The 60,948-nt window shown below is 40.4% G+C and overlaps 4 protein-coding genes across 4 annotated transcripts in view; 1 reads left to right on the forward strand and 3 right to left on the reverse strand.

Moving 5' to 3' along the window:
- Positions 1–930, reverse strand: part of LOC108113924 (uncharacterized protein CG32395) — a 1,188-nt gene extending 258 nt beyond the window's left edge. The window contains exon 1 of the mRNA XM_017224631.2: positions 1–930. This exon is cut by the window's left edge and continues 39 nt beyond it. Coding sequence (XP_017080120.2) covers positions 1–930 — 930 coding nt within the window.
- A 22,245-nt stretch (positions 931–23,175) lies between these two features.
- LOC108114457 lies at positions 23,176–38,393 on the reverse strand. Its single transcript, XM_017225458.2, has 6 exons — positions 38,210–38,393; positions 26,534–26,752; positions 25,362–26,201; positions 25,093–25,250; positions 24,251–25,034; positions 23,176–24,190 (listed from the first exon to the last, which is right to left on the reverse strand). Exons 2-6 carry the CDS (start codon positions 26,613–26,615, stop codon positions 23,829–23,831), a joined length of 2,226 nt encoding a protein of 741 aa, XP_017080947.1. The 5' UTR covers positions 26,616–26,752; positions 38,210–38,393; the 3' UTR covers positions 23,176–23,828.
- A 1,817-nt stretch (positions 38,394–40,210) lies between these two features.
- LOC108114729 (ras-related and estrogen-regulated growth inhibitor) lies at positions 40,211–44,325 on the forward strand. The gene is made up of 3 exons (XM_017225837.2): positions 40,211–40,652; positions 43,658–43,788; positions 43,851–44,325. Exons 1-3 carry the CDS (start codon positions 40,565–40,567, stop codon positions 44,253–44,255), a joined length of 624 nt encoding a protein of 207 aa, XP_017081326.1. The 5' UTR covers positions 40,211–40,564; the 3' UTR covers positions 44,256–44,325.
- A 5,010-nt stretch (positions 44,326–49,335) lies between these two features.
- Positions 49,336–55,006, reverse strand: LOC108114490 (tyrosine 3-monooxygenase). The gene is made up of 7 exons (XM_017225510.2): positions 54,432–55,006; positions 53,250–53,361; positions 52,908–53,030; positions 52,693–52,785; positions 51,479–52,298; positions 51,040–51,166; positions 49,336–50,724 (listed from the first exon to the last, which is right to left on the reverse strand). Exons 1-7 carry the CDS (start codon positions 54,498–54,500, stop codon positions 50,326–50,328), a joined length of 1,743 nt encoding a protein of 580 aa, XP_017080999.1. The 5' UTR covers positions 54,501–55,006; the 3' UTR covers positions 49,336–50,325.
- Between the last annotated feature and the right edge of the window lie 5,942 nt (positions 55,007–60,948).

The following is a 60,948-nucleotide window of genomic DNA, read 5'->3' on the forward strand; positions in this document are numbered from 1 at the left end:
GCTAGAAAAACTTCTGCTGATCCTTGACTCCCCTGAAAGTATCTTGAAAATGGTGCACTGAAAGATTATATTCAACGCTGATACAGTAAGGTAGTAGAAGCCATGATGATCTATGGCCGTAAAGCCTAGAAAGGGTATCAATCCGTAGGTAATAGCACACAGCCAATAAAACCTAAAGTGCCGGATGATCCTTAGGGTAAGATTATAAACTTTCCAACGCAATCGAATCACTCGCTCAGTGATCCTTTGAAGTTGCTCTACTAAAACCAAAAACTGACCACTTTCAAGAACCTGGCTTGCTCCTAGCTTATCCATATCATTCGAGATCCTCTGAATGTCACGATGAAGTTCATTATAAACAGCAATGAGCACCACAAACAGGCAGATATTGAGGGTGATCTGGAGGAGGAAACTCAAAAGAACTCCCAGCAGGATAAGCATTAGAATGGTATTGGCCAAAGTATCATAGGCTTCTTCGGAGAACTTTTTAAATCCTATCAGCATAGTAAGAGATCGTAGAAGATTCTGCAGAGTCAAGAGTAACAGCATAAAGTGCCTCAAGCGAAAGATATTCGGATTCCTGGCCATCACCTTAACCTGTCTGAGTATTTCAAGAATTTCATTCAGCAACTCAACGATATCCGAACTATCCATAAATCCCTGGACACGAACTACCAGCATCACAATGCTGCCAACCAGATATGGCCACACAACTTGCAGCTTATCAAACATTTTACTTATGTTAATGACGAGAACGAAAGCCACCAGGGAGAGTATTAGGCTGGAGTATAACCGCAGGATTCCGGATTGCCGAAAGCCTTGGGCCTTTGAGCTATAGACGAACGTGGTGACGCCGCACATCTGGGTCAGCAATACGATGAGGAACAGGAACTGACGGGCAAGGCGGTTGAGTAGATTCACTTCCCTCATCGCGGCTGGCGAAACAATTGATCCAGAGAACTGCCCAATGGCCGCCCTGCCGCTCTGGCGCCCTTCAAGGAGAGAGCGCCTCGATTTGAATTATGACCGCACTTTAGCGCTGATGTACGCGCATTAATAAGCGGTCGAAGTTTTGATGGCTTAATCGATATGACGAGGCTGGCAAAGTCTTGCCCATTGACCGCAGCGCATTCTGCGGTTACTTTGCTACGGCGCCCAAAAGTATGCCAGCACTTTGGGCTGGGACCAGAAAGGATTAGGTAATAAGGAATGAGCTGGGAGCTAAGTGTAAATGCCAAAAGCTGTGGTCAAATTAATATAAGTGGCTAAGAAGGTAATTAACCAAAATATTTGTATTTTAATTAGAGGAATTTCAAGGAAACGAAGGAAGTCCTTTTAACATTATTGAACTTCTTCAATAATATTTTACACTTTCCCTTTGATTTCCTTAAACAAAAGCCCCTGAAAATCTTGAAGAAAGCCAACCATTCTGTTTCCTACCTCACCCGGAAAGCACTCTTGCAATATATTATCGTAATTTTACTTCAGTGCAACCAACTTCCACTTCCATTAACCCCAATAAGTTCTGAGTTATGCTGCGTGTTCTTCAAACAGATTCGAAACTCGGACTCCGCCAGCCAGCCAGACCGGGCATATCTTCTTCTGCTCCATTGTTTGCCGGTCAACACAGAGGAAAAACAATCTCAATCTCGTTTTACGCTGCCGTGCGGCGAGCACATTTAATTACGCAACATTTACGTTAAAATTTTATTGTCCGCATTACTGAGACCCGCCGGAGCACCCGGCCACCCGGATCCGGGCTTTCAGTCGGACTTGGACTCAATCCTTCGATCCCTCATGCCGTGCACTCAACTGTGGTTTCCGTTACACATTTCGCGCCATTGTCCGAAAGAGGAGGGTGGGGATAGAGGGGCGTGGCGCTGACCCGCCCATTGCCGACATGCATGAGCTATCTCTCCTGGCAGGCAGCTCATTTTGATTCACATCTGAAAACGAGAACGCATCATTTGGCCTGCCAGCGAGTTGGCCATGTTATTGGCATATTTTTTAATGCTGCCGACAGGACGCGGGGCAAACTGATATAGACAGGAGCTCAAGGATGAAACGACTCTATCAGGGCTGGGGCAAACAAGGAAAAAATGAAACGAAAATAAGAAAAACAACATTGCGGTCGAGTGATGGAAAAACATTGAGCAGATGCCCCAGAAACCTGAATCAAAAGTCAGGTGCACATCGAAAAAAATCATGTCAAATGGGAGAGTTAATCTTCTCCGTTTGGGTTTTTAAGACTTAAGCCAAGTATTTATGATATTAAAGATGTTTTATTAATAGAATTTTAAACTTAAATCTGACTTATGGAGTTCCTTTTAAGAAAAATGTTTCCCTTTCCCTGGCATTTTTGTTAGAAGCAAGCTAAAAATTTCCTTTAAACATGATTTCGGAATGGAAAAATTTAAGTATCTGCCGGGGGGGTGGCATTGTGTTGAATCGTCAATTGTCAGTTTGTTGCATTATCAGCGCTTTACGGCTCATTTGCGTTTTGAACATGTGTAAACATGGCGAGGCAGATGGTCGAGCACCTCCTTTTAACCCCACGCCCCCGAAGCGTTTGCCTTTCACACAGGATGTGCCAGTTGATATTGCCATCGTACAGGACAGACAACTCATCATCATCATCATAATGAGAAAGTACAGAAACAGCAACGTTTTTAACAGCGGTGATTTATGAAATTTTGCAAACAAGCCAAGCCAACCCAACAATTTTCAGCTGCATTCGCACGTTCACATTTATTTTGCGCATATTTAATGAGCACAAATATTTTCGCAATATGTAAATTATGAAACATGCACTGTATTTCCATTCAGGAACTTTAAAATATGCCAATGGCGGCGCCTTATTAAGCGCTCATTACTCACGCCGCCAGCCCCGAAAATTTATGTACATTTAAAGGCTTGCCCAGTCGAGAGATATGTCCATATGTCTGTCCACCTGTCCATCTGTCCATTCAGCTTGGATGGCAGACCGTTGGCAGTTCTCTGCATGTTGCAGCATGCCTCAGTATCTTGTCTGTGTGGTGGCACTTGTCTGCGGTCGGGATGACAGTCCATGAATCGGTCGCCGGATGGCCGCAGTTTTGCGGCAGGATCTGGGCAAAGATGAGCCATAAATTAGTCGGAAAGTGGGGCAAGGATTTGCAGGTGGTATCTGACCACCTCCCCCCCCCTTGATTAACTCTTAAATCTGCTCATGTTTGAAGTGTACTTTAACCAATGATTGAGCTCAGAGATTTGCAGCATCAATCAGGTAATCGATTTCCAAATTCAATTTACTGCCGAAGGAATGATTTTGGCCAGGCGCCATGGCTGTGATTACACTGGGGAAAATTGTAGATGCTTTTGATTGAAAGTCAGGGGAATAGAAGACATAATTTTATATAGTTTTTAGTACTTAAGAATATGGTATATGAAGATAGATTTGAAATAATTATTAATCAGACTAAGAAAAAGAGTCATCAGGAACCAACTTTTTCTTTCCTGATTTTAACTTCTATTTTAGAGAATATTCTTATTAAATTTCTCCAAACTTTTTCTATTATTTTAAACTGCATTTTTACTTTGTGTAGATCCTATTCAATGGCTCCCCGGAGGCCCAGCTATATCCCTATATATCCCTGCACAAATACAAGCCCAGATGCCGTGCCATTGAATTCACATTCACGTTTTGTTTATTTATTTATTGCAGCCATTGCATTGTTATGCACACCAAGGCAGACAAAATAAATACCAGCACACAGAACAATAAATTTAAAATCTAATTACGCGCACCATTTAATATCGGAGCGGAAACCGGAAGTGGGAGTGAGAGTCCAGGGGCGAGTGCGAATGGCGATGGCGATGGAATCGCTGGAGTTTGAAAACGTGAGCTAGATGGCGCCAAGTCTCCCTGGCGGATTCGGCCAAAAAGGAAGCTACCCAGATCGAACAGTTGGCCAAACAAATCCAAACACACACACACATAATAAATAGATAAGCCGTGGCGGGAAATCTCAAAGGCCGAGCAGCAAAAAAAATCCGCAAAAAAAAAGAAAATAAAGCAATTAAAATTTTTGATAAGCAAACAGCAGACGCAACTCGAATTAGTTATCTCAGTGGATGTGTTTAGAACAAAAAACCGAGAGAGAGAGAGCATGAGGGGGAGGAAAAGAATAATAAAATTGCTTGTGGTTGAGCTTTTGACTTGCGGGCGGTGGGGGTGGTCAGTGGTCAGTGTGGGTGGTCGGTTAAGCCGTTGGTCCTCGTTGGGTCTCGGAATACAAATGAGTTTTCTTTGTTGGCCTCTTGTGCATGTAATTTACACTGGACAGCAGGGTTGCGGTGCGGTCGGGTCAGGATAGGGGGCATCAGCCACATCCGCAACCAAATGGTCAACATAGCTCAACTTGTGAAAAATACATTATGGTTTCAAGTATTTAATTGCAGACAATTTTTGGGGTTGTTCTACGTCCTTGATGGGGCCTAAGTCAAAGGCCCCCAAGCTTGTCCAAGGATAAACCAGATTTAGCTTGAGGGATGATTTGGCTAAGGGAAAAACCATACCCCGCCCCACCCAGATACCCAAAACAAAACGCAATTAAAACTAATAATTAATACGACAACAAGCACACGTTTTTTTCGTTTGGGTTTCATTCCTCGCCTTTCACGCCCCCCGCGGACATTTGTCAAGTGGGTGACCTTCCCGGAGAGTTGGCCTAATAAAATTATGCTTAATTTATATGCAGGCTGCGTCATTTGACTGATGCCTACTAATGACTTCCTAACAATTTTTAATATCTATGCAAATGAACATAAATTGCTGGTCCTTGGCCTCAGCGTTCTCAATGTCCTTGCCTCCTACTGGTTTTTGGCCAAATTATGTGAAGCCAGCTTTCCGCTAACTTTGGTTAACCGTTTAGCTGCCGCTGACCCGGCACAAGTAACCAAAAAAAAAACAGAAACACAAGTAACAAAGCAGCAAACAACAGCCAGGAGGGCCGGGCAACTGCTCTCTGGCGTTTAATTAAATGACATTATGGCCGCCTCGTCGCTATGTAGGCAGTGAAAAATGCTACAGCATTCTGACCCCCATTTCCCAGGCGCTCCCTGCTACCCCCTTTCAGATTTTCCACCCAGCTGGGCCGGGGAAAATGTGTGCACTGGGAGCTGTATTTCAATTTTTGTGGGGATTGCGTCTAGTTGCTGTCTATTATGGCGAGGTCATTATTACGCTTATACAGAAAGTTAGCCCCGAGATCATCTGGGGAGCGGTTGCTGTAAGTGTGTGAATATTTGGCACCTCAAAAGGTGGAAAATCAGTGGATTACGAGTACCCACTCTTTAAGACTCTTTCCTTATACCAGTTCCAGTTTAAATTCCAAACTCTTTTCAGTCTTTTCAGTTACCCCTTTTGAGACTGACATAATTGCTGCATTTCTCATGCAGATGGCACACATTTCATATTCTCTAGACTTCGTTCTACGTTCTCTATTTCTCTTTTTCTCCCTCCGAATGAATTTGCATTGCAAATAATCATTTTTAAGTTGCTAATGATGGCAAAACAGGCCCAGCAGGCCGAGATATACCAGTGGGCAGGCGAAATTAAATCATTAGTTATGCGTTGCACAGAATTAATGCGCTTGTAAAACGGATCCAAAGAACTTTTAATTGCAACTTTCTACAGTTTTCCAAATCGGCATAAGAACAGTATATGCAGATAGGGTAAGGCGGAGAGAGAGAGGGTTAGAACTCTAAAACAGTCCATGTTTGATATCAGAAATGCATTTCCCGATTGACTTTTGCCAACTTGCAGGGCTGTTCAGCATTAGCAAAGTTTTTGCATTTGAGATGGTGATGGTGGAGGGGGAATGGGGAATAACTTCAAAATGAAATCAAGACGAGCCAGTCAAAACTTAAATTGCAGCAAAAGCAAAGTTCAGGGTGGAAGGCAGAGGAAGGCTATCCAGGAAGCAGGAACCAGTAACCAGGAATACGTTGGGGGCACTTGGCAGCTGCTGGCTTTGTAAATCTCTTGGCAATTTGTTGCAGCTGGCCGGCTAAATTGATGCCAAATTGAATGTGTCAATTTCCATTCGATGTCATGCATTTAAATGTTTTATTTTTATTTGCCCAAACGCCCAGCTGTTGTCAGCTGAAAATGCACAAAAAAAGAGAAAGAGAGAGCGAGGACGACACGCAAGCCCATTGTAAGGGCAAAGCAAATAAAAATTGTAATTAATCCCAGATGTTGCGACATTGAATTTCTCTCTTCTCAGATGATTAACGAATGTGAATTTAATTTATAAAAAAAAGAAATCGGAAATATGTCTGCTTAGGGAAGATATTACCAAGACCTACTTTTCAGATTTAAATTTTATTAAAATGGTTTTTCAGCCTGTTAGTTGGGAAAGGAAAAGGAAACCTTTGGGATTTCTAATCAAAATCATTATAGGGCACCAACTGTCGTATTATGCAGACCATTTCTGCATATTTGTATTTATATTTATTTAAATTAAAACGCTCTCATTTTAACTTTTGCTGCCTTATTTGAATAGCAATTAATAATTCAAAGGCTATGGAGCATATTTAATATGCGAACAGCCATTCGGTGTAATGCCTGAAGTGAATGCCTGAAATTATAATATTTATTTAATGAATGCCATAAACATCTCGTAATAATAATTGCATATTTTACCCTAACGAGCGAAGCCCTCTTAACTGCCGCTTCATTCTCGCTGGCAAAGTCCTTCCTATGGTCGAAAAGGGATCAGCGTAGTTTCAGCGCTTTTGCAGCTGAATAGCTGTATATTTTTATAATGCTTACACACATGCGCCATTTTGCGGCTTAAATTCGGAAAACAAACAAAAAATTTTTTTGGCTCAGCATAAGCGGCTTACAATGTTAACTCCCACAAAAACACACACACTGAGGTACACACACACACTGTCGTTGGTTGGCAACTTATTTGCAGTTGGTTACCTGCAGTTTAACACAAATGTTTGAATAGCAAACTTTTCCCCTATCTTGTCCAATGCCAGAACGAAAATTCCCAGCGATTACCTACATATATATGGATGGTCGAGAAATATTGGCTGCTTTGGCCATTTTGGGTATCGTCGTCGTTGGTCAAAAGAAATAACTCTGGCGAACTAATTACAAACACTGGCCGAAAGGAAATTGCTTCGAAATTACAATTAACTTTGGCCAGCCTCAAAAAGCAGCCGAAAGGTAGAGCACCACCAACAGCAGCATCAGCTCAATAACCATTGTGGGTCAAAACTTTTAGCCACTTCCCCTGCCTGGGATGGGATTTTCCTTTTGGCTTAACTACCTTTCTTTTTTTTTGCGTCTTGTTTTAGCCTGTTAATTATGCATGCAAAGCTGCTTGTAGATACTTCTACATCTATATCCTTATACCCTTAGTTTTAAAGCTTCGGTTTGGTTTCGTTTTTTGCGGTTTTTGGCCACAAATCAAACTTGGCAACGCCCCCGCCATCCGAATAGGTTGGATGCCCTGAAAGCACTCGCTCTCTCTCTCTCTCTCGCCGTGTTTAATAAATTTTCGATTATCGCGCACATTAAAGCAATAAAAATGTAATAAATTTTCAATCTGCACCTTGGCCCTCGCCAGTGGCGGGACCAAGATTTTTATCGAGTTTTCGTAAATCGATGATAAAATTAAATGAACTTTTGCCGCTGTCTGCGATTGACAATGGCAACTTCAAATTTGCGCCTCGGGCACTGTTTAGTTTTCCGATGGTGGCTAAGGCTGATGGTGTTGCGAGATGGGCGATGGGCGATGGTGAAAGCAATACAGCTGCAATAACACGCATACGCACCGTGGCGTGGCGCAAAATGCCTTCAATTGTCTTTTGGCGGCTCGTTTTCATTTGCACCCCCCTCCCCCGCCAAAGGCAGCTTCCTTTGTTTGGTTGTGTTTTCTGAAAGGTATGTATATGTATATATGTGTGTGTGTGTGTCTGTGTGTGTGAGCAAAAACTTCAATACCAATTTTCATACTCGATTACCTTTTTCTGGTGGCCTATTGCCTAAGAGTCTCTCTCCTTTGATTGTTACTGTAAGCTCAGCGATTTTTCGTGCTCTTTTCCTGGAAACCGTACACGGCTGGAGCACCTGCAGCTCCAACGCCCGCCAATAAAGTTCCGAACTGTGCGGAAAGGCAAACATTTTATTAAAAAACTTTTGTTTCACTCGGCCAGCGGAAGTGGCAAGGACCTTGAGGCCTTCGCAGAAAGTTTACACATAGAAATATGATTTTACATTTGCTTTTAATTTTAACTCTTGCAATCATTTTTCGGCCTGGGCCACCCCACCTTTGCGTAAAAATATTATAATAAAAATAACTTTTGCTTTTGCTTTCGCTTTGCTTTCTCCTGGCGGCCCAAACAAAAGCCATAAATGTCGGACGGGCCGCGTAATTGATTGTTGCAAGTCGGCAGAAAGGCAAAAGAATTTAATAAAAACTTTGCTGCGGCTACATGCGGCGTGAGAAATTCTCCAGTCAACAGAGGAATATATTTTTTAAGGAAAAGAAACTCCAATCAGCTAGTCAAGTCTCACAGGGATTTCCTGCGATGAATATCTCAGTCCGGGTTGTGAAAAATTCAAATGGTAATGAGCTTTTAATTGCTCACTTCAGCTTCTTCAGCGGACAAAGTTGCGTATGAGTAATCTGCAGTGTGTGTGTGTGTGTGTGTGTGTGTGAGGCGGCAAGAATTAATGAACCTCTTGAGTGTGTTTTAAAACGCACAAAGATAAATCATGCACATCCATCTAAAGCCCTTCATGATGTTAATTACCAAAACCCTCTTCGTCGTTACAAGGCGCCCGTTTAAAACCTGGAAAGAGCGGGCAAAATCTAAATACACAAACACACACACACACACTTACACACTTACAAACACACACAACCAACAATTGCAATTTCCATTGCAGCAACTTGATAAAAACTTTCAACGAAGAAAACTATTTGCATGGAAAACTCTGGCCAAACTAAACTCAAACAGACTCGAAACAAAAACTTGCCAGGCTCCTCGAACCCAAAACGGGTGGAGTGTCTATGTGTGTGTTTCTGCGTGGCCAGATAAAAGTTTTAATTAAATAATTAACAGAAATTGTATATGCATCTATATATCGGCCACTTGTTGCTTGGTAAGGGAGAAGATGGCTGCTATAGCCGTTGGCCGTAAACAACAAAAAGCCACACATTGTGCGGCCAAAGGTGGTTAACAATGAGATAAAATGCTAAGATAGAAGCTATTTTTGTATCGTTATGGCTTAATTAATTATTACTGAGCTGGAAATTGAAAAGGGTTTGGGCATTGCCTGGTGCCTGGTTTAGTTTGGCTTAAATGGTTGTCGAGTAACTTACTAGGTAAGGTTTATTAACAAGGTGATTACACGGAGATTGAGAGTGTCTTTTGTCCATTGCAAGTTTAAGGGAAGCTAGTTAAGACACATCCATTGGTAAGTGCTCAAAGTGTTGGTTCCTACATCCTCTTTTACGTGAATATTTTTCCTGATTAATATACATTCTCTAATCCCTATACTTTTACTCTGTCAACACCCAATCCATCTTCATTTAAGACTATACTGACTATACCACCCAAAATAGGTCAAATTAAGATTACCTACTGGTAATATATATCTACCTTAAAATACATATAGAACAAAGCCCTATCAGAGCACCATTTACATAGCACCCAGAATGTATATCAACCCCATGGATTCCGCAATTTGCGCTGCATAGTTTCGGAACTATCGACCGCCGTGATGACCAGGACCATCATCATTACCCTTATCATCATCATTCCGGGTATGCATCATCTGGATGCATTCCTCAACTGCATTTGCAGATCGCTGAGCTCGCTGGGCTCGCTGGATGCATTTCGGCGGTTGTCCGTTGAATTTGCGGTCCGTTGATATGCGTAATAACGCAATAAATACAAATTAAACATGCTTGAGTGCAATTATGCAAATTAATGGAGTTTATAGGGCGCGACACCAATAGCCCAACGTTGTATATATATATATACTATATAGAGCATATGTATAGAGAGAGAGGAGAGAGAAACGGATTACGTTGCGATTGCCGGGCACTAATCTCTTGTAATGAACACAAATATGTAGAACAGGGCGATAATCGCTCTTGTACATTTAACAATAAAGTGCTTACGAGTGTAACCCCTGACATCCTGACATCCTGACACACAGGCTCACTAATCGCAGATACACAATTTCCGTCCAACTGTCACGTTATATTTAACGTTTATCTGTGAAACAATTTCGATTTGGTCGCTGTGTAGCCGCGCGACGACTAAACAAATACTCATGCCCATCTCAAGTTTTATGTCCGTGTTCTGCGTCAGCTCCAGCTGTTAGTCCTTGCTACTACTTGGTCCTCGGTCCTTGGTCTCTTGGCAAATGGGACAGGCTATTTCTTCTTAAATTTCTATAATTGCTTGTGATTTGTTGGCCACGAACGTGCCGGGCAACTGCAATTTGTTGGCACAAACACACACGCGCCCTACTCCCTACTCCCTATTCCCCTTACTAAGCTTTATAGTATAGACGATTTGTCTTGGCATATATAGATTTTGCCATATATTTTTATTTGTCTCACGCTTTCAATAATTGCCAGTATTACACGTGGCACTAATAAATTAGTCTTGCCTGGGCTTACCAAACTAAACCAAATAAACGACAAACTTCTCAAAATGTCTTTTTTCTTTCCCTGTTTTTTTTTTGACCATTTCGATATGTCATCCATACGCAACGTTGTCTCGCTTGATTTGTCCCAGGATTGTTCATTTTAATTGCCATTTTTACAGATATTTGCATAAAGCATTTACCACGAGTCCTGCCAGCTGCGTCACTCGCCACCGCGATGCCTAAAATTATGCAACACCAAAATTCAAAATGATGCCACATCAATATGCAAGCCGATGAGCATTTCAAATGGCAGCGTCCCCCCTCCCCCTTCGACGAAACAAAAATCAAATGAAAATGATGCGGAAATGGCCATATATAATGACTAAAATTCTGGTTTGCAATCTTTTGTCCGGATATTGAACGGATTTCAGCTGCATATGTGACGGCGTGGAATGATTGAAGGCTTTGTCAAAATATCAAACTCATGGCTATTTGTTATGGATATTGGGATGGGATTTGTATTAGAAGACCAAGCAAATAAACTTTATAACTAAATAGACGTCAAGTTGATGCCACAATTTGGCTAAATAGAACCATTACAGTTCGATTACTTATTCCATGGCTGGCATAACAGCTGTAGTTGCTTTTCAAGTGCCCTCAAGACAATGGCGGAATTTAAGAGGTTGCACGCTTAATGGCACATTAACTCATCAAAGCAACCGCAGTTCTCTCCAACGGATTTTCGACCTACCCACACAGCTCCCCCTCCCTCCTCCACAACCCACAGTACTTCACACTTCACCCCGCCGAATCATACAACATTTTAACAGCTGTCAGTTTTATGGCGCGTGACTTTTACGACAGTCGAAGGTGAACGATGGGTGTAGGGGCGGAGGGGTAGTAGCTGCAGGCGAATTTCAGAAATCGCTTTTAATTGCCAACTAAAACAAAATAGCTGGAATAGCAATAACAATCAGCAGTAGTAGTAGTAGTAGTGGAAGCTGGCAAATTTTTTGGCAACAAACACGCATAAAACTCGCTGAAATAGTTTTATTTTTAATGTGTTTCGCGTGTTATTGATGTCGGCGTGTAAATGTTTGAGTTCTGCATTTTATTGCACTTTACCTAGGCCAGATGTACTAGCTAAAATTCGAAATAAAACTCATTTTTGCAGCAAGTTGATTGGTTTTCGTGTGACATTTCCGTTTGGCATGCAGCGATTTTGGAAAATGTTGCTGCCATGAAGTTCTTCAACGGCAAACAAAGTTTTTTAAATGCATTTGCCTTTGCATTTATTTTGCAATCAGGCGACCTTCTCCCATCCTCCTTTTCCTCCTTCAGACATGCGAGAATAATAAAAGTTTCTTAGCAATTTTCCAGTGCGAGGCGTAAGAACAAAAAAGGATTTCACACTCTCAACTGCGGTGTGGGCATGTCGGTTAACTTAATGGGTTTGTGATGGGTGCTTAAGAACCATTAAGGACCCTTTTCAAAGGCCAAAAACAAAAAGAGTTATCAATTAAAGAATTTGTAAATTTCTCTTCTTACCCTTTTTTAACTTTCTTCTGTAAAAGTTTAAAGAGCATTTTCCATGATACTTTCTCCCTTTTCCGTACATAACACGGCATGTTCTTCGGGCTGTTACTCGCACTTTTCTCCAACGTACAAACTTTAATATTATTATCAATTTTCGCACAAGCTGCAGAAAATTGCATGCAATTTCCAGGGCCGGGGCCAAATCCGCTTTCCACCGAAAGGTGCAAAATATTGCAACACATTTGGTGGACGGCATAAGTTATAGCACACCGACCGCAGGTAATTAAATGCCAGCCAGCCATGTAGTAGCAGTGGAAAAGAGGAGTGGTCTTTGGTCTTTGGTCTTTGGCTTTTGGCGCTTTCAAATTTCGCTTAGCTCTCGTTTAACTGCCGTTGAATTGCATCCTGTGTTAATGAGCGACTAGATGTTGTTGTGGTTGTTGTTGTTTTCTGTGGTTAACATGCGCCTTGTAATTACGATTTCATGAAACACCAACATTAATTTAACTAGCAAGTCTCACGCTGGAAGTTGCCTTGTTCGGGATAGAGATAGAGATCAGCAGTTAAAGAGAGACTTTAAGATAGTTGGGGAGGAAAGGAGGTTTAAGGAACTTTAATCGTTTTGATTCTCAATAAAAAGTAAGTTTAAAAGACAGATTAATATCCTGATAAAGCCCCTTTATTTTGAGATTCTCCTCTTATTTACAGATTTAGTTTATGGCTTAGCATTTTGTCAATTTTTATTTCCAATACATTTGGCTTTAGTTGAATGCCAAGCCCTGGCACAAAAATAAACTGCAACCAAGGAATGTGCCCCATAATCAAGTGCAGAGCGGAAAAGGGAAGTATAGAAAAAGGGATGCAGACTGGTCATGGGTAAGGGGTCAATCGAATTCGAACCTTGTTGGGCACTAAATTTTCAAGTGTCAAACTAATGGCCTAAGAAATACTTTATAGCTAAAATTTTAAACAATATATGTTAGAGAAAGCGAACTGAGAGCGCATTTCCAAAGGCGCAATTCAATAAAATATCCATTGTCCTGATGCTCAGCTGTGTAGGATGTATCTGTATCTGTGTGTCTTTTGTGTGCGACTCTGCTATGTAGTAGTATTTGTATCCTTATACGATATAGTCAGATATATAGATATATATATATCTGTATGTGCACGCATCATTCATCCGGCGGCCATATTGAGGCAACATATCCGGCGACAGGATGCCAAGACAAGAAAATTTCATGCTATGCTTTGTACGTTTCCGTATCGTTTCCCTTCCCTTCCCTCCTGCTGATCCTCCTGCACCTTAACCCCTATGTTGATGCCCATTTCGACCCTCTACCCAGCTGCCCTCGCTGGATTCTTGTTGTTGACTGCCAGTGCTTATATTTTATTTCATGCCAACAGCACTGTTTAATTACACACAAAAGACAACACACACACATATCTACAGAGAAAGGGGGTGGGGCGTTGCATGTTAGCCTGCCCCTCCTTCTTTGCCTTTTGTAAACGTGCAGATGTATCTGTGGCCATATCTGTATCTGTGTGCATCAGGTAATAGCTGCCCTTGCTCGCATGCAATTTATATTTTCTGTTGCTCTTGCTCTTGCTCTGTCTGTCGCTTCTCCTGAGCCTGAGAATGTCCTGGCAACTACAACCGCCACTCCCTTCCATTGCAATTAAGTTCGACTGCAAAACAAAAGGCATGTTGTTTGATATCAACTTGCTTTTCAGCTCGAGTCCTTTTCTTCCTTCTCCTTGGCCAAACTAATTTCTCAATTGTTATTTTTATGGCAAACAATTTCACAGCATTACAGAAGCAAATAATTGCAATTCGCGGGATAATAACAGATTAAGGGTTTTCTCTTTGTCATAATAAATTGGTTTTCTTTTCGTTTACTAACAAAAACAGCAAACACAAAGAGTTTCAGCGATTGACAGCGCTTTACTAATTGATATTTGGCGGTGGGACATTGAACTTTTGCAGCTCATCAACAGAGCTAAATCATCTCATATGTGAACATAAATAATAATGCGCCTTATTAATGGCGTTTTAATACTCTTTTTTTGTGTTGTTTTTGTTGTTATGCTGTGGCCATGGCTATAGCCATTGAAATAATTTATCCGATTCTTAACAATTGCATCATAAATTTTATTAAAGAAAGAACTCTTTGCTGTACAATTTATCATCTGGTAATTGATAATGCCAGCGCCTAGGACTATGCCGCCATGTTGATTAATTATCGCAATGACAACAGCAAGTACAACAACAACAAAAACAACAACAACAACACAGCAGAGAGCACAATGCAAAGTTATCGCTGCAAAAATATTTTTCAAAATTTCAGCGCTTGCGAGCAATGATTTATGTTGAATCCTTGGCCTGGAATGGGTTTATGGGTTTGGGTGAAAAACATGCCTGGGCTTGGGGTTTCGGGTTCGGATGATGAGGGCATTGAAAGGTCTTGCCACAGTTTTTGCTCTTTGATTTCTTCACTGTTGCTGTTTGTTTAATTAAAAACGCAAAACTTTTGCGGTTCACACAGCCAAATTAAATTATGTTCAATTTAACTTTATGGCTATGCTCCGCCTTCTTTTCGGTTTCTTTTATTATTATTCTTCCTCTTCTTAGCAGCGGCAAGGGAAGGCAAAAACCATTTTACATTTTGCAATAAGCCAAGTATTGAGTGTGAGCTGACCCCAAACCTGAATTTCTAAAGTTTTCAATTTCACGAGCCTCTCTCTCTCTTTCTTAAGAAAGAAGTGGCATCATCAAATGTGTCGAAAGCGAAACAATGGCGTACAATTTACCACAGCAAGAGCAGAACTTGACTTTGGTTTTATGGTCGGAGTTTGTTCGGCGAGTTGTTGACAACGCGGCGTATGCGCAATTTCTGACAAGTTGCCCTTTGTAGGAAGTTTCAGTTAGACATTGTTTCAAGGTTTTCGCTTCAGCCAAGCCAAACCAAGCCAAAGATGAGAAATAACGAGAACAAACAACATTCTGCCTAAGAAGTGTTTGTTAAAAAGTTACAACCACTGCCCAGACCAGCGGCCTTTTTAGCCGCCTTAAGTGGCCCAGCTATTCGATGGCAATGATTGACAGTCGCCTATAAACATGACTGGAATGAGCTGTAAGTTTTTGGACGGCAACTAAGACGGCAGCTATGGCAGTTGGTTAGTAAGTTAAGTTAACCGAACAAAGTGCAAAAGTCGTGGCAAAGTTTCGGTTTTGGGCTTAGCTTCGGCAGGTAACCGAGCAGAACTCCATTCACAGTCCAGGTGCAGGCAACTAATTTCCAGAAATGTTTCGCAAAGGTCTTTCAACCGAGTTGATTGACAACTTGGTGGTAGGAATTTTGCCTGCGAGGTAGACTGGAGCATTGTTAAGCTTTTCCGAGTTAAAGATTCAACTTTGGGGGACTTGGAAATTGAATGGGAAACCTTTTTACTAGAACAGGCAAGTAAACATCAACTGAAACCCCTTAAAGTTTCCCTAAATAATGGTATATTAACCTGATTGTATAACTTTTCAAGTGCCATTTCCTGCCGAAACATTAATAACTCCATTCGCACGGACACTTGAACTCCCCTCCACTCCACTCCATTTGATATTTCGTTTTCGCTAGTAGTTACATTTTTTGTTAGCTGATTGCCAGGCTCTCGAACCCAAAAAAAACTACCGCAAAATGGCCGCCACTCATGTGTAATTGCACACAAAAGCTAATAATGCGATACCAATAACGCCATCGGCCAACGGCAACGGCCAACTGCAACAAAATGCTGGCCAATTGGAATCGCAAAAATCGAGCAGTCATCGCTGCTTTCTCAACCTCCAAGCCAACTTCTCCTCCTCGGCTATGTAAACTTATATGGCAAGGCAAACGTTTATTTATAAATCATTTTATTGTCGGATTTTATTCGCAGTTGGACGACCGTCGGAGCGTCGGAGTTTCTATGCCAATAAGCAGCTTACCGGAAGTTGTAATGCTGTAAATTTAGATTTCCGGCCGCAAGTGCAGCGCCCTGGCTTGGCAACATTTGTAGCCCCTGGGCAGGCACTAAAAACCAAAATAAAAGTCTGGCCAAAAAATAACGAAAAACTTTTTCCCACAATTCCATTCAATGCAGGCCACTCCCCCCGTTTAGGGCGCTCCTTTCTATTTTTTTTCTCTGTTGATATAAGGTAAAAGCAAAAAGTTGGTGGGATTGCTAGAAAAACCGCAACTCAAGCGAATCCTGTGACCAATTTGCAAGCCAGAAAGATGTCGAAAAAAAAGAATGTTTGTACTAATAAATAGAGAAGAATGCGGAGCCAAACACCGACTGGGTAATTGACCAGGAACGAAGCTGATTGTCCAGTCTGGAGTTACTGTCGTCATCTGTCCATTAATCACGTCCTAATGCCGGGCCACACGAGCAGTCTCTGTCGTAGCACACTAATGATCTGTGCTTTACACATGTACCCAAAAGGATGGGGTTGGCCTAGGCCGGGCCATCTAGGATCAGGATGTGTGCGCCTCCTTTTGGCCTGGTCAACGTCTGCTGGGTCTCAACGTTCCACTTAACAAACGTGTTTCATCTTTCTCTGCGTCTCCACGCTGCTCCAGTTACCAATGGCAGTGGTGCAACGTTTTTTATCGATAAAGTGCAATCAATTTTTACAAATGGGATTATTTTCTCGGCTCCCACTTCCACTTCCAGTCTATCTACCTCTCGCCCTCTCTCTCTTCTCTTTCCCTTTGGAAAAACGAATTGTAATTTGTTTTCCCATGCATTTGTTATTGTTCTGCGACTGTGTGTGTGAGTTTGCCTTGGCTTTCCTGTCGCAGGAGTCTTAGTGAAGTCGCCGCATTATCTTACGGGTATATCTATGCAGCTACATATGTACTACCGTAGTACCGTGAATACCCGGGGAAAATTCAGGTGGAAGGCTGCCCCACACGATGGCAATGCAAAGCAGCTTTCGATAGAGATTTATGCTTGTTGGTAGTTTTGCTCATAAAAATGCATTTTTATTGCTCAGACTGCGCTGCTTTTTGGTTTTCCCCTTCTTGTGCTTCTCTTTTTCTTTTTTTTATATTTTTTTGGTGGCTTTTGAATATTGAGTTAGGTTTTTCGGTTGCTGCGCCAAAAGGTATGCAGCATTTTCCGGTTTTCGCTTTGTCGCCATCGCCTCGTAAAAACTGTAATCAGGCAAAATAAATAGCGCCATAAAATAAGTTTCTATCTTTTATTGCCGCAGAGATGGTTGGGCGGGTGAGTGGGCCAGTGGGAGGGGGCGGCATAAGAATTAAGCAAAAGCCAACGAAACGAAACGACAAATAAAAATAACTTAACTCATACAATTTGTGCCTAATGGCAATGCAATGTTAATGGATTTTTAATACTTCTTCTTCGAGGTAATTTTATTTAATTGTTTTTCCCGGATTTCTGCCCATAAATTTCCCCCCAAAGAGGGTTATAAAGGTGGACATTAAATCGAGAATAGAGAAATATCTATATATATATATAAAGCTAAAGCTGATCTCGAAAATCTATGCTTACTGCTGAGCCAGCGTATGCCCTCTAAATAATAGCTAAAAATCAATTGATATCTATTTTATCAATGCAGTTGCCGTTGCTGCTAAATTGCATTTATGGCTTTGAGCTTTTATTTAATTTTGCACATGCAATTTGGACTCCCTTCGTCCTTGTACCTCCTCTCCCACTCCAGCTACTGCTACTGCTACTGCTACTACTCCAGCTCTACCTACGCAGTCAGAACCCCACCGATGCCAAACTGAAAGAGAAATCCTTTCAAACATTTTTCTATACAAACCGCCGAGCTGCACAAATGAAGCAACATTTTCTCTCAAGAAAATGCGATTTGTGCGCTTTTGAATGCAAGCTACGTACTGGCCACGCCCCCTACTCCCAATGCCCGCCTCAGCTGTACCAATAGGGCTCGCTTATCCTTTGATGATGAAAACTGCGCTGGCAAGCGAAAAACTTTGGTAGCTCAAGACGGCGGCTAATAAAGAGGCGGAGGCACCACCCCCCTTTTTAAAACGTGAGTGAGTGTGTAGGTCTGCTGACCGGGCACAATTGAGATATTTTAAATTTTCTTAAGCTATTTGGATCTTTAACAAAGTTAGCTAAGCTTTTTATTTTAAGTTTAAAAAATGCACAAAATGCAAATTTAAATTCCTGCCCTCTGCAGTCTGGGTTATCGAAAAACCCTTTAAAAACCTTTAAACTTTATCAGCAAACATTCTTCAAACATTTATCTAGCTTGGAAGCTTTGCTAGAGTGGCTCTTATAGAAATTTATCAATTCAAATAAATTGAACTTCCCAGCTGAAGTATTTAATCCCTTTTTTTCTAGACACCTACGGAAATGATTTCTCGTTTTATGGTCTTCAATGGCCCAGAGTGTAAGCCACAAAATAGCCAATCACTGACCAATGAAACACTTGGCTTTCTTGATTATTATGAATCTTAATATTAACATTTAATTTACCCATCATAAAGGAGAAATAACTCTTTAACACACCTTTAAAATGAGGTAAGAAATACCCCAGGTAAATGCAATTTTGGCAAGACAGATTTCCACCACCTTTAAGTCATTTAATATTTTCCGCATGTGGTGGGCATAAAGTTTTACAAGTTTAATTATGCAGACAGCAGCAGCAGCTTGATGCAGACAATGAAGTCCCTGGTTGGTTCCCTGGTGGATGGCCAATTAAAAATGTTAAGTTTATTCGCATATCAAAAGGACTGGCCCAAAAAAGACATGGGCCAGCCATGGCAGGGATACTCAAAATGAATTTTGTAATTTATGAATGCGTTAATTGCAAGCGGCAAGGACAAAGGCAGCGGCCTTCTCATTAACTGCACAAACGTGGCGAAAAATTAAAGCCATCTCAGTCAGCTCCATTGTGCTTGTCCTTCCCCCACCGTCACCATCCTGTCACCCCATTACCCCTCCTCACCTCACATACAATTAAAAAGTCAACACCTTGAATTGAACTCACACACACATTTAATGGCTTGAGGGCATTTTTGGGTCTGGAATGTTGCCCCGCACCTTGTCGAAGAAAGAAACAAAAAAAAAAAAAAAGAAAAAGAACGTCGCATGCTGCGAAAATTTTCACAGTAATTAGCAAAGTTTTTGCGCCTAAAAAACAAAAGGGCATCCGGCTTTTTTGTAGGCGCCTGTCAGGCTAGGGCGGATCTAATGAAAAGGCTCTCTCGTCGACCCCAAGTACGAGTAAATGATACCCCGAATATATATAGTGGTAGCACCCTACACCCCAAAAACAAACTGAAACCAAACGGGGCTGACGTGGCTTAATCCAATTTATTTCAAAGAACTTTGTGGGCTAGATGAGGGGCACGCAATTTGCATAACTTTGATATGAGTCGGGCCATGTGTTTTCGCTCAGCGATAATCACATCCACTCCAGACTTGAACAATATTTTCAAGAGCCACTCAGTCAAACTGATTGCCGCTGAGAATGAATTAATTTATTGCCAACACGTTGAGAAAAGTGCTATTATTACGACTTTGTTTTTAGGAACAGAAATAGTTAGAAGTTTGATAGAATAAAAGAGCTTCTTAAATGGAAAATAATAAGTAAAACGAGTTTATAGTTTTATTTTTATTGCCTACTTTTTGGACGCCAACATAATTCGTCATACATTTAAAACATTATTTTGGTGTTTTATATTAGGAACAGAAATAGTTAGAAGTTTAAAAGAATAAAATAGCTTTTTATATGGAAAATAATAAGTAGAACAGTCTATGGTGTTGTTTTTATTGCCTACTTTTTGGGTGCAAGTATAATTCTTGATACATTTCAAACAGTACTTTGGTTTTTCATATCCAATCCTAGCCACTTTCTCACAGTGCACTGCTTGAAAGGTATTACTCATTCAGAGAGGCGACACCTCTGGCCATATTTCAATTATATAAGGCCAACTCACTTTCACCGTTTCGCTTGAGAGCACCAACTTTCGGAACGAATAAATTGCCAAGACCAAAAAAATGCCTCCTCTCAAATGTATGCAATAAAATTCATTTATTTAAAAAGAAAAAAGAAACATTTCACAATATAACAAATTAGCATTGAAATGGATACGAATTTTTCATACAATTGGTAGGTTTTTATCGCTTTTGCCTTGAGACCACGGAACAAGGCTAAAAAGGACCTGTGGATGGACCATAACGTTGGTTAAACATCACAAATCAGAGGGAATGTTTATGCATGATGCCAAAAGAGCAGCGAGAGAGGGAATTTCATAAAAATTAAATTGTGCATTCGTGCAGATTTGTACGCTGAAATTGTGACACAATATGCGACAGTAATAAATGTTTTTTTGGGGGGCAGACAAAGAGTCCTGCTACTCGGGTTAGTACACAGTTTTGGGGCATGCGTTGCCATGGCAAGCTAAAAACCAACTCGGGCAAAACAATTTTCACACGTGCAAAACTGCAAGAGGCAAGCTCATAAATTGCCACAGCCATGTTGCTGCTCCTGATGATGATGATGATGACGATGATGAAAGTGTGGAGACTAGGTGGGGTCATAGTTAAATCCTTAAAGGACCCGGGTCTCCCTTTCAATGTGTGTTCTGTGGGTTTTCGCCCGCTCAAATGCAAATGATCAAAATAATTACATGAAGCGCACTTTTTTTTCACCGCCCGCTCTTCGCGCACAAAAGACAAGCGCAGTTGCAACTCCAGAATGATGAAAATGAGTTTTCTTTACAAACAAAATTAAAAGTAAAAGGAAGAGAACGAGGACGAGGACGAGGATGAGGAACAGAAACGAAGTTGGTGGTGGGAAAATTGCACACCAAATTCAACGATGTGCAAAGTTATTTTTCACAAGTGCTTTGCAGCCCGCCCATGTCGCCTGCATGTGGATGTGGCCATGTGGTTCTGTGGATTTCCGTTAACTTATGGTTAGCAGAGGGTCTCTCTGTATGTGTGTGTGTGTGTGTGCATCCTATTCTGCCCACCATACCATCCTGCATTTCCCATTCTCTACAGAATTTTCCTATTTTTATGCTGTGCAAATGACAGCAATTTTTCATAGGGCAAAGCGCTTGCAAAACTCCCTCTAGATCTCGTTTTTCGCCCCCCTAAACTCCACCCCTTCGTTTCCGTTGTTGTCTTTTGCGAGGTGCCAAGTGACAATAATTTTGTCTTTTTCGCAACCCTGCCAGGCCAGGAGAAGAGACAAGCCAGACCCACACGCTAACCCTCAGTCGGGGCTTTTGTTTCGCTGTCACTGCCTAATTGCCAAGATTTTGTGCTGCTTGGTAGACCGAAAGAAGAACCCCGGTTGAGGGTAAAGGGTCCTCACCCTCCCCCTCTCCCCTGAACGAAAACCTTAAATTGTGAATTTTGAAAAACCCCAAAGCGCAGCTTACTCTGTTTATTATAACACATACGCCCTGTGGTACAAGGAAAAAGTATTTAAATGGAGCGCAGCGGAGTCTTTTTAATGGTAATCTTAAATTGGTGTAATTTGTAAAAGGTTAAGTTGGAAATAGATAGTAAAAGGTCTTTGGGTAGAGCCTGAGGATATGCTCTTTGGAAACCTATAATTTAAGACATTCCCAGCCCCAGAAACCTATCACTTAGGAATTACTTTTTATGGTCACCCTATTAATTTTGTAAAAATCCAACAGATCATTGAACCCCCACAAAATGCAGCAGACATCAAATTAAAGCAACAACTTGTGCGTTATTTTTATTGAATCATCAAAATCAGACGCTGAACAAGTCGAACGTGGCTTAAATCGCTCGCTGGGAACTACTCATAACTGTTTGGCTTGCTGTGAAAATATCAATAAAGAAAACTAATGAAGTGCGCGCTGCCTTAAGTGGCTTATTGTCACTTTGACACCCACACACACACACACACATGCACTGAGTCCTTACGCTTATATCTCTGCATGTGTGTGTGTGTAATGTCAAAGGGCAGACGCATGTCGAGAGCTCAAGGGGAAGGCAATCGAGTCACGCTGAGTCTGTGTACGTCTGTGTGTCGCGTCGCATCATAAAATCCGCACTTATTACTCCTTTTATGCAACTAAATATGTACACACAAGTAAATAGCCAAAGGGGGTGTGAGTATGTGTGTGTGTGCGCGATTGTTCGCCTGTGTGTGTTTACTTACTTTCGGTTAAGTGGACACTGTCACTGGCTTTCTTCCTTGGAGCTAACTGCACTAAGAGAAAATTGGAAGGACTTTTAACCTTAAAAATCAAAATAAATAAACACATTTTTAGTCTAAAATAGTTCTTTAAACTAAATCTAAAAATGAATTTAAAATTAATAATTTATATATTTTCATAATTATAGTTAATTTTATACATATTTTCTCCCCGTGATACTGCCCTTTCTGCTCTTAAGTTTTGGGGCTATTAGCAGCCAGGCAACATCCTTCGGGGTCAAGAGGCCGCCATCCTGCGGCCCTTGTCTTCGCCTTTCCACACACAAGGACTCATATATTGGCCAGCCAAGTGCTGGCAAAATATTTACGCTACGTCATTGGCTGAGTAAATGCAATTCATGGGACTCATAAATTGCAAATCGCGGCGAAAAAAAGTAAATAATTAAGAAAGGCGTGGGATTTAAAGACAATAGCTTTGGATCAAAAGAAAAGCTTAGCAGGGGAAAGCTCTAGGAAAATGATAACCCAGCTTTTCCAAAAAGTTTCCCTCTAAAAGTCGTTGTCTAAGACAGTTTTTTTTCGGCAGCAAAAGCCAAATGTAGATGGCGCTCCATCATAGAAAAAGAAACTGTTATTAACTTAAGTTGATATCATGATGAGATTATAACGTGTATTAAGGGCCAAATTACTTCCTCATTTACCATAATTTCATTTTCCGTGTTGGCATTGCCATTTCCTGGTTTAACCCATAACAAAAACCTCTTCAGCAGTTATTACGCTTAATTTGAAAACATTTAATTACCATTAATTATATTTTTGTATAATTACATTTTCTGTTTTATTGTTACATTTATATGCTTATAGTGCATCATCATATATATTATGCTTAGTAAAATCACGCAAATGTTTCATTAAAAATTGATGCCTTCATTTTTGTAACGTTGTAAAGAGAACGACGTGCTGTCCCGGGGAAGTCGTTATTGCTTTTGCTCTATCCATGGCTATTGTTGCAATTAAATTCGGCCAAATGATGATTTTGTTGGGCTTTTTGTTGTTTTCATTGTTTTTTTTTTCTTCCATTGTTGTCAGCTTCCCCATTGCGATTTAATTAAAATTATGAACTCGCTTAGTTGGCATTAAATAACAAATAAAATAAATTCTACATGCGATTTATATAAAAAAAGTTCTTGTTTTTCTTTTTGATTTTGTTTTTTCCTCTCTTTTTTTTTGTTGTTCCTCCTTCTGGTGTATACACTTAGCAAAAATACGCATTACAAACTATTAGCAGTGTTGCCTTCAAGCGGGCGGGGGCGGTTGGTGGCGGAGGATGAGGCGTGGTGTACACATTTAAAACCTAAGAATATCATTCGCACTCGATTTTTGAGAGAAAGAGCTGCGGAGCATTAGTGATCCATGCAAAGAGTAAATTATCCATTAATCTCTGGATTTCCCACCTACATCCTAGTACCTAAACTGTCCCTTCTTCCCCCTCTCGTTGTGGTAAACCCTCAGTGGCGAGTAGCTACCATTTCCGTTTCCATTCAGTGACGCTCCAGCTCCATTTCCGTTTCCAGTTCCATTGCCAGCACCGTTTCCGGTTCCTGTATTGCCAAAGTTCTGGGAAGCCGATCCAGAGATCAACTCCTCGGAGTGCTGCGGCTTGGCAGTGCAGCGTGGAGCAAGGATTAGATTGTAGATTCCAAAGTAAACCAAAGCCACCACGCAAGCTACGATTGCCAGCCATTGGTAGGTGCAGGACCAGGCCTCCAGTTTGGGGTTCCTCTCATCGCGAGCCAATCCAATCAGAGCGCCAAAGCCTTTGCCTGAAAAGAGTATGTTTTAATATTAGTATCTAAATTAAATTTTAACTTAGAGGCACTTACCCAATCCAAAGAAGGCCAAGACAGCAATTGCCTGTCCAGTAGCAGTCAGTTTCCTTGGCATGGCATGTCGCATATACAAAATGATCGTGATCCAAATCAAACCAATAACAGCCGGCTCAATGGTCTCCATGATGACAGTCAACCACTCAGTCTGGGCATCACTCAAGGCGGTAAATCTAATCACAAAGATGGCCAAACCACCGATGAAGATATTCGAGTGACCACAGTACTCGATGAACTTGTCCACATTGAAGAACAGAACCAGGATGAGGATCAGACCCGAATAGCACACGGCATTCGCATCAATGAAGGTCCAACGGAGGTAGCTATGAATGCTGCTCCAGAAGGTGCCGAACAGAATGGATACCAATGTGAGCACAAAGATCTCGGGACTGTAACGACGAATGGCTGACATGGGAACCACCAGCATTCCGGTCTTCGTGTGCCACCACCACTCCGGTGGACTAAGAGGCATCTGAGAGGCACAGAGCAGCACTACGGCACCCAAAACGAAGCTTACGATGAAGATGATAAGAGCAACCAGGGCAGCATCATGGTTGGGTTCGTTTTGGAAGAAGAACAGATCCAGTGGCGAGAAGAGCACCACATAGCCAATGGCACCCCAAACATATTGGCGGCACACCTCTCCCCTGCCCTCTGAGGTTTCACGCACAGCGATCACAATTGCGGTGTTGAGGAGAGTAAGTGCAGCCATGGGGAAAATGTCTCCAATCAGTCGAATGGTGGTATAACCCACAAGGGTTTCCTGAACACTGCCAGTGGTCTAAAATAGATTTTAAAATTGTATAAAATATTAAAAAAAATAAAATAGTAATCCTTACATTGGTACACTCGCTGTCTGAGAGCACACTCTTCTCATGGTAGGGATTCACCACCTGACACTCAATCATGGGCTTGCAGTTGCTGTCGTTTTGCATGTACTGCTTGAAGTCCTTCATGTAAGTCACCTGCTCAGCGGGAATGTGGCACTGGAAGCCCTCTGAAAACCAAAGAACATAGTTACAGGTCATTTTAATATTTAAATCAAACCTAAAACATACGTTTTAACTATTTTAAGTAGTTAAAAGTATAGATTTCCGATTTAACTCACCCAGTGGATACTGGCACCATCCCTCATAGTCATCATAGTGCTCCTCCTGACTGATAGCTGAACCCATAAGAGCATCCATCACCACGCTGGTGGTGTCTTCAGTGTAGGCATGACAGTGCTTCACCACATCCTCACCATCCTGGTTGCGCTGAGTCAGGCAGACATGCGGCGGCTGAACGTAGACCTTGGTGGGGGGCTTCTTGACCTGTCTGATGGATCGGTGGACAGGGGCCTCACCACTGATGGCCTCCACACCTGCACTATCAGCTACATCAGAGCTCTCCAAGTCCCTCCTGGTGCGCAGACTTTCTGTGACCGCAGTACTGGCCTCATCCTCATAATCGAACTCTGAACTCTGCTCTGTAGAAGGCGCTGGTGTAGGAACCTCTGCTAACCAAGCCACATAGAGCGGTTCGTAGAGCTTGGGATTCTGGCAACTGTAGGTGCAACGCGTCAGGTTGATCTTGCCCTCCTTCTGATCCCACCGGCTGCAACTAGAGTTTGAGCCACAACGCTCTTGGAACAAAAATCCTCCAGTTTCATCGCAGCCAAAGCTGACCAGTGGCTCACGGATCTCCCCACGCCTAGTAACTTCTGGTACAGCAAACAGGAAAGCGTAGATAAAGGCAGAGATCAGCAGGAACACGGCTGTCAAGACACGCAGAGTCCTTCCAAATGTGTTCGGATTTTTGGCAGCCAAACGATCAGCCCAAGGACCAGCGATCAAAGGACCCAAAATGGACACAAATGGCGCCAAAATGGTAATGGTGCGGTATTCCGAGAAGTTCAGGCCCAGAAGCAGGGGCTTTGTGGCATGCAGCACATGCAAAGCTGTGAGACCTGTAAAGTAAAATTAAGTTAGATTAATATAGGAAAATTTGATTAATAATAATTGATATATTATAATATTGATTATTTACAATTGATCTTTCTTGAGTGTGGCAAAAATAAAAGTAACGGAAAAATACATACGTAGTCCCGCCTTTAAGGAGATTCTGGCGGTGCCTAACTCGCTTAGAGTGACCGTCCTTTTTCTCACGCTCTAATTGAGTATATTAGTATATTTTAAAGAAGAGGTGGCTGAGACTAGTAGGTATGACCCCTCTTGGTTACTCTGGCCACGTCACTACAAGATCCCGCTTTAATATTATTTACTATCTGTTTTAACTCACCGGTAATGACAAAGAATACCACAAACTTCAGCGATATCAACGTCTTGTTGACACGCGGCTTGCGCTCGGCTATAAAACCCATTGCCTCGATTCGGGTTACTACAAACTATCTGTATAAAATCTCAGTAATTAAGCCACCTTTCGGGGGTTTCGTTCTTCCTCGTCGATTTCCTCTTCGTTTCGTTGGGACTCAGTTGCTCATGTTAAACTCGATGGGTACTGTAGATGAAAAACCAAGAATAAGAACAAGTTAATAATAGTTGTTTATATTTTTTAACATTTTCTTAGATGACAAAAGAAGACAACCAAATCGACATTGAAATACGAGTACAAGAGCCTCACGCAACCGCAAAAGTCACAGAAACCCAGTAACGGTAAGTAATAGCAACTGAAACCACAAATAAACAATAAGATATGAGAGGCTGTAAAAACTATTTGAGCACCCATCAGTATGTGGATGCTACACATTTTGATGCTAGCCTCTGTCCAATTTGTGGGCATATCAAAAAGCAATCAAGCCATTTGATGCCACCACCCATCGATGATAATCGGCTGGCAAACACAACAGGCTGCTGAAAATCATTCGAAAAGCTCATTCAGAGAGCCCCTCTGATATTACAAATATAAATATATACGTGTCACAATGGGGTGTCAAAAATAAACAAGTGTCAATAGGCAATAGGCCACAGTCGGCGTTCATAACACACATACGCACCATTGCACAGCACAGCGGCTGCCAGGGCAGCAACAACATCAATAACAACATAACTAAAATAACACTGTAATTGAACACAATGACAACAACAAACATCGACAAAACAGTAATGAAATATATATTGTGCCTGCCCTAGACATAAATTTAAATTAACTGTCAACGAAATTGTCAATGGCACGTTTGTAGCTTTAATCGTCAGCAAACTATTTGCTAAAGATTATGATAAGAGAGAATGCTGGAGGGGTTAAATTGTGATGCATACAAGTGCAGTCAATGTTATAGTACTTTAGGTTATTATTAATCACCGCATATGTGAAATAGTTACCAATTCTTCATTAATTCCTCAAAGATTTCAAAGAGAAGAAAATATTTTCTTAATTCTTGTATTTCAATTTAGTTGATTGTAACTACAGATCTGCTATTCATTCAACCCCTCCTGTATTCTTAATGCAACCACTAGACAGTGCATTAAACCCACTCGACAAGTAAATTGCTTGATAATAACTAAAACGCATGTGAGGAAGGCAAAAGAAACCCACTCTTTCGCCTGTCTGAATTGCAATTTGCAAGATGATACTTAAAGTGATATCTGTTCCTCAGCATTGACAGTGGGCAACGTGTAAGGAAAGGAAAAGGAAAGTGCCAGACGGTTATCATATTTTCCGAACTGCGCAGCCCAGCTGAGAGAGAACTCAGATGGCGAGAAACGAGATTTAAGTAGTTTGTGGCAAAACCGGTTGTTTGGCTTGTCGTCTAGGCAAATTACATCACCCCGAGCAAAAAGGCAGAAAAAGCGAAACATTTGACTGACTCTGCGTGTGATCTACGCCCCCAAAAGAAGAAAAACAAAAACTCAACCCAACCCAAACGAACGGAAGGTCAGGCAGATGGGCATCCATCTGCAAAATCTCCACGAGAAACCACCAGCTAATTGAACGAATCACATCAACTCCAAGGTCTGATTTACATACAATTTATAAACTGTTAAGCTTTTAAATGCTAGAGGGTCAATCAATAATGTAAAACTCGAAAGCCAAGCCAAAGGCCAAGCGAAACACAAACACAAATTGATAAGTAAACATAATATTTAGTCTGGCCAATGAGTCATCTATAAATGCCCTGTAATCTTACAAAAATAGATGGCTTATCAGTGGGATGAAGCTGCAACAAATTGAGTTTAACAAAAACAAAACACAAAATATTACCGGCTTATCTTAGCATCGCATTGAATTTAGCCGGAGGTTTGGTACTGAAAAAAAAGTCAAACTGCTAAACAAAAGCCAAATAAACCAGCAATGCATGACGTAAGCCAAATAATAACAAAAACAATACGAGAGCAGCTATAAAAAATGTCGCTGGCTTTGAGACCAAAATTCAAATTAGTAACCAGCCGACGAGCAAAAGCAAAAAGGCTGAAAAAAAAACTATATAGCTTCAGTTTCAACTTAATGACAATACGCCCAGCACGCACACACCCAAAAAGAAAAACTAAAAACCCCCAAAACAAAACCATCCAAATCCGGGCTCCACAGCCTGGACTACCCAGTGATTGCCCCACATGAGCACTACCTATGACACAGTGCGCTTATTTATGACCTAAGGTAAACTTTGGCCGGCGCTAGCCCCAGAAATTCCAAAAAAAAAATAAAAACAAAAAACGAAAAACATACAGAAACAGCAACGTAAACCAAAATGGCTGGCATTTTCCTATTGCGTGTTCGGGTGGGCCGAGATCGGAGGAAGAGGTGCCATTCGAATCTAAGGGAACTAGCTCCAAGCATTTGACAATTAACCGTACTGTATATAGCATAGAATATGTATATATCTGTACAGGCGACAAACATCTGGCAAGTCTCTAGAAGATTTGATTTTTATATTTCCAAAATAAATCATGTTAAAGCTTTTATAAATCCATCTTGTTATCTTTCCGTTTTTAGTGCCCTTGACGCCCACATATCTTATGAAAAATATTCTGCCTGCTCTTTTAAAAGATTTTCTGATGATTTACTGCATTACTTGGTTTTCTTATTTCACAAAAAAGTCTAAGTATGTCTATATAAAAAATGTTAGGAAGATCTTTTATACTTATGATCTGATTAACTTGATATTATGTATTATGTTATGTTACTTACAAACTTCTCAGCATTCAAATTTATTTATAATTTTTTAACTTTTTAAAACCTTATACCTTTCCTATCTGCTTTCCCCATCGACAGCTTTGCCGCCTGAGCAAATTATCCGAGTTTTCTTTTTCGGTTTTCGCCACACGCCCGCTTGCAACTTTTCCGCTTGGTTGGCCTCTGCCTTTTGTTTCTGCTGCCAAATGAAAACCCACTGTGAGAACTCTGCGTGCATGTTTGTTACTTTTTTTTGTGTGAGGAACTTGATGGCGTCGCCAGTGGTTCGTTAATTATGTACAAATGTGTCAGTACATAGGTAACCGAAAATAGAAATTTAATTACAACATAAAGCAATCAGCCTGACCCTCTGCTGTTTATCAGCTTCATACTAAATCACTTTGTAAATGTCAATTAGTGATAAGGCCAAAGCTGGAGACCGAAAATCGAAATACAATGAGGTAATACATTTGCCCATGCCTTATGCAAATCGAATTGGTTGGATTTTTTGCATTTGTTTGTTTGTTTTTGTTTCTTTTCTCATTGTTTGCGCAACACATTTTAACACCTTAACGGGCTGCTGAAAATTTACGTTTTTTGCGCTGTCAAATATTTTTTCTTGAGTGCAAAAGTTAGCTCCTAGCTATTGGATATCTAATATCTGAAACACACATTGTGGGTCAATTTTATTTAGATTTTTTTTAGAGAGAGAAGGGAGAGGGGAAACTGCTTCAGACAGCTAGCCGCCCGCTTAATTATGCGTAACACGACTACAGAAAATAAAATGCATAATAGAAAAGCCGCAACAAAGGCCGCTTGCATTTAGCTTAAATTTATGAATGGATATACAAACTATAGTAGCCAGGGCGCACTGTGCCGGGGCTTTAATTAACATTTAAAATGCATAAATTGTGCCACCATTCGAACTGTGTCAACAATTTGGATCCGAACATGGGCGGCAAAAGCTAACGTAGGTTGATTGCCACGGCAAGTGCAACGTCTTTGAAGGTCTAGACATTAGACTAAAGACTCTTGAAAAGGTCCCAATGAAAGTGAGGAAAATTTATTGTTTTTGCCTGGATTTATGCCAGATTTTTCAGCCAGTCAATGCACTGTTAATGACTTAAATCTACTAAATGCAACATTAAGTTTTTCTCCATTTCAATTTTACTCGAGCTTACTGAGTGTTAATTTCGTTTGTAAATTTGCACATTTCTTGGCAATTGCCTTTTGACATTTAGCCAGCATAAATTTCCCAATACGCAAATCAGTTTCGCCTGCTTAAAGTCCCCTCTCTCTTGCACATATTTATCGATTTGTTTTGGTATTTGATCGTATTGGTATCGTATTTGGTATTTTCATCGTAATATTCTACAGTTAATTGGGGCTCTCTATTTGTTTACATTTCAGTCACGTAGCGAAATTCTGGTTTATTTTCCACATTACTATTGCACTCGAACGACCTACACTCACTCTATAGACCCACACACAAATCTCTAGTTGAATGAACGTAGAAAAGTGCCGCACCGTTAATCAATTGGGTAAGTTATAAAGCTATAGACTGACTGACTTATTGATGAATTCGTCAGGGGAGTTTTTGAGGTGAGGCAATCACATTGCACGCCTGCGGGACAAACCTTGGCGACGATACTTTATGTGGCACATTTCCGTTAGGGCTCCATTAATGATATTGTGCAACGATTTCATTGTTTTCGTGTGAGGTCTTTTCAAATGCTAGATTTGCATTTGGCATTGCCATTCCCTCGGTGCATTATGGAAATATGCCATAAAGACATTTTCCTGACTCACAGTCGTGTGTTGACAACTCGTCTGGAATGCTGCCAGCTCAGATGGGCCTTAACGAAGTACACGAAGCTACAAAGATCATAAGTATAAATATATCTTATATATATTCTGATGTATATTAGCAACTAAATTTTCATTCCTCCCAATATTTTTAATCATTATTTTTACACTCTCTTAAGATCGCTATGAAGAAATCTAATATATTAAAAGGTGCTTAAACGTATTAATGAGGGTGAGAATAGAATATAGACTATACTTTTCATAGTCTTACATTTCAGAATACCTAAATCATGTAGTCTAGTGCTCGATATACAAATACGCTTCAAGTCTATTTATATTCCTTCCACCCACTTGTCTTCAAGCAAATTACAATCAACTTAGCATCTTTCGATCGGCTGAAATGCACTTAAAAACGCATTCCCATTAACAGAATAACAACATAACAAGGCTCCCCTGAGGAGCTATTTGGTTATTTGGTCACGCCCCTAACCGGGTGATACACGCAATCCACTTCCAATCCCTTTCCCTCCAGTGCACCTTCTATATATGCTAGCCCATGTTCGCTGCCGGCTAATTAATTAAGCTGAAGAAAATTGGGTCAAAACACATGGGCAAGTGCATGGGGGTGGTCATAGTGAGCCGACCCTTTGAGATCTTCATGTTTTCCATGCTTCCGAATAGGAAAATTCGTTAAATTTCCAACAGGCCCAACAAGAATTTATGTGCAAATGTAAAGCCAGCGGAGCCCATGATTGAGCAATTTATAGAGCAGCCACACGCAAGTCACATTTCCCCCAGGGGCTAGGGCCAAAGAGGGGAAAAACTAGACAAGTTCCGAATTTTCCGACAAGGGAGAAGGACAGGGAGGTTAAGTTATGCAGATGAACAAATCCAGTGGAGAAATAATTTCCACATAGTTTATGGCGAAAATTCTCTCAATTAGTGCGAGACGCGCACACACAAATAGAAAATCTGTCTTTCTGCCGCCCGGGGGCAGAAAAATACAAAAAAAATTTCATAAATATTTCAGTCTAGCATGAATTTATTGTTGTTTATATTTGATTTGAGAATCCAGTTTCAATATGGACCACAAACCCAGAAAGTAACTAAACCAAACAGATTGCCGAAATATAAATGTATTTTATTCGAATTAAATTCTTATAGAATTTTCATCGACATCGAATGTGTTTAAGGATTTCCCACAATTGTTTACTTTAAATCTGTACTCCTAATAAACAAGATGGAAATTCTAAACTTCAAAGTTTCAAAGGGGAGTAGTTTAATTTGATTGTTATTTTTAGGCCACACAATGTGGAAAATCCAATGCACATGGAACATGTTCTAGGTAAGCATTTGCTGGGAAAAATTGAAATTCTTGTTTTCGTGGTGAGAGGTGGAGGCCAACCAGGCCAGTCAGCCAGCCAGCCACTTGGATGCAAATGGGCCGCCGGCCGGCAGCAACTTGCAACTTGTTGCCGCCTCATGCACTTTTGTTTACATCACTTGTTTCTTTTCTCAGTTTTTCCCTGTCCGCCCAGTCCAGCTGTCTGCCAAATTGGTCAGCCAAGGTGGGTGGTTTTCAAATTGCAATGAAAATTATGAAATATTCTCATTTAATTCTGTTTGATTTTCAGTGCCATAGTCAGCGATGATGTAGCAAGACCCATTAAACTGTCCGAAACTTATTTCAGCTTCAATTTGTTAGTGTCATGACCCCAGAGACAGCCATCGTCTACGTTTCTCTAGAGATATTTGGAGCAATGCCTCGATGACATCATCATCTGTTTGTTTTGACGCAATATTTTTCGGGCCGATCTATATTTAAAAAACTTTTTAGCACTCAGATTGTGGACTAGGAAGAGGGGGAAAGCATCTTGAGGCTAAAACTGAATCACTCTTCAGAGGTTCTAATGTATTAATTTACTTATCAATAAGAACGTGCTTTATTTGAGTTTTCTTAATCAATTTCTAAGTATTGCAAAAGCAAAAAATTATTAAAAAGTTCATTGATTTTTCCACTTGACAAAAGCTTTTTGAGACCATAACTGATGATTTCATGCTGAAAAATTTATGATTAGTCTAGCTACTGGTCATGAAGGACGTCCATGCCTTTCAGATTTTCTAAATCAATTTTCCACCATCAAGCAAATAATGATATCATGCCCAAAGATTGCTGACTCAGTGTATGAGATATTTGCATATAACCTCGTATTTTCCTATGCATTTGGAACGCTTTAATGCAGCGTGAAAATATTTCTGCCAGCCAACCCCCTCTTTCCCGCTTTCTAACATATTTTTAAAATACTTTTGCAATTTTTGCCATTGGAACGACATGGAATTCGAATTTAATTGAATTGTAATTGCAATGGTTTTAAGTTTCGGTTTTCAATTAATTATTTAGTGGGCTAATTGCCGTTATCCGAAAAGAGAATTCAAGTGACGGCGCCGACAATTGAGACATCAGTGTTGCGCAGCCGCAGGCGCAATATGGGGCCACAACAGAAAGCCAAATTCGGAGTTGGCAATCAAAGTCAGGGCAGCCCAGTGGCGCTGACACGACCCGGAGTCAAGTCTAGAGAGGATCTTTTGGCCAACCAAGTCACGCACTGCAGACATTTCCTCAAAACTTGATTTCCAATTCAATGGCAGCAAATGCAATTCTGGAAACCGGCCCCCAAGAGCGCCAGCCAGCCAGCCCGCAAAAGGAGATACAAAGATACATTTGTAGCTACAAGTTGGCTTTGACGTTGGCCTGTCATTCAAGCGGCTTCAGATACTCGTAAACAGGAAAACATTTCCTCGAATGTGCAGCATTAACTTGAACATGTTCTCGATTGCCTCACAACATTTCCTTTGTCTGTCTACGACAACGACAAAGACGACGGCGACAACCACAAGAAAAGACACAGAAAATAATCCCTATTTTATTTGGCGTGGGCAGTTCTCGTCGACTTTTGCCTGACAATGGCGCCGTCTGACATTGAAATTCTGTGGCATTTAACTGCCTAGCTTAATGGTAATGTTTGCAGGACCCAAACCCTACGACTTGCTTGCCAAAAAACCAAAAAACAGAATCAACAAAAGTTTGCCCCAGTTTCGTTGGTCCGCCAAAATAGTAGTGCGTCATAAATAAAAACAAACAACGCGGCTACTGTAAATGCTAGGGGGTCCATGACAGTTGCCGAAATAGCCTGAAAGTATCTTGCTCTCTGTGGTACAGTATATATATATAGATATTTTTGGGTATATATATCTTTTGAGACAGCCTGAAGGAGGCGACGACATTTCTGAGTCATCCGCATCTTGCTAAAGCTTTGACACACATAAAGCAATAGTGTTTGGGGCATGTAAAGAGAAACTAAATACAGTGGTAACTACATATAAAGAACATAAATAAATAAGATGTGAAGGTTATTGAAGAAATACTTATTGAGTGGCCAAAATGCTTTGCAGAAGTTCTTTTTGAAAGCTTCGTAACTTCTTCTTATAAAATCATAATGATTCTTAGCAACATTTTAAAGTTGAAAACTAATAAACAAATTCCCTATATCTGCTCCCATTTTGTGACATCAGAATACTGTAAATAAACCAAATTAACAAACATAAACAATTAATGAACCAAAAAACAACAATAAAACTTAAATGTTTACTTCCTGTCTTCCCCTCTCCCTGCCTTTCTTATGATTTCATTTATTCCTTTCAGATTATTTTGGTCACTAGGGATCCGTTTATTTGCCCACATGCCATGTCGTTGTATATAAAAAACACACACAGCATATTGAAAGTATTCCTCACCAGATGTGCGAATGGATGAGCTCAAAATGTCGACAATATCACCCACAACATATAGCCATTCACTTTATACATATGAGCAATTTGAAATTCTGGAAAAATTCAGCACAGAATTTAAGTTTAGCTAACATAATTTCGATACGAGGGCAAATAAACTGACAGACCAGCAGAGACAGAGAGAGAGAGAGATCTGATCAGTGGAAGATCATGATGAGGTTATCGCTGATGACGCCAAAATGATGTCATATACGGCGGACACACTCGAATGCTTTATATCTAAAGCTTGTTTTTGGGTTTTGTGTTTCAAATTAAACCCATACCAATATAAGGTAGGTAACGCCTATATATATATTTTATGTGCCCCCCTCTGGCCCATTGATGGGCTTTTGTGTTGGTGTAGCTCCATTGTTTGCCATTAGAATGTCTTGTTGTCTGCCGGTTTTAAGCTCCGAAGTTGTTTGTCGGGTTTTTGTCCGCAAAGATCGGCACACTACCTCATCCACTCGTTTTGGCTTTCTGCAAAATTCAAGTTCAAGCTACAGACGATGCGGGTGTATATTTTGTTTCTTACTTTTTGTAGGTATATAGGTAGGTATATATATATCAAAAAACAGCAAACAAAACTGGAAAGTAAGGCAAAAAGACATTAGCAAGGTGGAGATATCTTGAAATTTCTAGACTTTCTTAGGGTTGGTGTCTAACGATTTCCTAAGGGTGGTTCCCAACACAATCCACCTTTCGGGGTGGTTTCCTGACTCCTCTAACAGCGCTTCTTAACCTTCTTTCGGCGTAGATTTCATTTTTGGCTTGATTGACGGCAACGCCTGGCGGCGTGTTTTAATGCCGATTTCCCACTTTTATTGCCAAGGGGTGGTTGCTTTTTATTTACGTCTCAGCGTACCGGCATTTGTTTTTCACCCCATCGGTATTTTTTCGTCGAAATCCCACACGCATAACTTTGTTACTTTTTTGGCTACTTTATGGTAAGTTAGGGTGATGATAAATTGCTTAATTTATTGATAGATCTGGAAATATGTGGAAGTATTTGGGTCAATGGTTGGCAGAAGGGTCGAAGGATTTACATACATTTGAGAAAAAGGAAACATAAGCATCTTGCATTCTTAGATTTCATTCTTGGGGTCTCTTTTTAAGCTACTTAAAAAGTTGCTAGAAGGACAAAGGATTGATTTTGAAATTTGATATGCTACTTTTGTACTCAAAATGAAATAAGAAAAAATATTTAGAGGGAATTTGAAATAAAGCAAAGAGAAGAATGAAGATTCTTGTAGCTATATTATGTAAATAAACTCTCTCTAATTTAATTAAAGAATCAATTAGATAATTGCTTTTTGTTAAAAGGCCATTTTGGGAAATACCTTCCCACTAACCACTTGGTCGCTGAACTCATAAACCCATTTAAGCAACTATTAGGTCATTCCCATAAAAATAAAAGCTCAAAAGGGGCCCGTCTGCCACTGCAAAAACTTCATAAATGGGCTGGAAAAAAAGAAGAAAAAAAGGTTGCAAATGCTAAAAAGGAAACGCAACAGTTGCAACATGGTAAGTGGGCTGCCACTGCTGCCAACGTCATGGGTGGAAAATAAAAATGTCAATAAAAATTACAGCAAATTGCTGCCTGCCTCGCCTCCCCCATACAGAAACCCAGCAGTTGGTATTAGGGGGCGGAAAAAGTGGTCACACGCAGGCCCTTTAATTGCAGTTACCAAGGTTACTATCCTATCTCTACTATCCTGGCGTCAATTGAGCGTTCTGCTGATTAAATTACCCGAGTGCACAGTGTCTATGTGTGGGTAACAAACAAAAGGATAATGGAGCAGGGGATAGGGTATAGTGCATTAAGCAATTGTCCTTTTCATAGTTTCATATATATGCCAGGGCCATGTCGCCAGGCAGTCTCAGCGTCAGCGAGTCGCCACGAAAATTGCACTTTTACAGTCAGTCAACCCAAAAACTTTGTTTTATCGTTGTGTTTCCCTACAATTTCATTGATTTTTCTCTTCTCCTAGCTGATGATTTCATTTTTCTGACCCTAACACAAGGGAACGAGAATCACGAGAATCCTTGGTGGCAAATGCAACACGTGACCGAAGGCAAACGAAGTCCTTGGCGGGTAACGAAGTCACATCATTTTCCCTTTTAATTTCGTCTTTTGACTGCCACCGATGACCGCAGAAGCCACCAAACCAGATGACATCACACGGCTGTGAGTGGGTTTGATTCAGTGTGTCAGTGGGTTTGGTGTGCGAAATGATTGATGACTAAGCTTTAAGGAAGGTTTTTTTGGAGGATTTATAAAAGATATTTAAGGGATATATATGACTTAAGAAGAACTGTATTTAAAGTTCCTTTAAAATATCCAAAAAATAGTTATGATGTATTAAGAAGTTAAGTAAAAATCAATTCTGTTTTTAGTATATATGTAGGAAGTTTTATGATAATTAATAAGAATATAGTATATAGACTTATACAGTATCATATAATATCCTATTTAAGAGGTTTTAGGTTTAAATCAACAATACAAGTGTTGTTTTCAGTAAAATTTTAGACATCCAAAACGAAAGTTCTCAAAGAAGTTCTCTCCAGAACGTAGTATAGTTTCCAACACCAACTTTTCTCAAAACTTTTCTTTTCCATTACAAATTCACAACCAAATCTTAACATTGCCATTTTCAAAATGCAAATATTAATAACATTTCCATTCGATATGGCCAGGACTGCCATAAAAGTATCCGAAAATCGCTCAATAATGTTTCTGTTCTTCTGGCAATTGCTTAGGCTAATTATTGAGTTAATCACCGATTCGTAGCTTCTTGTTTGTTATGGTTTTATTATTTGCTATTTATATACGTTCTCCATTAACCAAAAAGCGCACAAACACACTGACAAACGCACACATACATAGACTTGTATAAATTAACAACACGGGCACTTGTTCAGATGTGGCCAACTGTCGCCAGGGAATTCGAAAACGTATTTAATCGTATCTTTTTTTATTTCTCTCTTTCTCGCTTATTTTTCAAATTAAATGAAAATATTTTAAATTCAACACTGTGCCAGGGACAAGAACAACAGGCGACAACGCCGCCAAAAACTAAACGCGCAGCAATTTCTGAAAAGCGACGGTTGGACTACGAAAATAAGTTTTTCGAGTTCAAAAAGAACAGAAGAGCAAAGGCAAAACACTATTTTATGTATATATGTAAGTGGCTAAAAGGGAAAACACACCGAAAGGCGCGCGTCGCCGACTTTGTTTTTATTTTAAATATATTTTTTTGGCGGCAGCTGCCTGAAGTCAAAAAGAAGCTCCCGGCGTGGGTGATTTCGAGACACGATTTTCAATTACTTTTCATTGATATTTCCAACGACTGGTAATCCGCGTGCGCGTCCAAACGCCTCGCCGTTCGAAAGAAAACTAAATGGCCGGAGACCAAAAACCCAGAGAATACTCGCCCAGCTGTTCCGGTCTGCCGGCTTTTCTATTCGCTGGGGACGCCACTGTGACTTAAGAGTCGGTTGAAAAAAATACCATTGCATACTTTTAGCTGCCGGGCTCTAATGGTTAGCCCTATATTTCTGCTATGATTTTTGTTTTGCCGCTACTTTTTGCCAAGATTTTCCCGGCTTCTGATATGTTCTCTATGTTTTTTTTTTTCGGCTGTCTGGAATTTTCAACCCTTAGGCCGCCGGCACACACATTCGCATAGAAACACCCCTACACAAAGGAAAACCTCGGGGACACCACACGAATAGAGAGACACACGTGCATTGTAGCTGAGGGTGTTTTCGGTCTGGCTCATATGCATATCGACGGACGGGCTTACAGACCATTTCCTTAATGAACTAGAAAATATTGACCTAATATGCATAACTAAAAGGTTCTTAATAAGTTGTCAGCCGGGGGGGTGGGTACGCTAAATAAATACTAATATTATTTTCATGGTTGTTTTGCTTGATTTTAATTGACTTTTACTGTCTACTAAGCAATTCTTATTTGATATTTAATATTATTTATGGGGCAGAAAAACTGGTAAATAAATTAAAGGTTTTCCCACGCAGAAGTCTGGGAAAATCAGGCTAATATTATTCCAGGAATCTATAGGATCTGAAATTTCTCATTGGTCCAGTTTCTTGCCCACTTTTAAGCTTAAATATTATTAAATAAATCTAATTTTATAACTATTACAACTTAACTTAGGTTAAATCTACTTAATTTTCCAGGTGTCCGGATTAAAATGTAATATTTTTACACCTTTTTGGTTATTTTTATTTCATTTCTGCCATTTAGTACTGCATTTTGTAATCTCTACTAACCTCCCTCACTAACCTCCCTCCCTAACCTCCCCCAAATGGTAATTACTTAATTCCTAAGCCAGGTGCAACTACCTAAAAAAAGACAACAAACAAACAAACTTTTTTCTAACTGTCTCTCATAACAGCTGCAATGGCTTACAGGAACTCAATGGGCTCTGCAACTTGCGGGGCAGGAGGAGGATATAAATCCAGAAACAGTTGCCACCCAAAGACAGCTGTTTTGGCCAGGACCCAGAGTGCCAATTAAATTTAATTTAAGGCGACATTTGACGGCAGCCACTCACAGTTGCATTTGTCTTCAGCCACAAGAACGACGATGTTGATGATGATGATGATGTTGGTGATGCTCTCGAAACGAGCCACAAATCGCGGCAGATATACCATATGCGATCAGAGGAGATGTGGCACATCGATGGGGCTATTTTCGATGGTACCGATTAGCCTATTGGCCGAGTGAAAATCATTTAACTTTAACCCTTTGCAGGGCGGCGTGTGCCTGAAAGGGGAGTTGGAGGGAAAAACATTGTTGGGGAATTGGAATTGCTCTGCTCTGCTCGTGCTGTCTATTTTTGGTTGGTGGCCATTCGGTATGCTCGCGAAAAGCCAGAGACATCGGGTCGATCCCCCAACGGACGATCCGGCGTAGCACAGATTCCGCCGCTCTTGCCTTACTCAGTAGAAAATCATTGGCCGCGCAAATCGCACGGATGCGGGCGGGCCCAAAAAGCAATCCAAGAGATACCGAAAGATCACTCACAAGAGTAGCTACGAGAGAAAAGGTGGAAATAAGAAAAAGACATACTCCAAATCGTTTCGGAATCGGCAGACTGGGAAATACGCAAAATTGATGGTTAAAATAAATAAATAAATGAGTTTTCGGTCGGTCGCGTCGAAAGTGCAGTGCGCGTTTTGTGATGCCTCAAAAGCATAAGATACAAAAATCAGTGAAAATTATTTCAAAAATAACCCGCAGCAACCTGGAGAAAACTCATTAATTTTCCACAAAAAACTCTCATACCCATCGCAAAAGGAAAAATCATAAAAATAAAAACAAATGCAAAATTCAGCGCGGGACTGTAATTTTAAACGCATTTCTTGCGCTTGTTTTGACATTGAAATGAAACAACAATAACAATCGGATAATTAAAACGGAGAAAATACACGCCAACGGATATATACACCTGCCCGCCGTAACAACAGAAATAAAAAGAAATATATATATCTATCTTAACTGGGAAATTGGTGAAAAGTCAGGTAATACGAGAGAAGATGACCACGAGAGGCATACGACGCAAGAAGTCCACGTTGACGGAGTTGAAAATTGCCGTGATCGGGGCGCCCATTGTCGGGAAGAGCGGTAAGAATCGAAATACCATGAAAGCCAAGTGCTTCCACAACAATCGCATACGATCTATACAAATCCGAGGAATAGCAGACGGGTATCCGATAGATACTTTGGTTAGCAGCAGTGGCATGGATATGGATGCCGAGCAACAACAGCAAATTAGTTGAGCAATCGCCGATTCGTGTATATTTAGACTTTTGTTTGTTTTGTTTATAAAGTGGCAGCATACATATACAGATGCAGATATCCCCAATTCCCCAATTTTCCCCCCGAAAAGACCAATACTCCCATACATACATCTATGTCCATGTGTATCTGTGTGAGGCGGCTGCTGGCACTTTGGCATCGCCTGCCGCTTTAATCGCCTTCCAACGTTTGATTTGACAAGCGGCTCTGGTTAAAAGACCAGGCCATACTCTAATTTATCACGACCCATGAGCACATCGCTTAGTACACTGGGAGAAATGAGATATAGGTGTGTTTTTTGTCATTAAAAAGGGTTAAAGAAGGGGGTTAAACCCATTAACTCTCTCTCTCTATCTTAACCCTTTCTAAATCTGATAAGTCCTTGATCAAACTATGAGAATTTTTTTAATAAAATATAAAAATAAATTACACCTTCTTACACTTCTTTTTAAGCATATGGAATTTTTCAAAATTAATAAAACCAACATTTAAATCTTCAAATATTTATCTTACTTTTGTTTAACAATTCATTTTGTTAAGAAAATTAAATCAAAACAATATAAATTGCATCTTTCAAAGTAAACATAAAAAAAAAATAATATATTTCCCTCAGTGTATAGGTTCAAATCGTATATAGATACTCGAAAGATCACAGATCATTGGCTGCAGAGATGTTGCACATTTCTTCGTTGCAAACGGACTTAGCATAAATTGATGTTCCCTGTCAGGCATCACGTATGCCGGGAAGCCCCAAAATATATATAATTTGTAACATTTTGTTGGGCCCACTTCCAAGGGCTGATACTAATGATGATGATGGGCTTTAGTCGGGGAAATTTATTCGCTGTCAACTTTAGGTAACCCAGGCGTAGTTTATGTCCCTGGCGGGAAATAATTTTTCCTTCTGATCAGCCACTCAATATTACTAATATCAGAAAATCTAAAATGCTTTTTAATCCTAAATTAATCTAAAAAAAATGTACAAATTTTTCTGCCAAATCTTATGATTTTACTCTGGGAAACCCCAAAATAATTTTCATTTGTAGCATTTTGTTCGACCTCCCCCCCCAACCATGATAGCTTTAGCTGGGGAAATTTATTCCGGCTGTCAACTTCGGGTTACACCTGCGTGCTATATGTCCGCGGTCACAAATAATTTTGAGTGCAAATAGAAAAAGAGAAAACCAACGGGGCCGAAGATCGTGTGGACAGTGGAGCCGGATGAAATATGACTAGAAAATATGCTCCACTAATAAATATATTGCGGATGAAAAACTAAGAAAAAAAGAAGAGGCTAGATGTCAGTCAGTTCCACAGACTAGGTGTGGCTTTTGTGACAAACGAATGAGCTACGTCTAGTTGGGTTATGGATGAGGATAAAGTTGAAAGACTTTTGCCTTAGATATAGTTTATTCTTTTACAATTTGAAACTTTTCTAAAGACAACTTCAAAGATCAATCTTAAAAGGCTGATACAAATAATTTATATACTCACAAGAAAATCCTCTCAAAAGCTAAACTATATTTTCCTGGCCCATAAAAGCAAGTGGAATTCCTCCTCCAATTGCTACTAACATACAGAATGGCAAAAAATATATGTTTAATAAATTTATTGCCACATATTTTAATGTCACTCCGCCGCAATCACCCACCAAAGACCGGGGGAAAATATTTAATTCAACTGCGGAACTGGGACTGGGACTGTGTCTGTGCTTCTGTCTATGTCTATGAATGCGGTGGGGCAATTAAATCGCCCACATTCACATCTACCGCCCACCGCCCGTCGGAAAATTCACCGTGCACCCGCACATACGCACTTGGCCATATAGCCATATAGATATATAGATCTAGACGCGATCGGTGAGCCCAGCGGGCGGAGAAGACGCCATCGCCATCGCCATCGCCATCACCATTGCCATTCTGGCGTCGTGCGTCGAAGAATTTAAACGTTGACCTCGCGGAAAATAAAAAAGAGAATTCGGAAAACATAAATTTTGAGGGAAAAGCACAGGCCGAATGTATGCGGTGTTGGTAAAATAAATGATGAAAATGTCATTAAAAAGTCGCGAGGCAACCAAGGCAACCGCTAGCCATACAAAAAACTCACACGCGAAAGCCTAGAAAAGCATTAAATACAGTTAAGCCTCACTAAATCAGATTTGAAAGCGTTTTCATGAAATAAAATTAATGTTTTTTGAGATAAAACGTAATTAATAGCCTGGTAGAACATTAGTTTTTAGTATTTGGTTGGGAGACTTAAAAGGATTTTTAAGCTATGGGAATTTCTTACTAGAGATAGTAGTTCCCTAACTAAAAGCTCCACTGTATATTCTTAACATTGTCATACCAGTTTGAAGTGGCGCCTGAGGTTTCAGTTCCCAGAGCTACTTCTGTTGTTTTAGCTTAGCCGCGAGTTCAAAGGACTTGCATAGGAAATGACCAAAGACCGAAACCAGGACGAACTTCACCCTCTTGACAGGACACGAGGCCTACGAACGACGATGTTTGTTGGCCCGAGACACGCAACTTTAGGGCTCAGCGTTTTGTTGCCGGGCAGCCGATTCCGGGTTTATTAACCCCACAACGCGCATTTTGCCACCTGCCTGGGCTGCCTGGGTGCTCCTGCATTTTGTCCCTGCAATACATTTTGGCAGTCCTGCCAGGACAACTCGTACTTCACGCTCGCTTAAGTGCTGACCCAGATCCAGGTCGAGGGTGGCTCGAGACTTGAGGGCGTTACCCTGGTTTACACCTGATCATGGTGATAACTCAGACGGCAATAAATTAAATTCATGTTAAGTAAATGGTTTTGGTTATTTAATTTAATTGCAGCCCTAATTGTGCGTTTCTTGACCAAACGCTACATCGGGGAGTACGATCATCAGACTGAGAATCGCTACAAGCACGAGGCGATGGTGGATGGCGAACCGGTGCTCTTCGAAATACTAGACACATGTCCCAAGGTGGGTTAAGTGCATTAATAAATCTTACATATAATATTAATTAAAATAATCAATCTTACCAGGCGGAGGACGAATACCCAAATGCCGCTGAGCTTGTCCAATGGGCCGATGGTCTCCTTCTAGTCTACTCCATAACAGATCGTAAAAGTTTCAGCTATATACGTCGTGCCAAATCCCATCTTCAGTCCGATACTCCCGTCCAGCTGTGTGCCAACAAGGTGGACATGGTGCACTTGCGCCAGGTGAGCCGCGACGAGGGCGAAATCCTGGCCAAGGACTTCGAGTGCAAGTTCAGTGAAGTGTCCGCCGCCGACCATGTGGACCAGGTGGCCGAAGTCTTCAACGAGCTGTGCAAGGAGGTGCTGGCCTCCAAGCGCAAATCCAAGCAGAGTCTGCTCGAAAGGATGCTAGGCGGAGCACGTCCCTATAGCCGAGGGAAGAGCGACAGCAATTTGCCAAAAGACTGATAGCCGGTGATGATGATGATGCGATTTTTATGTAAATATAAATAAATGTAAATTTTTCTAAAGTCAAAAAGGGTTTTTAATGTGTTTTTATTGGAAATACTTAAAGATTATATATTTAAGATTTTGTAAACATTTTTTAAATATTTAAATATATTTGTTTTTATAATTTCTAAGCATTTTAAATTAAATTTAGTGATTTTATGCACAGGAAAAGGAACAGCGTTTTATAGCAGTTAGCTTTGGAGAGCGTTCAAGCACTAACAAAAAGCTTGATGAAATTGTTTTACATCAAACGAGTTTATTTTACATTAGACAAGTGGCGCCACCACTAGCTTTGGTTGAGTATATGTAAAATGTAAAGGTAAAATACAAGAGTAGTGGAAGTCGGAAGTACAGGCTTTCGGTTAAGTGCGAGATTTTCCAGGAAAAGCAATATTTCCATTCGTGAGTCCAAGGGGATCAAGTATATATGAAAAATATGAATATTTCTCTCCTCTTTTGCAAGGCGTTACCATACTCAGGAAGTGTAAAGTGGCTATTCTTTAGGATTGATCCTCTTAACGAACTTATTGGCAGCGATGGAGGTTAAACACCTTTACAAACTTATATGTTATCATCTTAAAACACATCATTAAAAAGTGTTCATCACACCACTTAGCAGATATATTCCCTAACCCATTACCCGACCTTTGGCATCTTCCCCAGCATTGAGCAAACTTCCGCTTTGGGTCTGGCGTGTGCACGACTTTTAATTAGCCAAAGTCAACAAGTGGCCCAGTGAAGCGTGTAAATCTACTTAAGACTTTCAGTTCCAGACCCCATAGTTAGCTGCAGCTCACGCTCTCGAAGAAGATGAGATGAGACTGGCAAACAGATCACTTTGGAGACTGTTGACATTGCGTCAGCTCTCTTTCTGCGTATCAGCGACTGTTACCCGATTTGTTTGTCCAGTTAAAGCCATAATATTGACAATGGTCAACAATGATGCGCAGAATGGGGGAGCCAAAAGTTAAGATGGGCAATCGCGTGCCGAGAGTGTGCAATCATTATCGCTCATACGCCCCGCTGTCCATCTGGCTGAATGAATCAAAAACGCCAGACAAGGCGGCTGCCTGGCAACCGCTAATATGAAATTTTATTCACGATTTTCTTGCAATTGTTTAACAACAACATTGACGGCTTTTGGCATGAAATCTCACAGGTTTTCTCCACCTACCTTTAGTACTTATTATCTTTGCAGTTTTGCTTAATTAGTTTCGCATTTAAAATTCTAATTTTAATTTATGATCGAAAGTGGTCTTGGTATCTGGGGCCCTTAGCTACTGAAGCAGCACTTATCTGGGCCAGGTGCCATATTCCGTATTCTAAACTATTTAGCAATCGCGCAGCTGGCCAACGTGGACGTAATTGTCTAGCCAATTGGTGCTGTAATAGTTTTTAATTATGGTCCCCGTGACATTACCTGTTCTAAAGGGAGACTTTGCATGCCCCGCAGAAAACCAGATGGTATATGGATTAGTGGGTCTTGGAATGTCTTTAAACAAGAACATAAATTAAAGGTTAAGGCAATCATAATAATAAAGATTCTAATAAAGACATACCTAAGACTCTTAAACATCAATCTGATATGAGCTAAGAAAGTGTGCCAGTTCGTAGGTCTTCCCCTTAACAAATCCCTGGAAAACTATTAATTTCCCTTGGGGAAATTTTAAGTAACATTACAAACATTTTATCTATAAATATCGCATTTATTTATGGATGCAACTCTCACGCCCCTAAATATTCATTAGACCAGCTGTTCGATCAGTGAATATGCAAATGAAGGGGTTCTACGACCCAAACCCCCCGGCCCATCCCCTGGAAACTTGAGATTGCCGGGGTTGGCGGGGAACCCGTTTCCATACTCTAATTAGCCCGAGAGCTATTGCGATTATAAATGCTCGATCATTTAAATTAGAACCGGCCAACAGGTGCGCCTCGGGCCAAAGCCCCGCGTAGTTGGCAGTGGGCTGGCTAACGGTTTGGCTGCAGATATTCACACCTCCAGCTCTTCTAGCAGCAGCAACAGCAGCAGCTAAGTATGAGACTAGATTTAGTATCGTTTTGAAAAGTTCAAGACTCGCGTTTCGATTGCAATTAAATTGGCTTGAAATGGCGGCCAGAATGCCAAAGCCAAATGCAGAATTTGGCCATGCCAGTATGTAAGTCATTGACTTTGATATTCGATTAGCCAAAGCCAAATATCAGAGATACGAGTACCGAATACTGGTAATAGCAATAATGGCCACATAGACATGTTCTAGTTAATTCCTTTGGCTACTGTCAAAGCCAAGCTCCAGCTAACCTTGGCTTTTGTATTTTGGGTTTTTATCGCGGTTTTAATTAGCCAAATTTGAAATGTTGGCGGCGGCTGTAAATGAAACGTGTTTCGCTCTTTGAGCTCTGCGCACTGCCACTGCCAGTGCCTTAATTCTTGTTTTTATTTTGATTTTTATTTTCTTCTTGGCAGTGTAAAACCGAAAAACAGAACGAGAAAAAAACTTAAACTTAAACAATTAATGAAAAGTGTTTAATTGCAAAGTGCATTGGGCTTCCGGCAATTATCTCGCCGTTGTCGGTTCAACAAACCCGCGTCAGCCTCGCGTTTCCTGCAACCCTAACCCATTTGCTCAGTGGCCTTGACAGAAGACCATAAGAACCTTATTCCTAACTGACCAGCGGCACGTACTCCACCTGGTTACCTGGCAAATCGAAATCAAGTGCAAATGTTTGCCCACGCTAAGTAACTAAGCCAGCTAGCTGGCTTTTAAGCCTGACCCAAATCAGTCGGACAATTACCCGATTACAGCCACAACAACAAAAGGCAACTTAACTTGATAAATGCCCAACCTTAGCTCTAGCTAAACTTCGCTGCCAATTCATATTTTTTTAGTATCAAGTAATAGCCATAATGGAGATATATCAGCAATTGTCATTAACTACTATAGTTTACTAAGTACCCCAATGGGTATATCGAAGCAGGCGATTTGTTAGGCAATTCCCAGCATTTTTCTTTTCAATTATCAAACTTTAAGTTCAGGTTTCAGCCTAAGGGCTGCTCAAATTATTAGGCCACTTCATCCAGGGTTTATTATTATAATATCAAGTACTTAATATTGGTCAGTTAACTCAAGTTCAGGTTATAAATTAGCCAGGTTAACTGCCATTTTAGAGAATGATTATAATCATATCAATAAACTACTTGTTTTGGTTCTTAACTTAAGTTCAAGTTCGTGATAAAACCTATGAGCCAACCTTGAATCTAGTACACCTGCAAGAGCTTCTAGTCATTACAGTTTTAATTATTAATTAGCTAATATATCTCACATAAATTCTATGACATTAACCCATGGGAATTCCCAAGACTTTATCTATAAATTAGCTCACACCAAGTGTGGAAACTAATCAAACCAATATTTATTTCAGAAATCTACATATTCATTGAAAACTCATCAATCCCATGAAATGGCCTTCTAAAAGACCCTTAAGTTGACATCTTAGATTGGACATTAAAATAAAAATAACATTTAGTCAAAGGCAAAGTAAACTTTAAACACCTGCAAAAGGGTTCTGGAAGCTCAGTTACTAGGCAAATCCCAAGCCCTGAATCTGAGCACACCTGCGAGGGCATTCCAGCTTCGATACATCTGTCCCTTATAGTTTTGATTTGATATTAATATCATTATAATTGGACGACAACGTGGGCGTTCCCACGAGTCCGTGTCCCCTCCATATCGCCTACATCCGATCGTCAGTTGCTAATTGTCGCTGTTGCTAGTCGAAGCTATTAGCACATTCAATTTCGATTCACACAGCCAATTATTATATCACAATAAAGTCGGACTCGTACTCGTACTCGTATGGGTACGTATTGTAATTGGCAAATGATAAATCCGTTCAGGTGTTATTTATTTATCGCTGATTTTCTTGCTTTTGTTGTAAGAAACTGAGGTAGGTCATGTTTCTGAAAACAGCTGTCAGCTTTTGATAATCACAAAATTAATTGAAATACTTTACATGCTAGTTAAATATTAATCAAAATCACAAATACCAAAAATTAGACAGATAAAATGAATAAAAAATAGTTGGGAAAGAAATGTTCTGCTGTTGCGATTATAGCCTGCTCGTGTGTAATTAAGACTAATTACTAAAGCTGGCTAATTAAAATAAATTGGCATAGGTTGGGGAATAGAATCAAAATATTTCCATCAGAGGCCCCTTTCCATTCGTTGTTAATCATGACTACAGGATCTCTCTAAAAAGTCAAGGTGTGCAAAAAAAAAAAAGAAAAATAGAAAACCAAAACCTTGGCTGGGGGCGTTAAGTTAAGTGCCAACTAGCCCCACCCAGAAACTTAGTTCCTTTTCAAGTTTAAACGGTTTCAACTTTATTTATATAATAGTGAATAAATATACACATAGAGAGAGAGATATCTGCACGTTTTTCTTACTTATAATATTTCTTGCATTTTTTTTTCAGAACAATAATACTTGGCTGGGGGACCAACTGCTCTTTAACTTGAAGATATATATATATATCTATATATATGCGATTATAATTAGTTATTAGTTTGGCTAATTGCTTGCAGAAATGTTAACACTTGGCTGGCTTTCGATCTAATTGCAACTACATCGAACATTAACAATAAAATTCCACGCTACGTTAACTTTTAAATATGTAATATTCTTGATCCCAATGCTGAGTCTTGAAAATGTTTTCATTTTAATTAGTTTATAATGGTTTAGATATATATAGTAGATCAAGGTTATATGTTTATTTTATATATTTCAAACAAAGTTCTTAAATATTTTGTATATATATTTGATTTTACTATACTTTGTCTCTGTTTTTTAAAATACTTTTCCCTTCCATCACTCTCTTTACATTTTCTTTACATTTTGTAAATTAAAATTTTGTAAAGTTGAAAATTCCCTTTTCATGTCATTAATTTTGTTCCCTAAACAGAATCAGACTTTAGAGTTGCCAATTGCCAAAGAAGAAGAAGAAAGAAATGTAAACCAAAGAAGAAACCAAAGAGTAATTATTTTTCAATTGCATTTTTAATTTTATTAATACACAAAACTTAAATAAAATAATAATGTTTAAACTCTACATACCTACAATACAATACGTAATAGTCATAAGCATAATAATAGATAATAATAATAATAATAATAGTACACAATAGTAATATTGTCGTTTACAGTTATTGTACAATGTAAGAAAATTCTCTTTTGTTTTGTTTTTTTTGTTCTTTTTTTTTTTTTGCCATTTCATATTGATCTTTTCCATTGGTTTTTCCTGTTTGTTCGTTTTGATTGATTTGATTTTCTTTTTGTTTTTTTTTTTCGAAACTAATCTCTCTTTTGAAATGAATAATTTTCAATATCGGTCCTACTATATCGCGTGTCTATATAGTCTAGGTAAATATTGTGAGAGAGACAAAAAGATGATGATGATTAATAATAATACAAAAACATTTTGCGTCTGAGTATACAATCGGTTTTTTGTGTGGTACTTTTCTGCCTACTAAGTGCGGATGTAGATGAACTTTGCTTTCCCAGCTCTCGGCTTCACTTCACTTAATTCGCTTTGCTTGGCTTTGTTTTCACATCACTTAAACGTCTAACGATTTTTTGGTCCAATAATAGTTGCGGTGATAAATATGCGGGTCGCGGAGGGGGTGGTGTTTCGGGTGATCAAATAATAAATATGCATTATTTTCGTTTTTTACTCTTTACCGAGATGAGAAAATAGAACTTTTGAATGATAATAAAATAAAAAGTTAAACAAAAAACAATAAAAAACAAAAAAAATCAAAAATAATGCGCGATGCCTTAAGTTTTTTCGTTTTAAGGACTACGTGTACGAGGGATTGTGCGGTATGTCAATTTAAAATTAATTTGTATAAATGAGACCGTTGCACCTGTATGTGTATATGAGAATGTAGGGGGGTGGTGGGCTGTGGGTGGTGTACTTTTTGGGCGGTGTTTTGGGTGCTTCAATATATCTTCCCTTTCCCATTTCCATCTTAGAACGGGCGTCGCAGCTTGGAGATGGCATTGGTCAAATGCAAGATTTCGGTGTTCATCTGATGGACCAAAGTCTCCAGTTTGTCGACGGAGTCCAGGACCTCGACGCGCTCGGTGTGCGGGTTGAAACGCACCTCGAAGGGACGCGACATGGTGCTGACCCAGCGACGGAACTTGTCCTTGGCATCCTCGAAACTCTCGGCCACGTAGTAGATGGGCTGATACTCCTGATCCTGGTAGGGCTGAACAGCAGTGGAGGCGGGCTCGAAGGCACGGTGCTCGCACTTGTCGCTGATGGCGTGCAGAAGCTCACCATAAGAGCTCAGAAGTCCAGCGCCGTAGGCCTTGATCTGACCGTGTTCCTTGCAGAGACCGAACTCAACAGTGAACCAGTAGACCTGCAAATATTAAAAAAGAAAATAAAAAATAAATAAATAAAAAGCAAGGGAATTATAAAATAAAAACTCCCATCAAGATCAAGAGTGATTTTTGAGAGTGGAAAATCTAAACTTTAACTTTCGATTATAAAGCAAAATATGCACTTTTTGGTATGGAAAAATCATTGAATTGCACCTTTTCTGTGTGACTTTGACAGTGACTAAACAATGATCTTGGCTGAGAGAAATAGTTATAAAAAAAAACGAGCTGTGTCATAGCCGCACTTGAGGCTAAGGTCATCGTCGTTCGTTGTTGCAACTCAATTAGAAACTCACCGTGGACAGCTTCTCGATTTCTTCGTCGGAGGCACCCAGCGAGGCCAGACCAATCTCCTGCGAGAACTGGGCAAAGCTGGGATCGGCCAGCAGCGGCATGTGACCCAGCAGCTCGTGAATGGAGTCACTATAACGAGAGAGAATAATAATAATGCTTGTTAAAAGTGTGTGGAAAATGTGTTAACATAAAGCAATTAGCCGGGTTAAATGAGCTGGCCATCCTGCCGCAGTTCCTGCAGCCAATTTGCCTGGCATACCAGGCAAAAAAGTTGCCTCGGAAAAGCGGAAAAGGAAACACCACTACCCGCCCACACAGAGGCAAAGGCAGAGGCAGGCAAATGCAATTAGGTAAGGACAAAGAGACTTTTCCCCCCTTTTGAAGTGATTTTAACCCCCTCTAGGAAAATGTATATATAAAGAGTGGATGATAGATACTTACGGTTCGGGGGTGTGGTAGGGCGAGTTGACGTGGCGCACATACTGAGTGCTCTGGAAGATGCGGAAGGCCAGAGAGGCGAGGAAGTCCCTGGCAGTCAAGAGACCGGCGGCAGGACGCAGAGAGAAGCCAGTGTTCTTGCGAAGGAAGTCAGACATCTCCTGCAACTGGGGCAGACGGTTGTCCACGAAGATCTGCTCATCCTGGAGTTTCTGGAAGGCGGCCCTGTACTCGGCACAAGCATGCTTAGGAGCCAGATCCTGAACGGTCTTGAACACCGAACGCCAGGTCTTGACCTCCACATCGGAGTACTCAATGTATGGGATCGGGTCTCCGTACTTGTAAGCGAAAGCAATCTCGGCAATCTCCTTACGACGCTGTCTGTAGACCTTGTCGGCGAATCCAGGATGGTTCATGTCCAAATCGGGCTCGTACTTGGTCATCAGATGGTTGCAGTTGTCCAGCTCAGAGGCATGCTTGGGGAACCATGGAGCCTTCACATTGATGTTGTTGTCAGCCATCAGATTCATGCTGCTGAAGGAGCCCGATTGCCTGAGCGAACGGATCAGCTGCAGCAGATTGCCACGGGTCATGTCCAATTTGATCAGGACATCATGGTCTACACCCTCCATGCGGGATTGACGCGACTCGACATGCTGGACAGCACCGTGGAAGGTCTCGATGGCCTTGAGGATGCGACCCAAAGAGGAGATGCCCTCCTTGAGACGGACCACCAAAGCGGCACTCTGCATGGCAGCCTCGGCTTCCGGGGACTCCGAAGCGGCATTGGCCAACAGAATCTCGTCCTCGGTGAGACCGTAATCTGTAAAAAGGAGAAAAAAGAACATTATGGTAAAGATGCAATCATCCAAGGCTTAGGGTCACGTAAACGATAAGCGGGCTACGTGGGCGGTTCTACTCCTTCATCAGCCTCCAATCCACCAATGCGATGGTTGCCAGGCAAACGCATTTCATACTTTTATTAAGTCGAGCGTAACAAATGAAAAAGGGAAATGCGACATTTCAACCAACGTAGACCACCCACTCAATTGTCCGTGTGGCTGGTGGCTGGTGTGGTGGCTATGTGTTGAGTGCTTTTCCTCTCCGCCCTGGCACTTTATCATATTAAGCACTTAAATCAATGTCGCACGCTTTTCAAAAGCCCCTCAGAAGTTAAGTACTACTTATGGATGGTAAAAACGACCCCTCCTGCTTACCGTTCTTGGTCGGCTGGCGTTCGCCCTCGGGCTCCTGCTCCTGCGACTGCGACTGCTCCTGCTCAACGCTCTCAAACTCAACATCTTCCTCAACTAAAAAGGCGAATGAAATAAAAAATAATAAAGAAAAAAACCCAATGAAAATCATAATCAAAATCAAATCAAAGATAATCAGCTTGGGCAAGGGGAAAAGGAAAAAGGGAATTGATATTAACCTCCAACATATTCGTCCTCCAAGGGCAGGTTCTCCAGATTGGCTTGCTCGTCCTGGAGCTCCACATTCTGCTCGGCAGGAATGTGCTCCTGGGCCTGCAGAATGCAATCCTCCAGAGAATCGTCTTTAAAATTAAGAAATAATAAAGAAAAGAAATCATAAATAAATGGGGAAAAATCATAAAAACTAAAAACTAAAACAAAATTCAATTTACAAAAAGCAAGAATTTAACTTCATTTCTTAAAGATTTTCAAGCAACCACTTGTAGAGCAAAATTTAAACCCAATTTCAAGCTACTTTAAAATGTTTTCTAACACCCACTTGTTGGACTTTTGAGACTCACCATTTGCCTTGTTGCGGGCCTCCTCGAGGACGGTTTGTTTGGTCTGCTTGACCACCAGGGTCTCGAAACGGGCATCGTCCACCAGGCTGCGGCGGCGGGATGGATAACCATTCTGGAAGAGATTGAGACAAGGCCCTGTTAGTGACACTTTCAGGATATGCAGCGGAAATTAAACGATTGCCTTGACCTTCACAGCTCGACAGATTTTCACTCTTGGGTGGTAACTTTTTAAAGTCAAACTATTGCGCAATTTTTAATACAAAAAAAAAGAAAAAAAACTTATATAAAAATGGGACCTGTGAAAGCGTTGTTTTGAGATCTTTTCTTTGGATTTCTTGAATAGAGTTCGGGCTGAGCTATTCATGGAACTGTATTGATTGTGATTCAAAGACTCGAATGTAAATTTCGATGCGATGTCACCGATGGCCCCTTTTGAGGGCAGGTGCGAAGATAAATAATATGTGACTGAAAGCCAACGAAAATCCCCAATGCGATTCTGGCGGGGAGAAAAAAAAAAATGCAACTGGCAGACCGTTAAAGGTTGCTTTCTTGAAAGGGGGGGAAAAAAGGTTTCCATCAGTTGCAGTTTTCACTGTCGGCTTATGGGTTTTTCAGTGGGATTTGTTGTATGTTTTTTTTGGGCCAGCTCTTTGGCTGATGAAAGATGCCCAACTCATTGAATCATTTTTATTGATTTCATATTTTGTTTTGGTCGGCCAGCAGCATAAACATAAACAGAGAAGACAACGAGTCAACAACAATGAGGTGCGACTGTTTTTGACCAGGCTACTAAGTGCAGGGGCATAAAGGCAGCCACTTTCACTTATTTGTTAAATAATAACTTAACACACGACTCGTTGTGTCCGCTGCTGGCGATTTGGGCCGCCTTTCGATTTGGGCCGCCTGTTCTTAGACTTGTGTCGCTCATGTCAGTTGGCCAATAACCAAATTGGTTAAATGACTGAAACTGAAACTGAATTTGCGAAAAGAAATGCGGGAAAACACATAAATGGGCCGATTGCCCGCCCGGCCAACTGGTTTCGATTTCGATATGTTTTTTTTCTTCAAAAAACACAAAAACCTTTGGCTAGTCACGTAGACCAAAAAAATCTTGTCATTTGGATTTTTCTTTTAAATTTTTTTGATTTGGAAAATTGTTGATTTTTCTGATCTTAGACTTACCTCAATACTGTAGGATTTCTTGATGGCGAACATCTCGCGGTTCTTTTGGGCTGCTGCAACGGCCATCATTTTGTTTTGTGTGTTTTGGTTGTTTTTTTCGTATGGGGTAGTTAACAAAAATTTACGCAAAGTGTTGCCAAAAACACTTAGAATACTATTTGCTTATGTGCTTGGTTACGCTTTTCTTGTTTGATTTGCAATAAGCACTCGAAATGTGTTGACACTTTCACTGCTTATTGGCGATCTGGCTGGGTTTTTTGTTTTTTTTTTTGAAGAAACTTGGCAAGAAATACGCTCCTGGACTGAATATGTTTGCGTCTAGAATTGAGCTGGACAAGAACTATTGACTCTCGACTCTCGGATTCACGGCGGAATGATATAGATTTGAAATTTTTTGGGTTCTATATAACTTTTTGTCGATCCTTTCGCGAACTCGAAACTGATGTCGTTGAAGATGGTGATATTAAGTATTATCCTTGTCAGCTAATTGTATTACAACAAACAAAATTCAGCAAACTACTTGAGGCTGGGCACAAGTCTTTAGAGCGAATGATAGCGAATCAATGCATGCTCCAGGTCGAGTTGCCAGCGCTTAAATACCCCCAGATTCCGACGGCCAACGTTAAACGAACGTTTCGGGCCGATTGCCGACGAATCTCAAACGTTTTACGAACGCTCCAATGACTGGTTTTCGCATGACGCGGCTGTGACGTAGTTGCCCAGCTGGAGCTGGGTTAAAGCCAAGATGCCGATGCCCATGCCGATGCCGATGCCGCGATGCTGATTCCGTGGGGTTTCCTCTCACCAGAGCTGAGTGGGTCGAGAATCGCGGGGCCTGACTCGACCAAGTTCAAGTGCGGCAACAGGCTAGAACGTCGTCGCATTGGCCATGTTTTTGTTGCCTCTTGTTGACTGTGTGTGTGTTTTTTTTTTCTGTTTTCTCTTGGCTGAAAAAGTGGCGGGGTTAACCATTAGCGCGTGCGCGCGTCAGTCGCAATGGTAGAATACCCCAAAAGCCTTTGGAATTGTCTCGTTGGAGCGTCATTTGAAAAGCCTCAACAGGTCATTTGGTAAAAAACGAAAACAGAAAGAAAAAAAACCAAAACAAAACAAAGCTAGACCAAGCCAAAAGTTAAGTATACGCCGTGTGCACAGAGGAAAATAATAAAAATATGACATTGTCTAGGCTTGGTTGGGAGAAAAATGTTTCTAAATATAAAATATTACTTTTAAAAGAATGAAAAATATAAAAAATATAATCTATAGACATGAAAATGCTTCATTTTAGAGACTAAATTGGATTAACGTAGATTCCATTTCTCTTGGTGTAAGAACAGGGCAAGTTCTATGGCTGTCAAAGACCCGAGCCAGCCCAACTAGATCCTAGAATGACTCTAGAATGACTCAACTGAATCTCCAGAGAACTAGAGCGGATGCTGAAGCGGATCATATAGGGACACAAATGTGAAAGTCAATGCTGAAAAACAAACTAATGGTAAACAGGAAGTACGGATCGCATGAGTACGTGCGTGCCCGAGTTGCAGGTAGGCGTTACGCCAGCCGGCCATATCGATTAAGCACATTTTAAAAGCACATTTAACAGCTAATTTGTATGCGTAAATGTAGAACATTAAACTAAGTACAGCCATATTATAATATCGATATCTATGGCATAATTGAAAGCCAAGTCAAAACATCTGGCGAATGGTATTTGCATATGGCAGCTGACGGATTACGAGATTATATACTATATATATATTCCTGTCCTGTAAGCTGATAACTTTGGCAAGGCTGCAACGCCGCATTCGGGCCGCCATGATTCGAATGACATTTTCAGTGGCAGTGGCTGGCAGCCTTATGTTTTTTAACCAAATTCAGTTAGCGCCGCCGCTCGAGATCGACGCGATTTGCCATTGATCTACATATGTGCACTTGTACTTGCCAACAATCCGGTCATCCTTGCAGCCTGCTTCTAGCAACAAACTAACTAAGCCCGTTCCTAATGCTAAACCGATCAAATTAGTAGATCAAATCGACTGATTGAGCTAACGAGCCCGATAATGAGCTAACACATCATATATACGTCTATCTAATGCGATCCGCATTAAGTTATTAAGTCCCCTCAGGCAGGTTGTATAACATCTGGAGTAGCAAAAACATAATTATCACACTGATAGATCCATTAAACAAATTGAAAAAGATCAGAGTGGGGTTTATGATTCAACGGGGAGGGGTTGTGGGAGATAGGAAATGCTTTTGGGTACATTTTAGTGTTACATTCTTAGGAAACAGATTCAGATCACTTTAGTTTAGGGTTTAGGGTTTATAAAAATATTAAAAAATTGTTTAATCCCTATAAGAAAGTAATCCATTTAGCCTATAAACTATATGATGACTGCTGATAAGGTGACTGGCTAAAAAGTTCCCAACTCTGCCTCGACACCATTCACATTTGGCCAAAACATTTACTTCCGATTTGTGTTTCATATTTTTAGTAAGCCAATCAAACTATAATTTAAGTTTAAGGTTTTCTGTGGCTTTGAGTGCTTTTAGATACAGTTTATATCTTAATCTCTCACACGTTCGAATGCCTTCACGGCTCGAAACGGCAGAAACTTTTCTTCCGACATTAGTTTTCTACTATTGTTCTTTGAGATGTGGCGGGGCTGCATGATCAAGGCACAGCCTCTATTTTCGCTGTTTAATTCTCTTATGTATTAAAATATTTAAATTTAATTGTGCACGCCGCATACGCTTAGCTCATTCTAAAAAAAAAAAAAAAGTATTAGATATAAGAGACGGCGGCGGCGGAGGCAAACAATATATGCAAACGAATATACGAGCAAACACGCCCAAGGTTTCAGAAGTCACAAAATTGTTTCAGTTTTTTTAGTCGTGATTCATGGAGGCGGTGGCCGTTCACTGGGATTTCCTTGTCCTTGGCCGTGAACCTTTTAACGGTTGACTAGAGCTACTAAGCGATCTCTCCGATCGGATTTCCTAACCCAAAGCCCCTCCCCCTTTAACCAGTTTGTTTGTTGTTTTATTGAAGTCTCATGATCAAAAACCATAATCAGTAAAACAGTCTATATAAGCTTTTACCCCACCCCCCCTCTATCTTTCTATCTGCCTCGCCTTAAACAATGTTTAATTGTTTCCCAAAAAAAAAAAAATTTGAAATGGCTCCTTTGAGAACTGAATTTGGTTCGCTAGCGAAGGTCGATGATATTGGCTTTTGCAATTTTTAAGTTTTGTTACATAAGACGGATTTACTTTTTTCTTTTCGCTTGTTTTATGTTTTTTTTTCCTTCGATTTTTACTATTTTTTTTTTTGATTTTATTTCTTAGACCTAATGATCAATCATCAAGATAAAAGAGCGTTCAAACAAATTAGATTCTATAATTAAAAATTTCACAGGCGGCAATTGCTGGAAACGACCTTTTCGGTTTTTTATTGGGTTTTTACTGTGCCATAGACATTCATTGTTCTATTTATAATAAAAAAAAAAATAAAAAAATTAAATGTGTTTATGTTTGCCTCGGTCACGTAGTCCACTTTTTTGCCCCAAACTGGGAATATCGAAGTACAGTTTCTTTTTGTGTCCAATTCCATCAATCAAAGTTGCCAGCATGAAATGCTAAAAAGTTTGAAAAATCCGGGGAAAGCAGTTCCTGTTAGCTGTTCTTGTTAGAAACTGAGAAGGGGAAATAAAAGAGTAAAAGAATTTATCAATATTTTTAGAAGTTTTTTACTAAGATTAGAGAGAAGGGAGTTTAATTTTCAAAAAGAGAAACTTCCTAAAATGCAGGAAATAAACCCAAATTAATAACTTAAGCACTTACTATTTCTTAATTCTTAACATCAATAATATTTCTTAAGAATATAAAAGAAAAAAAAACATAAATACCAGAAACCGCAAAACGAGAGGTTTTCCCCAACCTTACGCTCTGGATCGCCTATTTCCCCGTCTCCGAATCGCACGATCTTGCAGCCTTGCTGAGCGATCCACTTTACTGAGCTGAATTTCCCAGCCCTCGTTCGGTGCCCTTGCCGGGGGACTTCCGAGAATACAAATCTGTGCTAGGACAGAGCTCAGTACCAACAGCACTTCCTATAAATATTATTCATAATTCAATTAAGCTCAATTAATAATACAATTACGAGTCCATTTCAAAAATTCTCAATATAATTTTTTGTTAGCAATTTTTTATTCCATTCTACTAAGCCACATTCTACGGCACCAATCTGGCCCAGCAATTATGTGCATTAATTACAAATGGCAATCATTTTTGTAGCTAATTAGTGTATAATATTGAGGTTTTGCTTTCCCAAATCGATCGGTAAGTATATAGTATTATATATCTTATTCCGATGTAGTCGATGAGCTGTCTGTCGAAGGGGGAGTCCACCAGCCACTTGGCGATGATATGTCAATCACGTGATGGTTATGGAAGTTCAATGGTTGGTGAGGGGGAGACAGACTAGGGGGATCTCTCTCTCTCTCTCTTTGCTTTCTAAGATCAACTCGTTTACGGCTGATTCACTCTGTGGGGGCCAAAGATGATGCCGGCTGAGCTTTTATTGCCCGCATTTAGCAGTAAAATTGTTCATTTGAATATGCAAAATAGCCGCGCGCCTCGTTCGCATTTCGTTTTTTTTTGTTTTTTTCGTGTTTGTTTTGGTTTGTTTTTGCCAATTTTTTGTTGTCTGTTTGTTTATTTTGCGTCACGTGAGGCAAACAAAAAACATGTTGGAAAAATTCCCAGAGTCACTGCAACATAACAAGTCGGAGGGGATTTTGCTGGCCAGGACCCGAAAGACCTAAAACGATGAGTGTGTCATCTTGGCTAATAAATCGATTTAACTTGATGATTAAAATTGATTAGGGATTTCATGGGAATTGGAAACTATTCAGGTGAATGTGGGAATTCCTTCAATCAATTAAGGGAAGATTAAGATGGCTTTGGAAAATTATCTCGATGAGTGTGGAATACGAAACTACTCATTAAATTAAATAAGTCATTTAACACGACTGCATTTTGATGATGAATTTATATTCCTGCTGGACAGTTCGAGAAGTAACTGAGTAAGGTGGTTTACAAATTCTGGACAGGAGTGTCGGTGTGTCGAGACCAACTCCAACTCGTGGCTGGAGTTGGCTGCCAATCACAACTTTATATTTAGCTTAACGCCCGTTGATTTTAATGACTTTGCCTTACTTAACCGTGAATGTGTTCCAAAACATTTCCAAGGCGTGTTTTCAAGAGGCAAAAATAAACACCAACTTAATCACCAGACGTATCGGAACGAGCCCCCAAAAATAATCGGTAAAAAGTAGCTTTTCTCAGGTATGTATATTTTCATTATTATCACATTGTCATAAAAATTTCGGCTAAAACTTGAACAAAGCAACGCAAGGAACTAAACCAGTTTGTTGCACCTTGTCAACTATATCCCACAAACAAAGAAAGTTAAAATTAAAATAGCCCCCAGAAGCGCGGAAGATTTTGGCACTCTCAGCCAAACAGATATATAGGTACATATCTTAAATTTAATATATAATCGAGCAGATTAAATGAAATGAAAATGACGTGCCCTTTTTCACAGCACTTGAAACATGTTTTTTTTCTCTTGACCAAAAGCACTTGACCCGCTTAGCAAGGGGTATGGTCAAGCTCAAAAATCAATAGACACCTGTTGGTGACAGGTGAGGAGAGGACAAAAACCGAAAACGGAAGCCCACACCTCCTGGCGTTTTCACATTTCACAAGTGCCTGAATCTGTTTTTGATTCCCCTGACAAATGTAAATCACACAAAATTCTGTTTAAAGTGGTGGATTCCCTCTCGGCCAGATGCAAGCCGAACGTCATTAAAGCCAAAAGAAGTCAACATGCTAATTGATGGCTTGTCTGTGCCACAAAATCCAGTTTAGCTGACTCGACTTGGTCTTCCCCAACGCACTTGCGTCAAGACCGAATGCTGCTACTATCTGAGTCATGGCCAGATTGTCATTTGAGAGATACTTTCAAAAAGTGGTTATTTTTCCCAGTTACAAGGGGTTTTTTCTCTTTTTTTTTTTTGTGCGACAGATCAGCATTCTGTTTTGATTCTGGCACTTTTTTTGTGCTAATTTCCAAGTCGGAAATACTGCGGTTGCTTTAGAGAAGAAGATCAAATCTTTCTGTGGGTAATTTGCATAGTTCTTTGTTGGGTTATTTCCTAGGAAACGTTCTATCCACGAGTATTTTCACAATGGTAAGTTTATTTGCTAATCGAATGATTTGACAGATTTTTTTAAGGCCTGGGTTTCACGCCATCAAAACTGGTTATTTCCCCAAAGCTATTTAGCATAATCTCTCAATATGCTCCACTTTAACGCCCAGTTTCTGTTTGGCTACCGTTAAAGACTGGCTTTTGGAAATCCAAACTCCAAAAATCTTAAATTCTTTTCTGAAGTTCTCAACGCAAGCAATACGAAATTCTAAGCCAACGAAGGTTATGCACTTTCTAAGGCA

Source organism: Drosophila eugracilis, unplaced genomic scaffold, assembly GCF_018153835.1.
Source record: "Drosophila eugracilis isolate 14026-0451.02 unplaced genomic scaffold, ASM1815383v1 contig_2154, whole genome shotgun sequence".
NCBI lineage: Eukaryota > Metazoa > Arthropoda > Insecta > Diptera > Drosophilidae > Drosophila > Drosophila eugracilis.

Bases quoted from the DNA above. Each gene is read 5' to 3' on its own strand.
- LOC108114457 (XM_017225458.2), bottom strand. From the start codon at position 26,615: ATGGGTTTTATAGCCGAGCGCAAGCCGCGTGTCAACAAGACGTTGATA. The intron at 25,035-25,092 runs GTAAGGATTACT...AATCTATTTTAG, and splicing joins CAGACAGCGAGTGTACCAAT to ACCACTGGCAGTGTTCAGGA. The intron at 24,191-24,250 runs GTAAGTGCCTCT...TACTCTTTTCAG, and splicing joins CTTGGCCTTCTTTGGATTGG to GCAAAGGCTTTGGCGCTCTG.
- LOC108114729 (XM_017225837.2), top strand. From the start codon at position 40,565: ATGACCACGAGAGGCATACGACGCAAGAAGTCCACGTTGACGGAGTTG. The intron at 40,653-43,657 runs GTAAGAATCGAA...ATTTAATTGCAG, and splicing joins GCCCATTGTCGGGAAGAGCG to CCCTAATTGTGCGTTTCTTG. The intron at 43,789-43,850 runs GTGGGTTAAGTG...CAATCTTACCAG, and splicing joins TACTAGACACATGTCCCAAG to GCGGAGGACGAATACCCAAA.
- LOC108114490 (XM_017225510.2), bottom strand. From the start codon at position 54,500: ATGATGGCCGTTGCAGCAGCCCAAAAGAACCGCGAGATGTTCGCCATC. The intron at 52,299-52,692 runs GTAAGCAGGAGG...TCCTTTTTACAG, and splicing joins ACGCCAGCCGACCAAGAACG to ATTACGGTCTCACCGAGGAC. The intron at 51,167-51,478 runs GTAAGTATCTAT...CTCTCGTTATAG, and splicing joins CCCTACCACACCCCCGAACC to TGACTCCATTCACGAGCTGC.